The following is a 72,089-nucleotide window of genomic DNA, read 5'->3' on the forward strand; positions in this document are numbered from 1 at the left end:
TCAGAGGCCAATGCTGATGCCTCCAGTAGAATTGTCTGAGCCCTGCTATGAATTCTTCAGGAATCCAATAGATAGAGAAGTGTGTTTGCATTTAAGTGTGTATTCTGTATGTGAAGTGTGTGTATGTCTAGTGAAGAGCAGTAATAATTTGCCGATGCTGTGAGCAGTCTTTGAGCGACAGAGAAGTCTCACAGCTGAATTCATTATGGAAGACCAAACTGGAAAGATAGAGAGGGACTGACATACATAACAGAGAGAAAGGGAGAGAGGGAGGAAGGATGTAAAAGGGAGCCGCCTGAGTGACAATAAAGGAAATCAGTTTAAACAAATGTACATGTGAAATAAATCTCCTCAGTCTAATTCAAGAAAGCAAATGAATAAAACATGAATGATTTTGATTGTCTATTGCATTCTATCTTTCATCACCAACCCTTTATCCTTAAAATACACACATACACACTGCTATTAATGGTAGAAGAAGTACTCACATATTTTAGAGGAATGATTAAAAATGATACAACAGTGTAAAATACTCTACACGTAAAAGTCCTTCACCCACGCTAAAATATTTGCCTGAAAACATACTTGAAGTACCAAAAGTAAATCAACTTATAAATCATAATTGGCTATTTCATAATACAGTAACGTCAGCAGTACTAAGCTAAAGGCATACTTGTGTTTGGCGCGATGACGTTGAGTAGTCTCATTTAGCCACTTGTTAATAACTGCGGTTTTTAAGACACAGAGTGGGGTGTTCACTGACGTATTATTGTTGAGGAACAGAGCGTCAAAATCTCTCAAAGAGGTCCTTTTAAGCTTTTTTGGGTTTCCCCTTTCCTGTAGTCTGTTACATTGGTTTGCCTGTAAGTGTTCTGCAAGGGCTCAAATCCCAAAGGCCTCAAATGGACTCCTTTGTAACACGCTCCAACACGTTGTATGCAATAGGCTAAGGGGCGGGACATCTCAAAGCAGTTGACCAATTACAACAGAGCCGACCAGCTCACCAATCAAAGCAAACTTGGCTCTGGTCTTTTTGGTAAAAAGTGCTTCAACACAGTCAGAATGAGAAATATAAAGCACTTTTCCAACTAAAAGCATGCAAACCTGTCACAGTAGAAGCACAAAATACAAATATGAAAGCTGAAAATGAGCATAATAGGTCCTCTTTAATCTTGTGTTAAACAGCGACCTGTTTTCTATTATTTAATCAAAAAGTCTGGAACAAATCCAAAAAAACACATTTGAATGGTTTTGTTTCCAGTTTGAGTGAGCATTTTATAAGACCCTGAACCAACATGACAAAAGCAACATTCATTCATTCAGGAGTAATATTCACCCTGCTCTACTGTATCTTATCAACATGCAGAGCAAACATACTGTACCTACGTAGGCAAGATTGTAAAAGCACTGAGGTGAGTCATCGTGCGTTAACTCAGCCCTCACCTCTCTCTCTCTCTCACACACACAGAGACACACACTTACTTTAGCCTCACCCCATCATATTACTATGACAGATGAGAGGCAGGGCCATAAAGACAGATGGTCAAAGGTGCTCAGATACGACTCTAACAATATGTTCTGTCTCATGACATATATTACTCTCCTCCTCTCTGTTTCAGCAGGCTTCAGACCAGCACATGAACAGAACATCCAGCTGTTTAAAAGCAACCTCGTAACTAGTGGTGTTAGATACATTCATTAAAGATCTGCATGATCAAAATACTTCCGTGGTTGTGACTTGATTTCAGAAAGTCCAGAACGGCCGAGTTAGGTATGAAAGTGCCCTTAATAAAAATAAAAATAAATTCATTCATTAAGGTTTAATCTTATATAATGTCAGATTTGATGTCCTTTTTTGGTGCTAAAATGGTTAGTTAATAGCAGTGGCCTGTCGACATATTCGCTGTAGATTGCCAACTATTTTAATTGTTCAAGAAAAAAAAAGTCTGATCAAATATGAGGAACTATTTTTCTATTTTATATAAAACACATTAAAATCTAAAACTTTGACAATGACAATAATCATTCATTGCAGAGCTTGAATGGCTATGGTAATGTAATCCTGACATACATCCTTCAACGGGTAGTATTTAAAGAAACAGAGCTGTAAGAGACACTGTGTTATTTCTCTCAGTGAGTTTGTGTCAGAGCAGTGGAGCTTCAGAGAGGCAGGTGATTTAAAGGTGAGTCTCTGAGAGGGGAGGGACGGGTGTTCTGAAAGTTATCGCTAGGTTTTTTTTATGGGCTGGTTCATTGTAAAATAGGTCATCAATTTGAAACACTCAGCACACATTTACACACCTTACAGCGTGTGTGAACTGGTTGAATTTGTGTTATATATGCAGCCAGCGTGGGTCAGAAGTGATTTCAAGGTCCCCTATTATACTGTTTTTCATCAATATATTATAAGTCTCAGATATATACAAAACATGTCTCTGAAGTGTTTTGCTCGAAATACCAAACAGATCATTGTATCCCATAATCCCCTTTGTTTCAGCCCTGTTTCAAAAGTGCTGATTCTCTGTCTGTTACTTTAGATGAAAATAAGGAGCCCCTCCCCACGCCCCTCTGAGAGATATTTGGTTAATAAGAACACAATGGTGCTCTAGGAGGAGATTCAGGTGATAAGGTGGGGGGGGGTTACCTTGGTTGGTTATTGGCTAATGGTTACACAAGCCAAAAAATCGTTATGACATCATAAAGTGGCCAAAATCTGATCAGCTCATTTTCAGACAGGTTTTTATATAAATGGTTCAGGACAAGAAGTGAGCGAATATTTTTTTCCTGAAACTTCCTGAATCTCTTTACACAGAGGGGACACATGTTCATGTATAAAAAACATGAAAAAGTGGATTTTGCATAATAGGTGACCTTTAAGACTGACATTGGAGCATTGAAGTAACAGACCCATTCATCTGCAAGGACTTTATACCAATTATACATTTAGTTAAAATGCAGGAGTATACAGAATGAATTTGTTTGCAGAGCAGCAGATGTGAAGTAAGTTCTTTCTCCTAAAATGAATCCATCTGTTAATACTAAACTAAAGCTCCTTTTTCAGATTGCCATAAAATGTGTCAACAAGATTTAAAACCTTGTTCTCTGTTGTTGCATCGTCCTACAAGAAACCCACTAACTCCATCCATTCAGTCCGATTGGAATCGAATGGAAAAGATGGTTTTGGAGCAAAATCTAAAGCGTGGGTTGAAGGAGCACAGCGCCAAACCTCAGCAGCGGCCGACCAGCACAGCTCAGTCTCAGAGGGGGAAGGAGTGGGAGAGAAAGGGGTGAGGAAGGGTGAGGCAGTAAATCAGGCAATGGGGAGTTTAGCCAAATCCAGTTTTGCTCGGAAAATATATTTTAAGTTCGAAGCTCAAAGGAGTTTCTCCTCATTTAATCAGTTCTGAGATAACCCTTTACACATCTTGATGTACAGTGTGTCATTATTGTGACTTTAATTTGTTGCACTTTATTTCCTCTAACACACAATATACTATATTCCTGCCCCAGGGGTCTCACAATCCAATCAACACCAATTGACCGAGTTTAGTGGGTTTTTTAAAGTAGCAATCTTGTAAGGATTCCTCCATTGTTCTCCATTATTAAGGTTTCACAGAGAGACACATTATTTGCAGAGCTCTCCTCACCAATAAAGCATTTCCGCATTCAAATCAGAGCAGGCAGACAAAGGACGAGTGGGCTGCAAGCTAACATTGATTCAGCTTCATTCTCTGATTACTTAGGAACCATATGAACAATTACTCAAATACTTTCTTTGGTTCAAATGTACGCTTCAAACATATCATATATTTACTGTTTGGACCCATGTGGCTTAATTTAAGCTCTATTTTTTTTACAGACTAATGCAGGTCACTTTTGTAGCTCTTGGATGTTTTAATAATTGTGTCTACTCTGTGCATATGGCTCTGTCTGAATGTATGAATCTCTTTGGGCCTGTAAAAACTTATAGTGCACCTGCTGTTACTGTGACTCACTGGAAACTCTTGTACATCATAAGCAGAACACAGACTTATTCTATGTTTTTCTACTGTGGTTCCTCAAAACTGTGTCCCTGCAGACCGCCTCTCATTTCTTTCCTAGAACTACGTCCAGTTCCCGCTGAGCTCATCGAGCGCTGACCACTATACAGTTACATGGACCATTTCAGTGATGGACACCAAAATCTAATAACACGCTCTGGCAAGATGTTTTGGGATTTGTTTGACCCTGCAGTGATAGAGACACTATGTATGGCAGCGCAGCCACCACCTGCAGCAACAGGGCAGAGCAGCAGCCAGTTGTGAGAGCATTATCAAGCTCATAAATCTCATAAAGTTGGAATATGACACAATGTTTGAGGACAGAAAGAGCCAAGAGGAGCAGTAGAGCACAAAAACCTGCCACACTGAACTAGTAAAACTCTAAGACACACTCTCAGGCAAGCAGTGGCAGCAACCACAGCGCACCAGGAAAAACATATCCAGATGTTCTCCTCATAGAATCACCAACCCCCTCCTACACACACGGGCCACACATGGGCTACATATTACAGAGGCTTGAGCTTCAACTTCTTTTTTCTCCTCATTCTTTTTCATGTACGCACACACACATCTGTACCGCTATACATGTGAGGACATTAGGCCGTAACATTAACCATCAGAATGAAATTCATAATGCAAACCTTAAGTAGGTTGCTTTGATGGAGAAGGGGCGTTGCTTTAGTTACCGGGTGAGACATGAAATACGATCCAGGAATTCCACTTCTCGTAACAGATCCATTAGTTTGAATGCTTATCAGATGTTTCAACAGTGTAGAGATTTAGATTTAGTCTCACGCTTAGATGGGACTTTCAATAGTTGTACAGTAGTCGCATTTTTAGATATTTGTATTGTTTAAACTTTGAGTCCAGTTTAAATAGAGAAAAAGGCATCACATTTGAGTCATTACTCAATGTTTTCTCTTCTGATTTTTGTATTTAGTCCTGTGCAGGTTTCCATGTAAACTGAACAAAAACTGCATCTTAAAATGATTACGATTCATTGTCCAGTTATTTCCTCAATAAAGTTAACATCTATAAATAAATACATTATCATTAAAGAATATCACTTCCCACTTATATAAAACAGAGATACGTAATACAATCTTACAGTATCGGAGGTTGAACCAAAGAAGAGTTAGTGTTTTAAAATGAAAAATGACTTTTAAATATAGTTTGGGATTCACTTCTTGTGGATTGACTCATTCATTCATGGTTACAGCTATAATCCTAAACATGAAAAAACTCCCAAAATGTCCTCACTACCAAGATTTTAAAACTGAACGTGGTCCACACACACACACACACACACACACACACACACACACACACACACACACACACACACACACACACACACACACACACACACACACACACACACACACACACACACACACACACACACACACACACACACACACACACACACACACACACACACACACACACACACACACACACACACACACACACACACACACTTTTAGCCCCTCCTCTCTTCCACTAGAGCTCCTGGCACGCCGTCTGGTTGAGGCCCATAGTAAAGGGAGACGTTTTCTCTGGCTTAAGAGTGTGTGTGAGTGTCTGTGTGTCTGTGTCTGTGTCTGTGTGTGTGTGTGTGTGTGTGTGTGTGTGTGTGTGTGTGTGTGTGTGTGTGTGTGTGTGAGTGTGTATGTGTGTGCACGTGTATGTGTGTGTCCCCGGGCCCCAGACAGGAAGGAAGAGAGTGGGCCCGGCAGCACAGCTCCAGAATTCTGGTTTTGTTTTTCTTCTTTTTCCATCAGTGCGGAGCCTGAGTCGGGTCTTAAAGAAACAGTCATTAATATTTTCCTCTTAATGACGCCACACTGTTCTCTGAGAACTCCACAATAGGACTCTGAAAGAATCATTGCGATACTATGTAAACATATTACCAGTATGTAAAATACAAATCTCAAATCAATGAAGAGGTCTTTTTTGGCTCAGATGAATCTGTATTTTGAGAAAACACAGTCTGCATGGGGTCAGGCTAGTTTTCATTGAAGCGTCTAAAAAGTAGTGTTCTAACATCAGCGGTCAGGTTACCTAAATTACTCGGGAGGTGAAACATAAGGATTTTGGACTCAAGTAGGGCAGTCGTATTTAGCCGCTTCCCCCATGTTTTTGTAATAAATCGACGCTCAGAATCTGGCATAGAAAGGGTTGGGGAAAGGAGCGATGGATGACACAGTTCACGGCTCATGATCTTAACATCTCTGCTGAGGACAATAAAGACTGAGAAGTCATGATTCATCGGTTAACAGCTCGGGCTCTGTGGGCCAATCAGAGCAGGAAACACTCTCTTAAAAGTAACCGGGTGACATCATCGATTTGGCAACGATTATGAAAACAAACTCTCTTTCAGTCGTTACACAAACAGAGCTCAGGGTTGTGAAAGAGCAATCCTCTCATCAGCTAATTTCAAGTCAGAGGTACGAGTGAAACATATTTATTAAGTAAGTAAACAATCAGTTACTTTCAAAGTATAAAAGTTGAAGACACAGTGTATGTGGATGGAACAAGATGCTTATCTTTCACATTTATCTTTTCAACAATCGGTTGCTATAAACTCCGAAATCTTTTAAACTACTGAAGTTAATTTATATTTAGTTTTATGATCAACAAATCAGAAAACCAAAGCCAACAGCGTGTTAGTACATCTCTCAATACTTTGCCACCCTCCTACCCTGTCTGAATCAATTCCTTGTTGCTTTTTAGTATTTTAACAGGACTTGTTGAAAATAAATTATAACATAAGAGATCATCTTTAATAACTGTACCAAACTTACCAATTTGGTAAGGTACTTTGTTGGCTCCGTGGTAAAGGCTGAGTTAGTTGATTCAAACCAGTGCTTCTACTAATGTCCAACAAACAGGTGAACAAACATGAAGCATCCATACAGTAGACAGCACACTTTAAATAACTTTCCAATTACTCTTTGTTCAATTTTAAAATGATTGTGCTGGTCTCAATACAACTCAAATAAATATCATGCATTTTAGAGATGTTGATTGAGGGAACTGAAGTATTTGTGTTTCCTACTGATGCCATTCTGCATGAACTGCACGCCACATACACAAATAGAGTTCAAGCTGTCCACATGTGTAGTGCAAAGGCAAGTATGAAAGTCTCTTGCATGCATCTACACAGGACACAATTGTGCGCACACACATTGAAACACGCACACACACACAGACACTTGCACACTCACAAAGTGACTCGCAGCAGATCCTTTGTCAGCAGAAAGCGGACTGCTCTCTCAGCACTCTTGTAAAAGAACAACTTCTCTAATGTTCAAGTCCTTCACTTCAGATATCTCTTTGTAATAGAACCAGGCGCAGTACATCAGCAGTGAGGCTCAGTGTGCATTGTTCAAGTGTGCAAGATCGCACATTTTCAGTGAGATGTAACAACTGGAGTGTTCGCTAAGATGTCTTTCTGTGAGTAGTGTTGGTGTGACCCCCATTTCCCTCACACCACACTTCAACCTCTCTCTGGTGCCGCCATCTTTAGGCCTCCTCACGTCTCTGGAGATGTAGACCGATCTCCATCTGGTTCTCCAAACACTCCTTGAGCTTGTCCTCTGTCAGCGTCAGCCGCTGCTCCAAGATCGAAACCGTCTGGATGGAGTTTCAAGACAAAGAAGGGAAAAAAAAGGGGGGGAAGGAAGGAGACGGATGAGAGGGAAAGAGCATGTTAGAGAGGGCTGTATAGCATCAGCCTGACAGTAATAACTATATAATGGCGGCGTTTGTATGTGTGTGAAAGGCAGTTCTGTGTGTGTCTGAGACAGATGTTGTGCGTGCAAGACAATCCAGCTGATTATCAGAGAGAGATCTGCTGCTTGAGCTGAAAACACCAGAGTTTCTGTGTCTGGCACGCACCCTCTCTTGTTCTAAGTCTCACACAGTTGCATAAACACACTTACGCACACAGCGAATACAAGAAGGTCGCTATCCGAATCAGGACGGGCATGTGTGGGTAGTGAGATCACAGTGCGACATACTTTTCCTCTCAGCATCCTCCAACAGTCACAGTGTTTGTTGTGTGTTTGTGTCGTCTGAGCCTGTTCATCAGACGAGCCTCCAGGTTTGATTTCATCATCTGAATGAACCGATTACTGAGGACACAGCTGTCTTTTTCTATCCTTTATTGTATCTGAGATCCAGTAGTCACATTAAAGAAGTAATGTAATCATTCTTTCATTATCTAAAACAAATAGAAGGAATTACAGGATTCATGTCTGGACCCTGAGAGTATTCCTTAAAAGACAAGACCAGGACAACTGAGAATATACTAATATCTTATATATTCAGATAGTTAACCTAATTGCTTTAAAACACAATACGTCATTTATTGCAAGCAGTGATTGGATTTTGGGAGTGTGTCACCGCAGTCAGCTTCTCCCGGTTAAGATTCCTCTATTGTTCATCTCTCAAGGGGTTTTCCACAGAGGTTCCCCCTCCTCTCCAAAACATACAGACCGGGTGATTTAAACCAGTAAGCGTTAGAAATCACTGATCTCAGCTGGTTCCTCTCATCAATTAAGATCCTGGTGTAAAACAAGGAAATCCATTTCAAATCCATTTCTCTAGGTTTGAAAGGGTTAATATTTTTGAATATTGTAAGTACTGTAATACAACCTCAATAATATCAGTCTAGCTGTTTTTTGACTTTTGAAATGTAACATATTACATCTTTAACAGGCTCGACTGTTGATAAGTCATGCAGGAATTAGATTTATGCAAATTCAAACACAAAAAGTGAAACAGATACAAAAGGGTGACAGTCATTTGAGTGAATCTTGTGGTCATAGTGGCCTCATTTTCTCTGAATCTCTGACACATTGTTGCCTGGTGACAAACACAATACCAGCTAGTAAGCAGTTTTGGAAAGTAACGCTTGGCAACATAAATGTGGTTGTGGGGAGGAACAAAATAAATCAGTCAACATGGACAGACTCTACATTTGGGCCAGCAAGTAAAAGATATGTCAACATGTCTCAACCTGTCATTTAATGTCTCTTTGTGCCATCGAGAGCAGTTTTTAAAATTGCTAGAAAGCAGCAACGAGATGAGTCATTTAATGAAAATATAACCAGCTGCAGGTTAGACATTGGAAAAAAAGATTTGGGTGACCTCAAAAGTGGTTTGCTTCCCGGTTTGTTTTATTGAGAAATAACCTGTTGCTGGGTTGATCCATCAGCAACCATACAGCGGTTACTCAAAGCTTATAACTATATGGAACGCACCTTAAACCCAGGGCCAACATAACGGTAGGATCTCTCTCTCATCACCATGTTATGCTCACTTTATACAATCAGGGTAACAGTCATTCTCAATGACAGACAACATAGATGGTTGAAAAATAGTCACTGGATGCCTTAAAACTAGTTGATCATTTCTCGTTTTGTAATTTGATAGGTGAACCAAAGTCATCACTACCAAGAACAACTAAACACAGTCCAATCATTTTAGTTTTATCTTATTGTGTGATTAAACTAAAAGAGTACATTAAAAACTGGTCTAGCATCGCCTCGGTTGTGGAGCAGTTGTGTTTAACTCGCAAAGGTTTATGGGAAATGGTGTTTGTTAAAGACTGCTACAACACAGAAATATAAAATACACAGCAACAGTGCAATGGAAGCTGGAGCCACAGATACTGTTGAGAAAATATATTTCTGAATGATTGGCATTGTTACAAAAATCATCAGGGGTGGTAATCATTTGAATAAGAGTTCATATTTATGTAAGCGACGCAGAAGTTCTTACCATTTAAAAAAGAATAACTTATATTTTCATCTCAATATTGACCCTCCATTGTAAGTTTACTACATGTTGTTTTAGTAATCTTCCAACCCAAGACACCATGTGGAGCATGTTCCCTCTGGTTTTGGTAATTGGTTATTGAGGTCCTGCATTGACCCCACAGTCAATGTAAACAACTAAAGGCGTACGGATGAAGTCATTTACATTGTTAAATCCCTCAGATAATCTCATACTCGGCACCCTCCGATGGAAATAAATTCATCAATGTGTGGGTGCGTGGAGTTTCTTTTGGGTCATCAAAATAGATAACATCTCCTGCTATTTCATGCATCATGGGAGAGAGAAGGCTTGTATTTCCCCTTTCTCTCCCTCTCTCTGCCTGTCTCCGTTTTCTAGATCAATACCACCCTGTTTATCTTACCAACCTGATATGGCTACCCAGTCTCAGCCCAACCAGCTATGTGTGTGTGTGTGTGTGTGTGTGTGTGTGTGTGTGTGTGTGTGTGTGTGTGTGTGTGTGTGTGTGTGTGTGTGTGTGTGTGTGTGTGTGTGTGTGTGTGTGTGATTCCGCATCGTGTCCCCAGGCAGCTGCAACATTATACGGGCATATAGTTTTCATCTGGAGTAGAAACCAAATCTTTATGCTCCTAAAAATAGAGCAAGCTGTTTTCTTTTCTCTCCAGAACACATTATACTCCCCATCGCCCTGAGCATTGCTGGCCTCTGTTACAAAGTCTCATAGCTTTGGTATGACCCACGCTGAAGTCTGATAGTCTGAAAGGCAAAGAAAGGCAAACTGGTGCTGGTGAAAGGTGGCAAAGTCAGGTCTTTTCTCTATATGTAGCTCACTGACGTGCTTAACATAATATGCTACCACTAAAGTGAGTTATAGTCATAAAACAAGGAATTAAAAATAATGGTTTAAGTGATATCATAAAAACACCATAAAAAAAACCTGGTAGCCAAAATTCGCCCACTGACCAACACTAATGATCTGAAAGTGTGTAGCACAAGCACTGCTGCGGTGAATCAATAACCATATTTAAACACATTGTATTAGCAGAAAGCCAATAAAAGTCCATAGTCATTAGTTAATAGCCTCGGCCTCTTGTTAACGACGGCTCTTTATCTTAATGCTGCCATAGTATGCTAACATTGAATTATTGGAAAATGTATACTTAACCTCTCCTGAAAATGACCACTTGAAAGTGTAGTGCAGGCTTTTATGTTTTACAAGACATAGGAGCAGATTTTTTCTTCCTTTCATCATCGCACCACACATTTCATACATATGCGTTGTCGTCCCTGACTCTGGCTCAGCATGATGTGATGGAGTAGGAGGAAGTGAGTCTGAGCGGCTTTACTTTAGTGTTTTTGTTACCAAATAAGGATAGAAAATAAACTATTGATTTTTAGACTTTAAGATGTAATAATGATTTATAAATAGTATCTATGATCAGAGTTCCTCGTTGGAATATTAAGTCATTATATTTCTCAGAATGATGGGGGAATTCTTTCTTTCTTACTTACTTCTTAGTTCTCGTAAAACAGAACTATAAACATACAAATCAGAGACCGCCTCCATTCCTTAGTATTTCAAACACTGTGGTTTCTAAAAGTCCACAACCTATGGTTAAATGGTTTTAATCTTTTCTGAGGAACACAAACAAGTTGCTTTCACTTCTTCTTAATTATTCATGCAGCTCCATTTATAGCTGATGATACAGAAACACAGTCAATGGAGTGGTCCACGTCTGTGTACATCTATTCTGACTCACACGAAGGTTAAGGTTGAGCAGAAACATGCAGAATGATGGAGAGCAGAGAGAAAGTACTGGACGTTTTAAAAGAGCAAGTGTTAATGAAAGACTTTCTGTTGCACTTTTCCCCTTGAGCCATATCACAGAGAAAGTTCACCATATTCTCTCACCTACTGTCTAATGGTCTATGGAGGAAGAGAAGGCACCGCTGTGCTTTAATTGGTAAATAAAGTTGAGAGAGAGAGAGAGCAAATATTGATTCAATATTCTTCATAATTAAGAGGGAGAGTGTTAAAGAAGTGGATAGGTGTGGGTTATGCAGGCTTAGTGAGGGAGGACATGTAAGAGGAATGAATTATTATATACGGAGTGTGGACTGGTACTGGGAGAGGGGCCAGTTCACCTCCTGGGCCACTGCCGAAGTGCCCTTGAGCAAGGCACCTAACCCCCACTCACTGGCGCCGGCTAGATTGGCTGCCTCTGCTCTGACCTCTCAACTGTGCATGTGTGCATATAACTGTGTGTGTATTTGTATATGTATGTTCTAAAAAGTGTGTACTTTGTGTAGTGTATTGTATGACCTGTATAAAAAAACACACAGAGTGGAAACTGAATTTCCCCCTCGGGGGATTAATAAAGGTCCATCTTCTCTTCTCTTCTCTTATCAAACAGCGGAAGAGGAATAAAGAGAGGGGTATGGGGGGTAGAGTATTGGTGGGGGGGGGGGGACAGACAAGTGAAAAAGCAGCTAACACAGCAAACTGTGGCTTTAGAAGCTTCAGCCTAACGTTGAATAATTCAACATGTTCCTTCTCAGTCTCCTCCGTTATTAGAGTTACAAAGAGCCGTAAAAGTGAAAAATAATGCTGGAGAAAATACTTAAAGAGGATCTGGAATATAACACACAAATAAATGATGTCCCTTTGTCAGCCTAATCTTCAGAGGAAGGCGGGGCAGTCATTTCAATCTCCATGTTGTCAAAGTTGAACAGATGATGTTGGACAAATATCTCTACTTTCTTATTTCTACTCACGTATGAGGTCATTTTGGAGGTCGGCTGAAAGAAAGCTGGGTTGAGCTCGTGTGCATACTTTACATGATCTAATTATACATTACCTTACGTTTCTAGTGGTCTGTTTTATTTTTAACAACATGAAGTTAACATTACTGTGCTGTGTTTTGTAGAACTCCCATTTAAAAAATCTCTTAACAAGCTGTGTATAAAACAGCAGGTGAGGTGAAAGTCAGTGGTCTGCCAATGTTACCATCTGTACGGTTACAAAAGCGTGTCTGAACCTGCACCAGCTGTGGTTTATGCTGCATTTTAACCCAATTTATGCAGGTTTTGATGTGCTTCAGTTGAACATCCAATTCAGCTCCCAGGTAGAAAATTACATCTGCAAAATCTACCTTTTGATTCAATCTGACTCACCAAAACTGTATTTCAGTTCTGTTGAAACATTTGCAAAGACAATTGTTAAACATTTGAACCCATGTCTACGGTTAACTAGTTGAGTTTAAAAATGAAGGCTGAGTTTGAAAATAGGTGTGTCTGAGTTAGGGCACCGGAAGTCTTTGCAGCCCCACAACTTTACTCTCCTGGCCTAATGTATTGCAGCTGTATTGTTATGTTTCTTCCTGATTTTAGATTTGTATTCCATATTGTTTTTGCCTCGATAGTTAAATTAGATTCAGTTCAACAGTACAAGTAAAGGAAAACCATTAAAACAAACTGTATACGGTCTGACAACAACGTCACGTTCAGGATTGACAAAAGCAAAGCCACAGCGGACGAGAAAAGCTTTTCAATGACAACCATAAGATCGTCAGATATGAGCACTTATATAATATATTAAGAGATCTTAATGATTTCCTACCATGTCCTAATGTAAAAATAAGAATGAACCCAAACAATCAAAGAGCAGAAGGACAAAACCAGACACAGACGATCCATCTGGCATCAGGGTTTGGGTGAATTGGTGAATTAAATCCTGGGAGGAGTGAGCTAGCTGCTGGCTGCCCTGAGCCAAATCTAAATGCTCCAACATTCTGCACTGCAGATTGAAAGAAAGAAGAAAGAAAGGAAAAAAGAAGAAATAAAGAAGAAAAATCACACACACAAGAAGCGTTTTTGCTTCTAAGTGTGGCCATTAACAATTTACACTCAGTCACTATCAGTGATAGTGCTGCCAGCACTCGTATATGAATGATGCATTTTCTCTCAGGGCACGTTCACAACCTCCAGCTAAAAACACACACACACACACACACACACACACACACACACACACACACACACACACACACACACACACACACACACACACACACACACACACACACACACACACACACACACACACACACACACACACACACACACACACACACACACACACACACACACACACACACACACACACACACACACACACACACACACACACACACACACACACACACACACACACACACACACACACACACACACACACACACACACACACACACACACACACACACACACACACACACACACACACACACACACACACAGCAGCTAAGTATATGCATGTATATGTGAGGTGTTAAGACCACCTTGCAGTGAGGTGAGTTTGGTGCAGAGCAACCTCTGGCTGCAGCTTTAGGCTTAGCCAGGGAGCATGATTGGTTAAATAGAAATCCAATAAAGGATGTGTTGCTGTCCATTGCACTTCATGTTTTCAACACTGATTAATATAAGTTGCAAATTCAAAAGCTGCAGTCATTTCATTCCATATTCGACAGGTCAGCTAAAAGGAATGGGTTACAACAGGAGAGCCTAAAACATGTTGCTGTACTGTTAATCTGCTTTCTCTGATATCCATATCTGATCTTTGGAGCTAAACAAATGCACAAAGCATAAATAAATGGACACGAAGCAGACCTTCAGATCTTAACTGGTTGCTGTTCTTTTCGTTTTTTGTTCAAGGATCTATTTTTTTTGTTTTGCATGTTCTGTATTTTTCAGACAGTTTTTAGGATTAGTTATCTGGTTGACTAAAAATAGAACTTCCCTTGATGTTCATACAGTTCAAATGAGATGATAAAAACAATAGTAATGTCGCTGCTGTCACAGGTAGATTTGTGTAATCAGTATTTGTGTTTGTGGAGGACAGCTGCCAATGAAAAACTATAATGTGACAGACATGCAGCAGGGTAGAGATAAAGTGCCAGTCTTACGCAGTAACAGCATGATAGATGGTGTTCTGTGTTTGTGTTCTGTAACCATATCTGGCCTGCAGGTTGATCACTAAAGGAAGCTTTTGTTCTGAACAGTGAGTGGGCGGTACAGCCTCAGCACAGTGCTTGCGGTTTTTCATGAGAGATTAACAACTCTTCTGCTTACCTGAGTGAGAATATCCAGTTGACCGATGATGTGTTCCAGGGTGCTAGCCAGACCAGGAGGGACCCCCCCATCCGAGGCCTGGGACTGTGCTTGAGCCTGGGGTGAATGCGGCGGTAAACCCGGGGTCTGTGTCTGGTGGATGGAGGAAGAGCTGGAGCTGAGGGGTCCGAAGGTCTGTGAGCGAGTAGCTCTGCTCTGGCTGCGACTGACGCTCTTTGTGTGGGAGTCCTGACCGTTTGCATGTTCTGAGGGGTCGCAGGCCTGACAAGTAAGAACGGTAAAGGATTGTTGGAAACTCATAAGATTTCTAATGTGCTTCACATAACATACTTAGGGGTGTCTCACTATATACTGTATAGGAATTTAAAGGTCACCTATGATGCAAAATCCACTTTGTCATGTCTTTTAAAACATCAACATGTGTCCCCTCTGTGTAAAGAGATTCTGAACTTTTCAGGGAAAATGATTCGCTCACTTTTTCTCCGGATCCATTTATATAAAGAAATTAGCTGATCAGATTTTGGCCACTTTATGATGTCATAACGATTTTTTGGCTTGTGTAACCATTAGCCAATAACCAACCAAGGTAACAACCCCCCCCACCTTATCACCTGAATCTCCTCCTAGAGCACCATTGTGTTCTTTTTAACCAAATATCTCTCAGAGGGGTGTGGGGAGGGGCTCCTTATTTTTATCTAAAGTAGCAGAAAGAGAATCAGCACTTTTGAAACAGGGCTGAAACTTCAGAGACATGTTTTGTATATATCTGAGACCTATTATATATTGATGAAAAACAGTTAATACGGGACGTTTAAGATAACCTGAAATCAATCATGTCAATAAACTAGAGCCTTAACTGATTTGTTTAATTCACTTCTCACTTTGTCTCCCCTCTCACAAATTATATATATATATACACACACACAAACTGTAATTTATTTTCGACACAAAGAGACGCAAAATCAACAAAAAAATGAATGAACCATGTTACTTCCTCCTCATCTCTGTTGAGAATTGCATATGCGCAATACTCACAAGAGAATGGCTGTGTGTAGAGAAAAGATTTTGAGTGTGTTTCAATTATCCTGAAAACAGGGGATGAGTTGGGTGGCGGTGTGGCACAAACAGATGTTTGCAATTGTATATATGAAATATACATATGAACTTGATAAAGATGCCTGGTTTTCAATTGATTTTGAACTAAAAGTTGATAAATGACAATTCATTTTCATCAAGTTTCAAAATCCATTATATTTCACACTGAATGTAAAAGCAAAGTAAGAAATTAAAATGCATCCTGACAATGGAAAAAAATCACGACTTGTTTTTGTCTGTAAACGAGCCTTTTACACAGACTCCAGAAGGTATATGGAGTCAACAGAGGAACGCTGTTGACTCTCTCTCACACACAGACGCACACCGCCAGTCTGTCTGTGTGTGTTGTGATTAATTCAATGAGACATAAACAGATGAAGGTCAGTGACCACATCTCTCCATCACAATGTCTATGTTACTAAAGCTGCACACATCTATAAGATAATTCATATTTTGGTCCGTCTCTGCAGTCCTCTGTCTGGTGGTGTGTGTGTGCGTGTGCGTGTGCGTGTGCGTGTGTGTGTGTGCGTGTGCGTGTGCGTGTGCTTCTGTTTGAAAGAAGGTGTCATCTCCATGCAAATGTTTGACTCATCATCCCCATGCAACATCGAGTCTATCCACACTCAGTTAAGCATGTTCAAAGCCGCAGAATCAAACTGTGCTGTTTCCTGAATGAAGCCATATCTACATATCTACACCTGGATCTACACATTACAGCCAGACTACGACCACGGATACATTCAAACGGACAGGGATTCTGTACAGTAATATTTATGGTCTGCCAGATATCACTTGATGGGATCTTTTTTATTTTTTGTATTTAAATGTGACTGCGTGAGCTCTAAAAACCAACACATTTCAATTATATACTTTAACAAATGTGATGTTCCTCGACTGATTACTAATTCAACAACCCTACATATCGCATAAAGATAACAAAGAACAAAACTAGAGGGTAGTATGGGAAAGACAGCTCTGCAAGAAATGTGAAAAGAGATCACATGGCAAGAATCAATAATAACAGCTGAGGGAGAAAATATCAGGAGAGGAACTCAATGACCTTCAGCATTTTGTTGGTTCAATACCCAAAGTGATCTCAATACTTCACACTGAAGGCCACATACGGGTTGTTCCTGCTACGGAGAAAATCTCCTGTGACTTCATTATCCCTACAGTTATATAAATAGATCCCCTTTCTTTAAATTACTTTCCATGCTTAAATGCTAAATAGTTGTTAATGTGGATTGGATTAAGTGAATAAAGTTACCAACTAGGATTAAAAAAAAATCAATAAATTCAAGGTCAAAAGATATTCCTTCAGTACTTTTCTGTAACAATTGTAAATGTCCTCTCTGTGGGACAAATACAGGTATTCTGATCACTGTACACAGTATTGACATCAGGTCAGAACTATGAGGACGTTAAGGTCACATGCTCCCATTTAACGACTTGTTATATTGGTTAAATAGGCTCATAAAACCATACTCCGAACTCCAATTAAATCACCACTTCTTTAATCAGCAGTGCAGTTTTATTTTAGTTTGGTTATCCATCAACCAGTCCCATTTTAGAAAAAACCGCGTTCCTTTAACACTGCCTAAAAAAATTCTTCAAATTTGGCAAAAATGTCCACTTGGACCCAGTGGAGCTTGAATACCACAGTTTTCCTACTCACAGATGCCCTGAAGTTAGAGCAGATAAACACTAGTGTATCGATGAACATCTTTTCCTCCAGTAAAGATATGGAGGAGGATGTGACAGAGAACTGGGGACAGTGCAGTTACATGGTATCACCCTGCCACTAGTAGAAAACTCAAGTATTTCGTTTTCAAAGGAAAGGAATACTTTTTTAAGACTAAAGATCAATATAAATAAGAGGAGGAGAAGCCGAGTAGGGGAACCGAGGAGAGAGGAGGGGAAGCAGCAGGCGGTTAGAGAAATTAGAAATCCTCTCCTCTTCGCAGTCATTTTAAAGAGACATTCTTTAATGATGACATCCATTGTCTGACGGGCAGAACTGTGTTCATGATGACTTATATATTTACTATGAATTCATTCACAATGCGGTATAATGAGTAAACCCCTCCAGAAAAACGAGATTCTGCGATCGCAGAATTGACCGCATAATCAGCAAAATGGCGCAGATTTTTAAAAGGCCGCATATTTATCAAAAGGCCGCATAATCCCCGCATTTTTCCACACAAAGTTGAAAAAAAAAAAAGTTAACTCGTCTTGACGTGACGTCATCAGCTCGCGCATCACAGAATGTAAACAACACTGTATAGAGTGAACGTGTGGAGCTCACACGATAAAGAAAACACCAAGATTAAAAAATATAATCCATCTCATTTACCGACGAACATTTCTATTAAAGAACCGGGCAAAAAGTGGGGGGAAACTATTCTGCACCCCGTGCAACTGTGTGTGGGAGCATAAGAAAAAATAGACTGTGACGACCCACATTGATTCATTCAAACATTCGAAAATGCTTTCTGCTGCTGCGGACAAGAAAGCCAAACAACTCACATTCACCGAGGCATCAACCTCCAAAACCCTTTCGAGGGCTACAAGAAACTAAGTGAGTAGCCTACAAGATTGAAGCTGGTCAGATAACGAACGAGTAAATGAAAACAGAATGAGGCGGAGAAGTGTGTGTGTGTGTGTGTGTGTGTGTGTGTGTGTGTGTGTGAGATTAAAATAGCCCAATTGCTTTTACAATAAATAAAAATTGAATGTGTTTAATTGAATAGTAAAGGGGTTTAACGTTAGTTAGTTGGTTGTGTGTGAGAGAGAATAAATAAGACAGCCCAATATTTAAAAACATTTTAATTCTTTTTTCCTGCATATTTAGCATATTTCCGCATATTTCGCAACTTCCCGCAATTTCACCGCATAAAATCACATAAAAACCCTGCATGTTTGATCGCATAATCAAGGATTTTAGCGCGCATAATCAAGGAATTTAGCCCGCATAATCAAGGAATTTAGCCCGCATAATCAAGGATTTTTGCCCGCGTTTTTCTGGAGGGTCTAAATGAGGCAATAACAGGCTACAAATGCGGACACACACACATATTTATATATATACACATAGGTACTGTATATATATACACTTTTATATAAATATATTTAATTTCAGACTCAAACAAGTATGAGAGCACTCACAGCATAATAACGTACACTATCAGAAACTGGATATGGAGGACCGTGGAGGATCCATCAGTGTATCCTCGATTATAGCTCCTACAGAGAGCCTCCTCGACGCTCGATCCTCGATGCGCGTTTAGAGAAATAAGATGTCTTTCAACATGGCGCGCCGAAAACCATTTCCGGGTCACTACCGGAGGACCGAGGAGTCGAGGAGGGGAAATTGGTGAAATGAGAAAGGCCCAGGGTGAGAAAGAGAGAGAAAGAGGCAGAGAAAGAGAGGGACAGGCAGACAATGGAGCAGTTCTGCTGAGCCTACAAGCTCCACCAAGAATGGATTAACTCTTGTTGAGAGTACGATTTATAGCTTTGTATTAAATCAGCTGCTTAAACACACACTGAGCGCTGGTCCCCAAATAAACACACACATGCTAGTACAGAAAATCAGAGGCAAAAATTGGTGTAGAGTCTGTAGACCTGTATACCATACAGATATAAACCTTTGGCCTCACACACCAACACAAACACACACAGGCTTTTTGTGAAAAAAACAACATTGGGTAAAAACATTGTTGGAAAATGGTGTTGATGAAAAAAGGGATAAACATTTAATCCAAAACATTTTAAAAAAAACTAATCTAGCACAACCCCACAACTATTACTGGTTTTTACTATTTATTTCTGCACTCGTACAAAGTGAATCACACAAATAACTTGTTAGCGAGTTATTTTCCCTGCATACTAAAAAGGTCAGGATGATTATGCTTTTAGAATTAAATGTTTTTTCTTTCAGGTTGGTTATACACTTTTTCTAGTTAATAAACTTGTCTATAAAGTCAACCCTTAATTAATCTTTGTACACACTGTCTACTGCAGTGTGACATGTGTACATAGTGAAGTTGATGCTTAAATAATATATTGTTCTGCAAACTCAACACGTCCTGTAGTGCCGTAGCCTTACGGGGGAAAACCCCGATACGCACAAGTGTACACACACGTGTGCTTGCATAGACAGCACACAGTAACACCCTCCTAATGAATCACCTGGAGTGGAAAAACCAACAGTGGAAAATTTCCTGAGGCCCAAATTAAATTGGAAGACTGACACAGCAAGCCATCAATACACCCTGCAAGCATTCTACTAAACCATTCATCACTCTAGTCTACACGCTTGCATACACACATAAAATGTTACACGCCTTACATTTTTATGAGGATAGATCAGAACATTAAAGAGAGTTAATTAAATAAGGGATGAATTTATACAACTGAAGAATCGCACGTCAACAAATGAGTTCTTCAATATCTGGGCCGTGGCCACATAGGCTATCTTAATTTAGTCATGTTAGCTTATAATAAAAGGCAACCCTTGCAATTAAACGGGCTGTGTTGGTGTAAAGCATTTTACATTACATTATTACATTGCATTTAGCTGACGCTTTTATCCAAAGCGACTTACAACAAGTGCGTTCGACCAACAAAATATAAACTTGAAGAAAACAGAATCATATATGTAAGTACATCAGGTTTCATAGAGCTAAAACATTTCAAGTGCTACTCAACTGGCTTTAGATAAGCCAGTCCTTTATTAGTATATAAGTGCTTTGTTAATAATTCTATCGCTCGAAGTGGAGTCGAAAGAGATGAGTTTTCAGTCTGCGCCGGAAGATGTGTAAGCTTTCTGCTGTCCTGATTTCAATGGGGAGCTCATTCCACCATTTTGGAACGGTATGGCATTTCTCAAACAATTAGTCAACAAATCTATTATTGGATCAAAAGAAAAGCAATCGCAAAATATATTTTCTTAATCGCTTCATTGTCCCTTTCATTCAAGAATGGTACAAGTTGTTTTCTAGCTCTTAACTAAATAAAGTTGAGTTTTGGACCGGCAAACATTTTTTTAAGACAACACCTTGGACTTTGAGGAATTGGGATTGACCATTTTTTTATATTTTTGCATTTTTCTAACGATTTATATAGAAAATTATAAATTGTAAAAAGGTAGTTATTTACGGTCCAAATAGACCTTAATATATTTTTGTAGTTGGTTTGATATCCTAATCTGATATCTGCTCACTAGCCCGAGCTTTGTTTTGATTGAATGACTGATCATGTACAAACTGCCCGCCTCACAGTCCATAACCATTGTGTGTTTGGTAATTATCCTGGTGTGTATGCGAGTGAGTTATATCATGCCATGTCAGTTTTTCTGTATATTGTATATTTACATTTTGGAAAAACTATTTAGGAAAAATAAAGTAGGACTTTAGGTCCAAACAGAGTCAACACTTAATGCTGATGCGTCAACATGTGTCAAAAACGGGCAGGGATTAAAAAATGGCATTTAAACTCTATAATGGCATAATTGGAGACATTTTAACGTGAGTAGCAGCAGACTATACTAAGTAACAACAATTTGGACCCAGGAGTACAATGTGTGATAACACCAGCTGTCCCCTTTGAACATGCATAGGAGTTTAAATGGACTGTTTAAGGATAATGTCTGTGTCTACCTTAAATGTATGCCAATCATTCAGGAACGCCCTTTCCTTTTAATTAATTCAAGTACTGCTGGCTATGATAGATCCTGTTGTTCCACTACGTGAGAAGCTGATTTATTATACACCTATACTAATATATTAGTGCACCAACAGTGCATGCAGCCTGTTGCAGTTTCTCCTGCTAGATTATTGTTTTCAACTTTTACCTTTCTTATTTTTTCATTAGAAACTTGTGTTAGTAACTTAATCAGCTTTGCCCTCTCTGATTTTTCTTGTAGAGAGAGATTTTGTTTGTTTTTCACAGTTGAGTTGCTGCTGTTGTGCATCCCGTGTTTACACCAGGGAGAGCTGATGGGGTCGGAAACAATGGCACCTCCACAACCTACAGCCAAATACAATTCGTCAATCACAAGTATACATTACAATTAAATAAAAAACGTCCCCCTCTTTAAGACGTTAAATTGAAGTGTACCATAATATAACCATAGGATGTAAACAATACAAGACGTTTCTCTCACTACTGAAATGTAGATTCATTACAGTGGAACAAACATTTCATTTTAAACTGTTAGGGACAGTTTTGATGAATGATGCCTGTGATGTGACTCAGCTTTGACCTAGGACAGAACAGACACGTTTTTCACCAATCCTTTTTTTATTAATGCTACTTTGTCAGCTTCTCACCCTCCATACCTGTCTGTATGCTTCAAGTGTGCTTCTTATATAACCTCTGCTCTGCTTTCTCTCTGCTACGGCCTTGTCTGCCTCTTTCACCTTTCCCTCTCTGCTTGTCTTTAATGTAACAGGGATGAACAGGTGTCTGTTAATGGCCCTCGCATTTTCATTATTCCTGTGCGTACGCTTCACATATTAGCCTTTTTTTCCCTCCATTGTGCTCATGCTATAGGCATGGTCAAATGCTCGCCCTGTTCTCCCGCTTCCTACCTTTCCCTCTCAATCTGGCTGATGTTCTCTCGCTCCACCAGACCATTAAGCTCTCTTTAACTCCACCAGCTATCTTGTCTTCAACACTCCCTTGTCACACCCCCTTCCTTTCCCTCTATCCCCTGCAGTCGAAATCTCCCAACTCCCACTGTCAAACAATACCACCTGTCTTTCTATACCAGCCCCTAAATATGAACACACAACCACACACTCTCTCAGAAAACTGCAGTTTTCATTGCAACTGTGTAAGGTTTTAAATAAATATCTGCATCCTCTATATTAGTCTTTAAGAAGAGTGCCAGTAAAGTTTGGTATGCTATGGCATATTTACAGCAGCCTATTGGCTACAGTAAATAAAATAATGGTGAATGAGACAGAAGATCATACAGCTACTGCAGTCTGCACCCCCCCTGCTGAGCCGAGCTGTGTGTGTGTGTGTGTGTGTGTGTGTGTGTGTGTGTGTGTGTGTGTGTGTGTGTGTGTGTGTGTGTGTGTGTGTGTGTGTGTGTGTGTGTGTGTGTGTGTGTGTGTGTCTGTTAAGGGGAGCCTACTGCGAGTGTGCAGCTCGTCTGTCTGCACACGTGAGTGGGAGAAAGAACTAGATGTGAAGCTAGAGACAGAAAAGGGGGTGGGATGGGGGATTAGGGCAGATGTGATCAGAGAGAGCTGATCTGCCTGTCAGCAATGGTTGGCACACACACACACACACACACACACACACACACACACACACACACACACACACACACACACACACACACACACACACACACACACACACACACACACACACACACACACACACACACACACACACACACACACACACACACACACACACACACACACACACACACACACACACACACACACACAGCGATTCATCTATTCTCTCACACGAAAAAGGGCAAATAACGATTTGCTCAGCTGTGTTGAGCACAGAGGCAGGTTGACTGTCAATGTTTAGGTAGAGAGATCTCGTTTTAAACAAATAGGCCAACATGTGTACTGGCATAGCACCCATCACTAGAAAATCTTCATGGCACGGTGCTTGGGAAAAAAGCCATATCATACTCTGCCCCCTCGACCTGGAACACACTTCAGCAGGAACTCAAGCCGACCAGTTTGATACCCATCACGGATTTTAAACTCATTTTAAAAAAGCTGGAGAAATCACCTGTGGGTGTTTGCACCTGCTATATCTGACTACTGTACATGGATTTCAATGACTACTTTTTTTACGATGTTGTATTTGAGTGTTGCCTCTGTGTTTAGTGTCCTGTCTGTCTGTAACTTTGTGTGGTAGTGTTACCACTGAACAGGTCTCTCTTGAAAATGAGACCTTGTGTCTCAATTAGATTTTACACCTGTATAAATAAAGGCTAAAGAAAAATTAAAAAAAAGGCATTTTTCATCCAAGTAAATGAAATGATCCACATATCAAATTAGCTGTTTATGAAATCCTTGTGGATTTGATTCTGAGAGAATAGTAGCCATGGGTGGCCTTTGCTCCAGTATGAAGAAACACTGCATTACTTTCTCATTAGTCAATTTCTTCTGGGTGAAAAGAATAACAGCCTAAGGCAGTTGTGGGTCATACTGGATGATAGGCCTAGCAAGGAGGGATGCTTTTATTACCTACGACTGAGATGATTTAAGCACAGACCGGACTATTTTTCAGACTATTTTGAAAAGCTTAACTTGTGGTTTTATTGTAATATTAAAAGCTTAATGGGTATCTCCATATTGAGTATAAGACTGATAATATTACCAGTTGTATTGTCACTGATACCAATAGGACTATGCAGGGACATCCAAACTAAATAAGTCAGGTGCTGAAAGAAAACATAAAATATAATAAGTAGCTTGCTTTGCAAACTTGCCGTAATGCTCACCTGTTTAGTTAACTACATCACTTTCTAGCACAAGTCATCTTCATCTGGTTGTTTTTTTACATCTTACTTATAAGTCTGATGAAGTGTGGTTGTGCTCGCATCACAACATGAAAACAAATAGTTTCCTGAAGAATTAAGTTTGTAGCATGAATTATCTGAGAGGGAAGGGAGGAAGAGGTCCTATTAATCAAATATACTGTATATTCACACTAATAACTAATGAGTTACTTTTCCTTTATGAAAAGATAAGATAAGATGGTCCTTTATTGATCCCAATTTGGGAAATTGTTTTTGTTGCAGCAGCATAAAAGACAAGGCATTTTACAATAAAACAAAACTACAAATAAACAAGAATAGAAAGAAAATAGAAAATATACATGTAGATATTATATATACAAATATATTCAAAAATATATGAAATATGGAATACTCCTTAAGATGATACCATGTTAAGGAATATTCTCTCAGTGCGGATGCTGTCAGCTGCTTAATCAAGTTCTTACAAACACAGCGGACATATGTCTCTGTGATTATAGTCTCTGTGGTGTTGCTCGTGGCACAAAGCTGTGTCCTCCATTCTTTCCTAAACACTTTTATTGCACCCATAATAGCTATAAAAAACCCTCAGGTACTGACAAATACTTTATTGGGTAGGGTACAATATGAGTTGTATTGGTTTCTACTTCCATTAAAGCCTGCAATGTATGAGTGTTTAGTCTTAGGTAACCTATACTTAATCAATGTTTGACATAACTCATGAATAATGTTTTATACATTATGTAATATCATTCATTTTGGCAGGGTATACTTTCCATGGTCACTTTCTAATTATAGGATCTGCATTTAAAATTGTAATTTGTTGCGTTTACAGGCTGATACTATTCACATGTTGTGCTTCTCTTTAATTAGTTAGCAGTCTGGAGTTTGGATGTATGAACCGCAGTGGTGTTCCACAACCCCTTTCATGGCTGCTTTAAAAAAAGGATATCCTGTTTACTATATTCTGCCTCTCTTAAAATAACTCAATGCTCAACAGCGCATTAGATGCACTTCTCTCATATAGAGTACCTCTCTCTGTTTTATACTCTTATTTGAAACTCCCTAAGCCTTTGAATACTCGTATTAACAGAGAAGGAAACAAACACATTAAGGCGAGCCGGGGACATGTTGCCCTCTCTGCTTCCTCTCAGGCAACACGTGTCTGAGACTTGTGGCATTTTATGAGAAATGAAAGGGCCTGTATAAATAATAAATTACAAATGGATAAATTATACATGAAAAGGAGAATCTAGGAAGCTGGTTCTTCCAGGTGCAGCTACTACTTTTACTTTAACAACTGGCAGATCACAACTCATAAAGAGGATGAAAGAAATGCCTTGGCCAGGAAATAACTCCGGTTAAGATATCTTTTTTTTTTACTCTGTGCATTCATATCTATGCGTCACTAATCTACTCAACCATTGAAATTGTGTGAATGCACTTTGCGTCTCAAAGAAAGATCAACATGTGCATTTTATTCTCTATGAAAAACCAAGGTGAAAGATTTCTCTATGCTTCGATTCAATTTTACATTCACATATGCTTTTAGTTTTATGTTCTTCTTATTGTTAAGGAAGTTGTTCAGCTGACTAAAAAGGGCTTTCGAAGCTGTTTACTTTTCAAAAGAATATCTTTCAATTCAGAGGTCACATTAAAGGTTATTTCATAAATGTGTATGATATATATGATGATTTACTGTATCGTGTAATGAAATGCTGAATGAGTTTAAACACTTCCCAAATGTTTATATTGAAGATGTCTGGCACACATGGGGAATAATTACAACAAAAACACAATAAACAACAACACAATTACTGCATCTCTATTAGGCATAAATGATAAACTATATAGTTATTGCAAATGCAATTTGGCAAAATTATGCCTTAATGAAATGATGTTAAGAATGTCTCATCAATTCATGTGTTTTAAGATGAATAGAGCCAAGATAAACAGGTGAAGCATTTAGCACCATCCTAAAAAGTGCTAAGGCTTTAAAAGCTGTGCTTGAACTGTATTTGGTAAAAAAACACATTTCCCAAATAAAGGGTTCAGTAGGATTTTACAAAAACAGTAAAAATGTATTTCAAGAATTGAATGTATCATCTCTCTCCCGATGATCCAACTACCCATTTTCTAGTCCTCCTGTGAGGCACGTCTGTAATAACAGCTGTCGAGTGGAAGAGCTATTAAAATCAATTTACAGTCCTGTATCACAGCAACGAGAGAGAACGGCACAATCAGACAGAGAGAGAAGATGAAAAAAGCCCCAAAGGGTCCATGGGTGGCATCGAGAAGAGAGGTGTTTAAAGGACATTAAAAGCTATGCACTTACACTGCTCAAGTCAATGTTAAGGAGATGTTAGAAATAACCACGCTAATGGTACGTGTTCTCGGGGGCATTGTTGTAAGCGAGGGGCCGCACTGCTTCACAGAGTTGTACATTTGATGGGCGAACGCTCTTAGTCATAGGCTGGTACTCTTAAGGCGTCACTGGCATGCAAAAATGTTTTATCTATAATAATATATAACACTTAATAATAATAATAATAATCTCAACACTCTTTGGCACAAGGTGCAGAGTTGCATCCCTTGTCTTTGACACACTTGCCCCAGAAAGCCAATCAAATCAATCAGCAATGAAGAGTTACTAATGGGTCATACGTTTTAGTAGAACTGGTTGAATATCACAACAGGACTTTTTTTCTTCACCGGTTACATACATGCCTAATTATGAGTCTTACGCTATCCTAGATTTGTAAATAATATTAAAAGAATAAAAGCAAGGCAGCATTCACAGTGGCTGAACCTACATTTCGAGACAGCGAGAGAGACAGAGAGACCTTGGCTGTGTCCTTGTTGATGTAAGTAACACAGTAGCAGTCAAAGGGGTTGAAATCCAAACCTTACCCTGAGGTTGACTAGCCAGCCGGTGACACCCTGTCCCCTTTTGTGTGTGTGTGTGTGTGTGTGTGTGTGTGTGTGTGTGTGTGTGTGTGTGTGTGTGTGTGTGTGTGTGTGTGTGTGTGTGTGTGTGTGTGTGTGTGTGTGTGTGTGTGTGTGTGTGTGTGTGTGTGTGTGTGTGTGTGTGTGTGTGTGTGACATCTGACAAGGTATTTTAAAATGTAAAAACAATGCTAATAGCCAAACTCCTCTTACCTTTTGTTATTTTTAGGTCAAATGTTTTTGCTTCAAACTTTATTTTGGGGTGTATGGACTATTGGGCTCATAATAAACTTTTTCTGACTTTGTGCTGACCTTTTCTAGCAATAATGAAAATAGTGGTTGGTTGCAGCCATGCTTTTAACCCATGTAGCGCACAGATTCAGGATCATTTCCTAATGGACCTGTGCATATTTCTTGTGTTGCTGCATCAACAACTATGCTCGGATGACGCGTTCATAAAACCAAACGCCTCTGTTTTTTTAAATGCAGATTGTATTAGTACCTCCTTAAAGATCAGAATGAAAACATAAATTAAATAAATAACAATAATCCGTTTTTAGGTGATAAGACAGGTGAGTATACCTTTATCAACACTGTCTCTTTAGTGATTCACTGCAAGGTACTTCAACTTAATACTTAAATGGTTAGTTTTAGCAACAGCAGGACAGAAAGTGCAGGTTTATTTATCTGCTTGCACTGTTTGTGTTTATTGATAATACACCAGCTTTGTGTTCCGATCACTATCAACCACAATTTCTTTTTGGACAGATTCACACAGCAGTCAGAAAGGGTGTGGTGGGATTAGAGACTCCTGCTGATGTTACTGTCGTGAAAATGGAGGCGATGCTGCCACAACACAAGCTTCAGTGTCTGGGAGGCTTCCGTCTGAACACTTTTATAGTATAACCGACTTTGGCATTTATTGACTCATAATACTGTCCAAGTTTTTTCGGTTGTTAAATTAAATAAAAACAGTATGAATCAGGTTAGTGCCGTGTACTGCTATAGCATATAATATATTAGTAAGATGTGAATATATAAAATTAAAACGCTCAAATGAGATTGTATAGACTTAGAAAAACACATATAACCACAAGCTAAGTGAGGAGTAACATAGCATACACCTTATGGAATTAGTCTCTTTGCAAACTTTCCTTTTAGTTTGTCGATGCCTCATGTCAGCACTGACTTATTAACTTTTAAAAACTGCAGTATTCACAGTGTCTGAACTGCCGTTTTAAACCTTGATCATTTCTAATCGTCATTTCAAAACTCATCTTTAGTAATCAGATTAATCATCAGACTAATATTTCATTAATTCCAGCGGTCAGAAAGACAGAAAAAACGTCCTCAATATCAAAATGTGGAAATAAGTGGGTATTTCTTGCCCTGCATGCGAGAGATGAATGTAGCTTCGGGCCACACTGCAGACTTCAAAGCAAAGATATGCAGCGAGGAAATAAGCCCGCCACACTGGCAGCATCAAATATTGAGGGGGTATTTCTGCGCGTGTTATGTTTATCTTTCAACCAGGCACCACACATGCATGTTAATGTATGTGCAATAATTAGGTTACCTTCACTTATGAGTGTATAAGATAAACTGAATGATTAAAGTTATTGTTTTCAGTCTACACCTTCATTATATGTATTAGGATTGTTTTTTTTATAATTGTGTCCAGCGAAATGTCTTATAAGGCCAAAAATGAGTCCATGCATACTGATCTCACCTGGCTGCGGTGCTCAGAGGGGGTGAGGGGGGGCTGAGCCGTGGAGCTGCCTACTGCCTGCAGGCTGGGAGCAGCTTTATGTTGCAGCCTGAAGTCATCGATGCCTTCAGCGCAGTCAAAGTTACTCTTCCACACCATTACCTGTAAGATGTATTCAAATCATTCAAAGTCAACAAACCAATAGTCTAATTTAAAAATAATGAAATGCAGGACATAAATACAGATCTGCTTTCTCTTTGTCAAAGTAAAAGGTAGAGTTCAGACATTTTGAAGTGAGGTTGAATGAGGTGCATAGTCAAAGTTAGTGTATTATCTACATTTAGTTGGCTAGGCTAACAGAATGTATGGCCAAGCAATGTACGGCTGTGGATCAGGGCAGCTGCAAAGCAAACAGTTTGAGTGTACACTAAATGTAGAATATTTTCACTGCAGTCAGACAGTCGTGTACAGACTTTGGTTGGTTCAGAATCATCAAAGTCATACAAAAGCACCAAGTAACCGATCGAGTAGACCAGGGGTGTCCAAACTTTTCCCCACGAGGGCCACATACAGAAAAACATACAAAGGGCTGGGCCACTCACTAGAGGTGAGGTATACTGCCTCCTAAGTTAAGTTATAAGTCAGCAAAATCAATCAAATGTAGGTAAATGATGCTTAATACTTGAATATGCTTTAAGAAAAACAACAGCCATACATCACAGCTCTCCAGAGGGTTTACTTTATTTTGTAGGCAGCTCATTCCTTAAAACAGGAGCCTCAGATTGCTTATCATAAGAGGAAATAGGAAGGGTTTACTTCAAGCTTGTTATGAAAATAAGTTATTGGGCTTTTTTCTTATCAACTTAATTAAAGTTGAAAACATTTTCTATCAAATTTGACTGAATTAGTTTGAAGAGTGGGCTTCTTAACACATTCACACAGTGTGAAACATCTGTTTTCATATACATTTAAGAAGTACAATACAAGACAAGCAAAAGTTTCATTTTTGGGCCATACTCCATTATACTTTTTGAATTAGCTGAGGGCTGATTCAAAATGGCCCCCGGGCCGTAGTTTGGACCCCATCAGACCATCAATTCCTGTGCTCTGTATGATTACTTTTGGTCAATGGAACCAGGAGGCTTTGAAGAGATCGTTAATAAAGGGCTTCATTACCTCATCTGAAAGGACTGTCTTACAGCAACGTAAAGTAGAGAAAATATTCTAAAAAAGCCTTCACTTAAAGCCATATTGATCTTTTCTGTAGGTGGCTACATTTAGCTGCTGCCTCAGCACAGCAGTACGTTGCTTAGTGGCTTGCCGACCGCTTTCTGCTGTAGGTAATACACCGACTATGGATAGCACCTCATACAGCATTTTAAAACATCTGCCACCCCTAAACTCATTTTCATTCATTCTGTTTTCTAAATTGGCAATAAACCTTTTGGTAAGCTTCTATTAGTTGTATAAGGACAGCAAATAATAAGGCCATTTATTAAACAAAAACTGGTTGATTTTGAAGGATCATCAAGAAAAGGTCATCACCTGCTCATCAGAACCTCCAGAGGAGAAATACTCTCCTGTCCTGGAGAAGGCCACACAGGTCACTGGACCCTGATGGAGGGGAAAGAGAAACAGACAAATATTATGATTTAAATAATACTGTCTCTGGGTTTTGTACTGTTGGTCCGGAAATACATTTAATAATGTTACCTTGAGCTTTGGAAAAACAATTTGTAATCACTTATAAATAAGAATACTTATAAACACTAGGCAGGCACATTTAAATAAATCAATAATTAAAATACTAGTTAGTTGCAGCCTTTTAAAAATGAAACAATCCCTGTGAAAGTAGTGTAGTCTGTCTGTGTGAACCCTACATACATTACCTTTGAACCTTATGATTGTATTTTTGCAGTTTACATACATGCCTGTCTAACATTTCATTAATATATAATTTTATCCTTTTAGATATTTGTGTAAAATTGTCTTAATTAGCGTATACATTTTTGAGAAATGGCCAAAAACATTCTTCGTGAGGTCAATGTGTCTTCTGACCTCCAAAATCTATTCAGTTCATCCTTGAGTGCAAGTACAGATTGTGCCAGATTGGGAGTCATTCCTTTCAGTCATCCTGAGTTAGGGCTTTCACAGAAAGGGTACGGACAGACCAGACAACATGAACAACGTAATGCCACAAGCCAGATGGAGACTTCGAAATACAGTTAGGTTAGAAATGATTATAAAATGTACGATAAAGAGAAGAGAACTGGAGAGAAACAGGTGTTTTTGTGTATGCAGCTCATAGCATTTAGGAAACTTATGCCGACAACAAAAGCTATTGCATGTGTGTGTGTGTTTATGTGTGTAGGAGGGAGTGGGCGTGTGGGGCAGAGCAATCAATAACAGAAAGCTAAGACTCAGGTGAGGTGAGGTCACACCTGGTCAGAGCCAAAAAGGAACACCTGCAAGTGTCAGAAGAACTGTTGCATGCTGTGTGTGTGAGCGTGTGTGTGTGTGCCTGGAGCGCCGACAGAATACAGCTTGAAAAACTCAAAGATCCAACTCCTTTTTTATTTTTTCCATCTCACAATGCAGAACGGGGTCAACGATAAAAGTCTGAGCCCTCTGACTGTGATCAAAGAGAGAAAAAGGAGAGAACAAAGTAGAGAAAGGAAAATGCTGCTGGCCAGCAAAGAGGAGCTGTGTGTCCTGCGGCTGGCATCCAGACAGGCTGGTTTGGGTGAGGAATGGTTTCCCAGAAGCACCTGAGAGAAGCAGACAGTGTCACTATGGCAACACGACGGCCTGACAGACAACATGTTCTGTCTCGACTCTGACTAACGCCTGCTGCCAGGCTGGCGCTTGCCATGGCCAGACAGACACGCACACACACACACACACAGGCCGTGAACCTGACTGGCCTCCACATGCTGCTCTCCATAATTTCATGACTGACAACAACAATGATAATCTTGCACTGGTCGACTTTTGTCGCTGTCATTTCTTTAAAATCTAAATAAGTGTGAATCTGTTTTCTCAGTCTGCGTCGTAATAAAACATGATGCGGAGGTCTTTTAAAAACGTACCATTTCATGGCCCTTTCCACTGATCATAATTCCATTGTTGAGGTCTACTAGAATACATTTATATTGTGCAATTTTCCAAAATCACTTTGGTTTCTCATACAGCATCTCTGTAAACTACGTGTATTCACTAAATTTCACTCTCTGCCTTTAACGACTCGTTGTAGCTCCAGTAGCTCCAGCCCCCGCCCTCCCTGTTAGCACAGTGTGCTCTGATTGGTCAGAACGTTGTGAATCGCGCTGAGCTCCGTGGAGGTGTTGTTTCCTTGTTTAGCGACAGCGAAACACAGCTAAACTCACCCTGAACACACACAAACTCACAGCCGAAGTAAAAACAATAAGTGTGGCTTGATATTGAGTAAGAAAAAGGTTGATAAACGCTGTGAGAATGGGTCTGCAGAGAGAATTTCGCCGCGATCCCAACTGTCTGTTATCAGCCTGCAGCCAGGGAGGAGAGATCAGCAGAGCTGCTTGCACTGAGTGTGTGTGTGTGTGAGGAAGTCCGTGGATTGGTCAATTTGGTCCAATCAGCGGGGGCTTAACGTAACGGCTCCGCGGGCGAAACGTAACGGCTCCACGGATTGGTCCATTTGGTTCCGGGTAACGCATGGCATCATGAGTTACCCGGAAGAATCAATGGACAGTGACGTATCTCCAGCGAGGCGTTTTGGGGAGGTATTTTCTGTGTTAGAGTTTTACTCGCTACAGGGTGTACTTTGAGGGTTTTGACTCTGCAGACCGTTTACATGCATAAAAACATTCATAACACACAAGGGGACGGGTAATAACCGGAAAAGCATGAAATGGGACCTTTAAATGCTTTTAAATCATTAAAAAGTCGACTTGAGTATGAATGTCTAAAGGTATGATTAAGTAAAGAGAAGGACAGGCATTCCATTGAAAAAGGACCAGAAGCACACATTAGGACATTGGAGAGAAAATAGGCTAAGTATATCACTCTACATCTACAGGGGTGTATTGCAAGCTAGTTCTCAGGTTTTTGACCAAATAAGCCAGTCCTAAGAATTGGGGGAAAAAAAAATTCTTAAGATGTTTTTCAATTCAACCCGCATTATATAAGTAGAGAACTTACTTAAAGAATAACTCTCACTAAAGAGTGGGCAGTTTGTGTGCTTAACATTAGCTGTGAGTATAAAGTTAGCAGTAGCGTTATAGCTGTAAACGTGGCAGTGCAATGTGCGTGTACAGTTTATTTGACTGACAGAATAAACTGTAGACACACATTGCCTCAAGATAAATGTCTATGTCTTGCTTTCTACCTGCTGATATAAGTGTAAGGGGTTAGCCCTGACGGTAGCAACTACTTCAGGCCAGGCTCACTCAGGGTTGGCTGGCCTTTAAAGTAGACCATCTCTTCTTGTTTCAGTGTCCAGCTGCTCCTCCAAATATGCTCAGAACAGAAAGACAAATGAAGCTAAATCAGGCTGTTTCTGTCCTGCCAGGTACACAGGTAGCCCCTGAGGCGAAGAAAACAACACATTTGTCAGGTCCAACAGGAAACATACTCCCTCAGTGCCTTCATGTGTTTCCATATACAGCACATGCACATAGCTGTACACACATACATCAACAAGCCGACACATAAACACACGTAAACCTACACACCCACACTGAACAGATGGGGAGTCTCCCATTTTCGAGCTAAGCGACTGGAGAGACAATTAACACCCTGAGCGCTCCCAGCACCAACAGATTGGCGACGTCACCACTGAGCCAAAAAGAACAACAACAGAAACGAAGAAAGTGATTAGGAGAAGACAAATTTGGAGGTGTGAGGCGAGGAGGGGAAAGGGTGGTTTTTTTTATCTTGACGAAAGAGTCTTGGCAAGCAGTGGGTGACACAGACAAGACAAAGAAAGGAGAGGCATGCAAAGTGTATAGAGGGATGGGTAAACAGATGGACCACATGTGGCACTGGCAAGCCACCGATTCCCACAACTAGCCAGAAAGTCAGTCCATCAGCTGTTCAAACAAATAGATACAGTCAGTGAGCGACTGGTCCAGACTGTCAACATGGGAGTACAGAAGAGATGGGCGTTAATAGAGAAGTACAAGGAGTACTTGTACTTCGTCGTTAGGATGGTAACGATGGTGCTTTCCAAATTAAAAAGGTCTTGAAATCGACTAAATGTTATATATTCTGTTGAGTTGTCTAATTACATTGTCCTAAATGCTTCCAACTATTTTCACATGTAAAGTTACTTTTGATTAACGGTTGGTTTCATTTATTCAGCTTAAATGGCATGGCATGCTTCAGTGTTGTGGAGCTGTCATAAATTGAACGTTTATTCATTTCAAGCCACATGTTTTGGTATACTTTTTAGATCTTGGACGTTTCTAACTGCATATTTGAACCAGATGAAGGAATATAGTCGTAGGACTCATATTCTTCAGAGAAACAAGATGAGCAAACATTCTGGGCAACCAAGACACGTCAGAGAAAGAAGAATTTTTAACCAGTGTTTTTGTATCAGTTTTATTGTTTGGGTGCTTTTCTTTTGAAGAGGATGAGACCTCTGCTGATAATTAGGCTCTTAGTAAAACCCTCATGAACGATGAACAATGAATCATCATAACCAGAAGAATTTGACTGCAATGGCGGCGATGACAACATCTCCCATGATCCCACGCAACTTCAAGACACCATCAAACTGTATTTTGTTATTGTTTTGATAGAATGCTAGTGGCAGGAATTTACACATTGTACGTTTGAGTCAGTTAAAAAGGAAGGAGGATGAGGAGGAAAGGATCCAGCAGAACGGAGGCAGAAACACACTTCTGTTTCCTTCCAACAACTCTGAGATGAGTCATCATGAGTGGGCCGTCCGCTCGCCTGGCAAGTACTAAAATATACCATGTACCAAAAAGCCATAATACACTCACACTCACACGCATGTCATAATCAAAAATTGACAAAAGAGATGTCAAACATACACACAAACATGCACACGCCAACAGCAGACGGAAATAACCCATCATGATCCTGACTGGAAGGCCTGAAGGAAATCTAAACGGTGTGTGTGTTCGTGTGTGTGTGTGTGTGTCTACCTGGTGTCCGTGCAGTGTGTACAGTAGCTTGCCCTCTACAAGGTCCAGTATCTTCATTGTGGAGTCATTGGATGCAGTGATGAGGAAAGGACCAGCCGGATGGAAAGACAAACTGTTCACCACACCACTATGAACTGGAAAACACATACAAACTCAATGAGGACACACATGTTGTTACTGTAATTCAAACTGAAGTGGAACCTTCTTCAATTAAAGACAAGAAATTCCATCCCATTCTTGTTCATTTGGCTTTACTGTATTGTGTGGCTTTTAATGTTATGCCTGTAAAATAATGGAGTATTGAATGTATGATTAAATCATGATAACAGTAACAATGACTTGTCCATCCATTGTTAACAAGGTATGTTTCTTTCCCTTTTCTCTCTAAAACTGCACCTCAGAGGAACATTTCTGTGATTTGACAACACCAAAGGGGAATTTCTAGAGTTCAGTTTCTTGCTCAACGACACTTCAGCTGGCCAGATGTTTGCTAACATTGTTGCCTGGATCCAATTGAAGTGCACTGTTGCTGTATATCATAACGCCTCAGTTGCTGTGTTACTTGAGAATAGCTTAACATCAGGTCTGCATTAGCATATTTGTCAAGTATAGAAGCCTGAAGCAACTGATCGAAAACTTCCCTAGACCTGAAATCAATCCACCTTCTGGTAACCAGGTTCTTGAATGAGAAAAGACATTTGACTGGCAACGTGGTCCCTCTGCTGGCTACAAGATGCTATGACATAAGCTAAACTGACGCCTCTCGTCTCGCTGCAACAGGATGAAAATCTGCACCAAACTATACTGAGAGCAGGAGGGTGATTTCTTTGGGTATGGCTAAGATTCATGAAGGGATAAAGAGCAAAGTATACACCAACATAAAATGAAAGCCATTCAAAAGCAAGGACAAACAATAGATGGAGAAAGGAAAACTAAACATATTACCAATTACGAATCATTCCCATGGGTATAACAGTAACAACACCACATTTTAGCCACAATGTTAACACTCTAGGCTGGTGGAATTGGTGATTTACTATAGCATGTAAAGTGAAGCACTGTGGAAAGGAGGAGGAATGAGAAGAGAGGGAAAGCTTTTATCTTCATGCCCCAGCTCTTCAGACACAGATGTGATTATCCATTATTAGATCTCACAACTCAAATCCATTTAAGAGAGCCGATGAGAACAATCACACTGAAAGGCAGACTGACAAAGAGGCATCAACATTCGGCTTATTGAATATGCAAGGATTCTTGATTACCACTTTAGTCGTGAGCTTTAAATCTTCATTTTGACTTGGTGTTATTTCAGTAGTTTGCTGTGTTTTTCACTGTGTTTAAAAGTGAGGCCTTATTTTTGCTGTATTGAGTCTGGGAGGGACTGGATGGCAAGACGTTTACTGTTTGCCATATAAGACATATTTCTCTCAACACTGGGCTGTGGATTTACTGTGCTACTGATTCAAAATGTCGTCAAATCCTAAACAAATGCCTGTGTTTAAATACGAAACAATTAGTTCAATACCTATCAAGCATCAACATATGCTTTATTGAGTGTCTTGACCCAAAAATATATGAAATGCTTACATCAATTACTGTCTTTGTTAGCTTGGCATTAAAGCTACAAATATGTGATTGAAAACAAATTGTGGTTTACCCTAGCAATTTTAACGTGATCTGGTAATTACGTTATTATAAAATGTAACACTTCCTTCATATATATGTTGAGATGCCTTTACCTTGGTAGTGCTGGAGCATCTTATGGGATCTGATGTCCCAGACTTTGACAGAGTTGTCAGTACAGGCTGCAGCTATACACGTTCCACTGGGATGGAAGTCCACGTGATTTGCATAACTAGGGAGAAAGAAAAAACAGGACATTTAAGAAAATGATGTCTTTGGCCAAGAATTGACAGTACTTCAAAATGTATTAATCCAACAGGTTAATTCAATTAATAAGGTTTTTGAAACACCCACCAGAGAAGATGTTCTGCTCTTTGTAAATGGTTTAAACAATTCTAAACACACTATGCAATAGAGGCTTTCAGCTGATGCTTTAAACATTTTAAATGAATGAGTAGGTGTTCAGTGCCTTGGTGCAAAGAATTGAGAGAACAAATGGTAATGGGATGTGCCACCTTTTTTGCTTAAAAATGTTAATCAACCTAAACATTTCAAAATGTGACAATTATTTCTTTCGAACACATCAGAACATTTATTTCTCATATCTTTTATGGTCTCAATTGCTTACCCAGCATGTTCATAGAAAGAATGAATGCACTCTCTACTGTTCTTGTCCCACAGCTTTATAGTCTTATCATCACTGGACGAAACAATCAAACGATCGTCTGGAGAAAACCTGCAGAAATGTATTGAAAATGATTTTTTAGAACGAAAGAAGTCAAAATGTGTGTGTATGTGTGTGTTCGTCGTACTTGGCACAGCGGACCCAGTTGATGTGCTGGTTGAGAGAGAAGAGAAACTTTTGTCTATGGACAGTCCACACTTTGATGGTCTTGTCGTCGGAGGCTGTGACCAGATTCTGCCCGTCAGCAGAAAAGTTTATACTGCGCACGGTGGCAGTGTGCGCCTTGAAAGCTGTTGACTCAGCCTTCCTGTGCACAAACACAAACACCAAGACAACTCTAAGTTAAAAAAAAAAACTGTTAAACAAGTCAGTGTTCTGAAATGTGTGACTTCTTCTGTGTGTTGGCAGGATTAGGGGATTTAGTAAAACTGTGTCGTTTTGTTTTTCTTATGAATCAGCATCATTGTTCTTTGTGGTAGATCGCTAACGCTATGCAAAATAATGAGATGATGGAAATGTACTTTAATAGAAAAGGTGGAATACTTCAAACTCACAGGCTGGGCACCCAAAGACGTACAGTCTTATCTCTGGAGGCAGATGCCACCAGGTGGCCAGAGGGAGAAAACTGAACTGAAGTGACAGCATCTTTGTGTCCATCAAAACGATACGCCCTCATCTGAGGTTTCATGTTCCAGATCATCACACTTGAGTCCATAGAGCCTGTGGCTGGAAGAGGGAGAACAGGTGTGTAAACTGAACAACACATCTGGATGACGAGGCAGGAAACATATCAAGCAATGAAAACAAGAGAGAAAGGAACCAGCAAACGGGCAGCATATTCTCTAACCACAGACTGATAAACACACATAAACACATACAGTACTAGTAAGGAGCAGTTACCGATTTGTTTCATGTTGCAGCTGAAGTCCACACTTGTAACATTGTCCCTGTGACCCTTGTAATGTCTCTCCAGAGTTGGGTCAGACTAAATGGGGAACAGAGAGACAGATTCAAGCAGCCACATATTAAAGATGCTGTGGACTTGTTTCAAAGTATTCTTAATAACATTAAACAGTAGTGGGGGAAAAAATCACATAATCATAGAGCAAGAGATAGGCGTACAGCTAAGTCTACGCTTTTTTATGGTTGGATAGAATCGGTGGAATGAAACCCTCTTTAATGGTCACACATGCAGAGCACACAGCACACAGCACGAGCAGTGGGCAGCTATTGTACAGCGCCCGGGGAGCAATGGGAGTGAGGGGGGAAGGGGGGTGTCCGGTGCCTTGCTCAAGGGCACCAGCAGGGCCCAGGAGGTGAACTGGGACCTCTCCAAGTAGCAGTCCACACTCCATATTTAGGTCTGGTCGGGGACTTGAACCGGGGACCCTACGGCTCACAGTCCAAGCCCTAATGACTGAGCCACTGACGGTTGTAATGATACTTCAAACTTTAGATAAAACCAACAAAATTAAGTTACAGCTACATACATTATGTAGCAAAGGGCACAGAGCAAAGTGTCTGTTCACACACACACAGGCATTTTCAACTTAAGACATTTTTAAAGGAGTAGCTGTATTACATTGAGGGATGGCTGAATACTAATAACTTCAGATGCAGGCTTCTGGTGTTGTGCATCCGGGTTTAGTGTCACACTTACTGGGATACAGGATGGTATTAGTAACACCAGTTGTTTATACAGTAATATTAAATGTCAATGCACAATCAAATAATGATAATAAAAGCATGAATACATACTACATTAAGACACTTTTTTTTAATTCTGGGAAATTGTGGTACAGCAGTTTAACTACAAAGAAGGAAAGAAATCAAATGTAGAGAGGTTTAATGTTTTACAGTAATTAAAATGTCAAAACACTTTTTTGAACTTTTTTTTTAAACCAGTGCATTTTCTGCAATATTTACTACAACCGCTGGACGGTGCTGTTTATCTTTGTTGTAGTCTCTAAACCCAGTTTAATGCCTGGGTCCTGGACATAGACTGTATATATGTCCCTGGAGTGTGTTGAATTTAGCCGTCAATGGTTGTTTTTCGCTGATTGTTTATGACGGATTAATATGAAAGATTTAGATGTATTGTTTCAATTCACAAATATTATCTTAATTTAAACAACAACAAAAAAGGAAAAGCTTCAACGCAGCGTAAAAGCCACATCTTGCTGCTCGCCGCGCAAACTGTCAGGCAGCAGTTTTCAAATGTGTACAATCGCAAATAATCTCAACCAATGATTTAAGCTATTTTCTGGTATGGTGTTTGAAAAACGCGCCTTACTTGAGCTATTCGTGGACTTTAGGTCTCTAAATGCGATTTAAAAATACTGGACCTGTCTGCAGTCTGACAAGAAGTGCTGCCTGAGAAACCTCACTCTGGGTAAAATAAACTTCCCTTCTAGCAGGCTGAGTAACCAAGGAGACGGGGGCTGTGGTGCTAGTCGTTGCTATCCGGTAAGCTATCCGTTAAACTCAAGAGGAGGCTGTGGAGGACTCAGGGGGCCTCATGTTTTTGTGTACGGGGTCCTTTATAACATGGCAGAGCTGCACATCATAGGCCAAATCGTAGGAGCCAGTGGTTTCCCACAGAACAGCTTATTTTGTAAATGGGGAGTTCACACGGGAGGAGCATGGCGTCTTCTCTCGGGGCTAAAGGAGGGTCAGACCCAGGTGGATATTCCCCAAACAGGAGACATGGCGTACTGGAGTCACCCTATCGATGTGCACTACGCGACTAAAGGACTCCAAGGCTGGCCGAAGCTTCACCTCCAGGTTTGGCACCAGGACTCTTTCGGACGCTGCCAGTTGTACGGTTACGGATACTGCCACGTCCCGTCCAGCCCCGGACATCACCGGATAAGCTGTGCGACCTGGAGGCCGCTTGGCTCCTGGCAAGAGCAGTTGTCCCAAATGTTCGTCGGCGGAGGACCGCAGCTCCGCAGCCCGGACCTGGTGTACAGCGGGGCGGACAGATACAGGCTGCACACCGAAGCTATGGGCACCGTGGAGCTGGAGCTCGGCATCATTATGAGACACTTTGACAAATATGGCGTCGAGAGTTAACACGGTGGAATAAAAATGACTTTAAGAACTTGTGATATTATATATTGCAAGCTGAGATCTTACACGTTTTTACTAACGTTTTTTTACTTTTGTATCAATTTCCTTTCTTGTTTAGCTGTTTAAGTAACCTTTTGTAAATAAAGATATACTATCGTATTAACGAAGGTCTTCTCTTGTTGTGATGTCCTTGTCAGACCCGTCTAGTCCAATGTCAACTGAGATTAGCAGGTGTAGTTATTGGATGGAGAATGAGAGTAAAGCAGCATTCAGTTATATCATGCATCCTACATCCTACTTCATCCTACAAATATTCACTAGACATTCCCTAAAAAGGTATTCAAAATGTTATGTTGACATTTTCTGGATTAAAAGAGGAGAATACCCAGATCCCTCCACCCTACTACACAATTTAATTCACTTGTGTGATTATAATATGTGAACAGAATTGTCTAAATAAGGGTTACCTTGATGGACATTCTCAAGAAGACCTGCTCCACAAGTGGGTATTTTCTTTATCCCAATGCTACTCAACACATAAAGATTGATGCGTTAGGTTGTGGGCAAGCTATAAAGATACAAGCCAGGCATTAAACAGGGTGCTATTATAGGAACAACACTGCACTTTAGTTTTTCAAATGATCAATTTACTGACTTCCATATGTAATCTGATTTACTTTCAGACATATCAAATAGAGATCCCTACTATAACTTAAAAACTCACAACTTTACTTGACATTTCCAGTAATAGGAAGTGACTAATTATGTTCTGTCAAGTCATATTTAAATACAAATGTAAAGTACTTGAGCTTCACTTGAATATTTCCATTTTCTGCTACTTTTGTATTCTTCTCTTGCTCAATTCAGAGGGAAATACTTAACAATTATTGTACTCTACTACAATCATGTGATACATTGCACTAACAGTCAATGTGCAAGCATCAGATGGATGACAATCAATGTTCGACACATTACATATGATTTGTTTGTTGGTATGGATAAGGATAAGCCTTCATTAGTCCACTTTTACCACTTGCAACAAGATGTACACAGTAATGTAGTGCATCACTAATTATTCATTAATATCATTTTTAATTCTTAGCTATTCTTTATCATGAGTACTTTTGTTACTCTTAGGTTGATCCTACTTAGGCCTGATAAGTGGTGTAAAGTAACTAAGTGGATATACTCAAGTACTGTTCTTAAGTAACAGTACGTACAGTGTTATTTAACAGTAACAATCTGCATAATGAGTACTTTTACTTTTGGTACTTAAGTATGTTTTGATGTCAATACTTTGTTTTAGTTTTGTTGAGTAAGACTTTGAATGCAGGACTTTTACTTGTAACAGACTCTCTGATATTGCTACTTGTTCTGACATGATCTTAGTACGTCTTCCACCCCTGCACACAGGGCTATAGTACATGATATTGAGAGTTCCCATATCATGTAGCAGTAAAGAAAGACAGTGAAGCTACAAACAAGAAACCAACTTCAGCTAACACGAACTTACCGGGGCAGAAGACATCTTTCCTGATATCGGAGACAAACAGCAGGTGAAAGCGACTGATATGACCGTAAACCGAGTTTGGCTGAACGGTAATTATTTAATACGGTAAAATTCAACAAACGATGGTGTGTTTTTAGCCCACCAGTCGGCTAACTTTAGCTTAGCAACTTTATATTAGCCGGTAGTTCCTGACAACAACACAGTTCAGTTTACGCGCCGCGATTGGGCGCTGATTTCTTAAAGGGAAAGTTGTACCATTAATATCGTTAATGTGTACAACTTTAAAGTCGCAGCGATAACAAAATTCAAGTTTAATGGAAGGAAGCGCTTCATAGTTGGTTGATCGAGTTTCAATTATTGATTTGAAATAAATCTATTTAGATATTAGAGTGAAAACTTTCATTTTCAAGTGTAGTGACGCGTGGTTGTCGCCAGAGGTCAGCAGTGTAGCTTCGATGAGGAAACACAGACAGTTTTCAAACAAATTGATACATTATATCTTTGAAAAACCTACAGTAATTATGTTGAATTTAAATAGAGGGAAGCTGTTCGTGCAATAAGAAAACAACATCAATGTGTACAACACAAATACACACAAATAAATAAACAATATTAAGTCATTAACTTTTAAAGTAGTGACTAACCAAAGCAAGTTTATGCTGATGTAGGCTGAAGTATTTTCAGACCTACTTTTGACATGCATAGGAAACGATAACGTTATACAGTTCCCCTATATTTTATATTAAACTGAAAACTCCCCCTAAAATAATCATATACACGAACCAGTGTTCACACTCAGTTAAAGAGTTGTTCTTCATCTTTTTTATTAAAATATTTTAAAATCAATTTACTTCCTTATCTATTTTCTTTTTTTAAAAATCCACAAATGTATATATTTATGTATGTGAATACAGAAGTCTAAACATGTCATAACCCCACTGTACGCAAACAAATACTAATTTGTAAATGTGGTATTAAAGGATAATTCACTCAATAAATAACCAACTCTGTTTAAATATTAAATGACAACACAAACCCTTTGTTTAATCAAATCCCCTGTGGGCTGTGTCAGCTCGACAATCTTTAATACCACAAACCATTTCATAAGTTCCCTTCCTGACCTCATATCACCAGCTGTAATTATGTTGTTTTCATAGTATTTGAACACCGTTGTGTCATGTTTCTGTTTTAAGATGAATTCACAATAACTTGCAAACAAAAAAACAGCTGTTTATCTACAAAGTTAGTAGAACTCTCAAAGCCATGCAACATTTGCTTATATACATCAAAGATATTAAGCAAATGCTGATATTCAAACAAATATACAAAACCTGCTGAACTTGTTCGGATAAGGATGTTAATAGCATAATCCTATCCTTTCACAAAGATAATAACTTCCTTTTTACTAATTTTACAAACCATATCACATTAGTAAAGCGTCACATTTCCTGTTTGTTGCAACCTCAAGATGGTAATTTGGTTCAAGCCAAAAGAAGAGTCAGGAATTTGACCAACATACTTGTGTAATAAAAGCAGGGAGTAGTTTTGACAAATGTAAAAGCCTTTCTGGAAGAATTGCATTAATAATTTCCCCTCCCTCTGCAATCCTCACATTGGTTCTAAATACTTTAAAAACACCATCAACTCCTTCTAGTTTGTATGAGGCACACCCATGTTTATATTCTCTTAAATGGCATTAATAAATAAACTAAACACTGCACCCTTTGCACTGCCGTGTAAATCAAGACACTGCAATGCAACCAATCAGGAATTCTATTATTTGATGGCAACACTTCATACTTAAAAATATATGCAGAGGTTACACCTACTCAGGAAACTCCAAGGTGAGCAAGAGCATTCTTAAAGTGGTGTACAATAATCTGGAGCAACCTTTTATTTTATTTTTTAATTTAAAAGTTGAAAGTTTTTTACTTGAAACTTGAACATTTTGGCTTTAAACTTAAAAGTGTGTAGAAATGGAACTGCAATTAAACTGTATTCGATTATGTGGGGGAAACTTCTGAAGCAATTGGAAACAGGACTCAGAGAGACACAAGGAGAGCTGGAGCTTTGATGGCAAGCACTGATGGTTTTTTTGGAGTTAAGGCCGGAGAATTGACAAGACAGGTGGTCACGAGTTTCTGTAGCTCAAGGTTTTAACTAGTTTGGAGTGTAATAATCAACATTCTTTATCAGTGAGACTAAACAATTACGGACCCTGAATCTAACTAGAGCTCTCGTCCATAGAAAAGAATGCGCGCCAGGGAACCTACGTCCCTGAACAGTAAACTACCTCATGGCGGCTTGTGTTCTGTCATAGACTGGCAACAACAATGCGCCCAAGCTGCTCCTCCTTAAGAGAGATAGCAGCAATACCCAAGGCCGTAGACCTATGCCATGAGAAAGGAGACAGTGAGAAGAGAAAATGATGAACTGTGTCGAAGGTTGAATACCTAAGCAAATTATTCTCTAACAGATTGTATTTGAGAAACATAAGCTTCTTGAAACTTGATTCCAGTAATGAGAGGAGGAGGAAGGAGGAAGAAAAGCAGAAACATTAACTGGAATACATTTTTCAAAATCAAATACAGCTGATTGTGATTAGACTAACACACCTAGATGTTTGCCAAACACACACACACACACACACACACACACACACACACACACACACACACACACACACACACACACACACACACACACACACACACACACACACACACACACACACACATAGGGAATCTCTCCTATGCGAAGAAGATGTTTCAGGAACTCTTCAAGGCTTTAAAACAAACTTTCAGGCCTTCTCGTCAATCGGAAACCTGTGTAAACCTGTTCTAAGTTCCTGTGCCCAGAGCTAATTATTGCTGGGAACTAGTGCATACTTGCCTGAAAATAACAATGGGCTTGGTCAACAGACTCACCATTTCCTTTACAGAAAATGTTTTTGGTGTTTTGTTCTTCTTGTATTTGTTGATGTCTTCAGCTCATTTATGATGATTATTTTAAACCTCCAAAGGGCTCTAATCGTATCTCTCTTACCCTCAACTTTCACCAGGAGCCATCTGTAGATAAGGACTGCCATAGCAAAGTCGTTTTGTTTGTCAAAGTGCATAAAGAATACTTCAACATTTTTGAAGATACGCATGTGTAAATGATCAGATAATCAAAATAATATTTACACATAAGTTTGTTTTGGAGATCATAGTGTGTGTCAATAATGTGACATGTGGAACCAAGTTTACAAATTACTGAAATGCACCGTGCTGTTGTCATTTTAAAAATAAAGGCTGGTCTTTTTGTTAGAAGTGACCCTCTCACTACAAATACATATGTCCAAGTTACAAGATCTTGATATATTGGGATGTAAAAAAGTATGAATTCTCTCCTTTATTTGTGTTCCTCTCTGTTGCTGACTTTTGAAAGGTGACATCAACCCCAAAGGTAACCATTATTATAGACCTGTAAGGCTGAGGTTCCTGGTAATAGAAAGCGACTTCACAAAAACTTGTGAAACCATGTGTGTCATGTGATGACAGCATGTGTTAAGTATGTGACCATAAGTCTGAAAAGATCTACGTCCCATTCAAAGAGTTTTGACTGTTCCAGAATATGTATAATGTATGAATACATAACCAGATATTCTTCATGATTAAAGGGTTCTTGTGTAATTGTTCACAAAATAGTTTCATAAGCATTTTGTGAACAGCATTCTGTAACGTTCAAGTCATTTCCAGCCTCAAAGAGGGATTTTTTTGTTTCATTGTTCGACAGCTCCAAGGCGTGAGTGTCAGGCATGGCTGCAATTAAATAAACCAAACTAGCGTTGGTTTATTTTTAAAGACAAAACTGAAAGAACTATTTAGCTCATGAATGAGGAAATGGGAAGTATCAAAAAAGGTGAAGATTGCGTAAAAGGGTTGTTTCATTGTCTCCAGTTACAACATTGTTTGCCTCAGTGGTTGTCAAACACAAAAGAAAAGGAACCTTTTAGTATAGAATATAAAGGTCCATGTTTCCTATTGACACACAGTAGACGACAGAAAGTGTTATGTAATATTTGCTCAGTTCTTGACCTTTGTAGATCTCTTTTTCTTGTTAATCCCTCTTTAAAACATACTTTTATCAGAAGCCTTTCCAGATTTTACTTGAGTTTTAATTTCCTTTTAACTGTTTTTTTTCTTTAAAAAGGGTATTCATCTCGTATTCATTAACCTTTTTGTACTACATTGATTTGTTTTAAACTCCACCTCGTATGTAAGTAAAGATAACCATGACACATTTGAATTTCTTCATAGATATTTTTGAACTGGACAACCAAGGTTAAAACACTTGTTTGAATTAATGTAAGTGCTTCACACAGTCTCTGACATGTTCTAATATTAATAAGGTTAATTTACAGTACGCAATAAAATAAAATGAGTGGTAAACACAAATACGTGTGCGTTATCAAGAAGAAATTATTGGAAATATGACAGCCCCTAGTGCTGACTCACCGTGTGTCAGGACGTTAATCAGTAACTGTCTGTGCTATTCAAGATGCTACAGACAACAAAACCATTGATCTTTTCTCAGCTAAAGTATGAAAATGAAAAATTCTTGATTCTGAGTTCTACTTTTCATTTGAAATCATTGATTGGGTGTTCATTTAGATGTAATTGTTGGCTTTGATGGTACACTAATGTATTTCTGGTCTGTGTTATTAAAGCTATTTGAGCCCAAGTAGTATCCTTTATTTTCTGATTAATCTTGTTGTTTTTTAAAATCCATTTGAAAAATAAGAGTTTTGCCTCCAGCGGGGTCTCATTCCTGGAACTGAAGCTCATCAATGGAAGAAATATAAATGGCATAATTGCTGTGTCAATTATTTAGTTAGTTAGTTAAAAGGCTTAACCGTGGTCTTCCTGCTGCAGCGAGGAAGAATGTAGTCTTTGTGATGACTTCCATTGAAACATTCAAACATTTGACAGTGCACTGTGTATTGCACAACACTAATGACCCCTAAATCAAACAAATAAGGAAATTCAGTCCGTAATTACCACTTAGATAAATAGAATCACGTTAATAGGCAAAAAAAACAAGCCTCTAACTGTTGAAACCTATAACCTTGTTTTTCAAGGTGAAGGTTCAGTGTCTTTGGATACCTGTTACTCTTTCACCTGCATGGCACGGTTGGCAGCATTGAGGAGAACTTGTGCTGCCTTCTCACCCATAACGTTATCAAAGAGAGTTCTGTTTATCATAAATGACCACACTTTGCACTTCACAAGATTTCTTTAAAGAAACAGGTTTTATTTAGTTATGAAATCCAAAGAATGATCGCATGACAATGCTCTCATGGGCCACTATAAGGTGTTTGTGTTGCGTGACAGATTTTTTACTGAAGCTACTTTTTTTATTATCCGGCTTTCTTTCTATATAAAAAAAAAAGAATGGTGTGTTGCTTGGCCTGCATTGAGGAAAAGGAGCAGCTGACATCATCCAAATCTCTGTGGATGTTAGTCCTTTATCAGATTCTGGTCTCACGCACAGGCTGCAACAACAGCCTCTCTCTCACTGAAAGCTATCAAACACACAGCACAGTGTTTTAGTATTTTATGACTGAAATAGCCACTTGCTCTTGGTTTACACATTTTTTTGATCAGTAGAATCTAACTGTCCCAACGATTACAATAGAACTCCTTTTTGAAAAAGGTTAGTTTAGATTTAAGAGTGTCATAAAAGGGATAATGCAAATTCCATTTACTTTGGGGGAGATTTTCGAATATTACGTTGTTTTTTCCACTTAACTCTTTTGTTCACCAAAAGAAATGAGGCAGGAAAGAGACAGTGAACTTTGCCTAGGTGTAAATACTGGGAAGTTACCGGTGATCTGACGCCACCACCTCTTGTGAAGATAGGAGTCACATTGACTGTTACCTTTACACATCCTTGTTCCTTGTGTGGCTGCAGGCAGTGGGCGTGGGCAAAGTCTGACTCCACTTTTACTAGAGTGAAGGTTGGTACAGGCAGCATATGTTTAAACTAATATGAAAGATAATAAAGACATCACTGCTACCATAGATACAATAACTGTAGAGGAAATTCCACTTTAAAAACAGAAACAACCTGGTTGGCAAGAAATGAACAAATAATAGAAGTTTAAAGCAAAGTTGTGTTATTTAATAAAGTCAATAAAAGTCAAAAAGCATTTTACAGATGTAATCTATTTCAGCTGAAAGGACAGAGTCTTGCACCAAGAAGTTCGTAAAAGATCTGCCAACATACAACAGAAAATACAAACACTTTATACACTACAGAAGGAGGGAAGGGGAAGGTCCTCAGCAAGCACATTTACATTACAAGAAGTGTTGACTGGACGGTTGAAACGTACATACAGCTATGCAATATACATTACAGGAAAACATTTGACGTTTTAACTCACATACATGTTAATTACAAACCAAATCTTAGGAAGTGAAATTAGAGGCTCGATGTGAATTCAAACCGTAAGAAATAAACAGAGAATGAAGTTACAGTAATACTTATGATTAAATTATACATTAATGATACATTTCAATAACAAGGACTCAACTTTGACCAACTTATCCAAGGTCACATTTCAAAGAAAGTCAGGAGAAACATGACATAATGATCCCTATGATACTTTCAATAGGTAAAAGAATAAAGATATGATCATTTTGAGCATAAGAGATGAGATTCAGTTCAAATACAGAGACAAACTAACTAGCTTTCCCTTTCAGTGTTGACCCTGATCTGTAATATGACCTTGTTGGTGTTTCTAACCAGGGACGGGGGGGGGGGGGAAGGCCATGAAGGGAGAGGAATGTCCAGCATGGTGATCCTGGACATCGGCCAGTCGGCCCTGTTTGTCCGTCAGCGTTCAGAAGGCCAATTTGATACAATACTTCAAACACCTCATGCACTGCCTTCAATATTCAGTTACACTGGGTCACAGCCGGACCTGCAGAATAGTTGCTTTTTTATGGTGTCATTATTCCTTAATAAATATCAACAAGTATCCAGTAATGAACTATTCCTTTTGGAACTAATAATAGGACTCTTAAGTTAGTGCACAGCAGCTCGGCTGAAAATATTTGTAATTGTTTATTTGTACATAAAAGCATAAAATTGTAAATACACAAAGGTTTAATTAACAAATGCAAAAGGATTGATATTTATTTTGGTTTGAATTAAGCTTTTTTAAATCAATGCATAAGTAATGTCACTATAACTAGCACAAACAGAGTTCTTTCCAGGATGTTGAACAGTGTAATTGTTGACCTGTTGAATAAAGTGTTACGAAATATTCATTACATTACATTGCATTTAGCTGACGCTTTTATCCAAAGCGACTTACAATAAGTGCATTCGACCAGGAAGATACAACCTTGAAGAAAACCGAATCATATAAGTACATCAGGTTTCATAGAGCCAAACATTTCAAGTGCTACTCAACTGGCTTTAGATAAGCCAGCCCTTTATTAGTATATAAATGCTTTGTTAGTAATTCTATCGCTCGAAGTGGAGTCTAAAGAGATGAGTTTTCAGTCTGTGCCGGAAGATGTGTAAGCTTTCTGCTGTCCTGATTTCAATGGGGAGCTCATTCCACCATTTTGGAGCCAGGATAGTAAAGCCCACGAGTTTTTGCTGATGGGAACTTGGGTCCCCCTCGCAGTGCGGGGGCAGCGAGCTGTTTGGCTGATGCAGAGTGGAGTGCACGTGCTGGGTTGTACGGTTTAACCATGTCCTGGATCAGGGCCGGCCCTAGACTTTTGGGGGCCCTAAGCAAGCTTTGGCTTGGGGGCCCCCTCACTCTAGCGCGTTCTCACTACACACAACACGGAACCAACTTTTGTCTTATGATGTTAGCATAAGCATACATATTGTATAAATAAGCATATAAAAACCGTGGACCTAACATCCTCTAAGGGGGTCCTCACCTCCTCTAGTGGGCATGCTCCCCCGGGAAGATTTTTTTTTTAATATTGAAGTTAAAAGCATCAATCTGGTGCACTTTGAGAGAAAAATTAAGAGATATCTGGATACATATCTCAACACCCATATGAAACAGAACTGTGAACAGATTTTTCTTTATGGATATCTTACAAATCACTTAAACTGTATTCTTGTTTTTTCATATAGTATTTCATAACTCTTTTTCATTTATTCTCTCTGGCTGTCCATCATATAATGTTCACATAGAAACTAGCTGTCAATAGGAATATACATTTAGATTATATGACAAAGTGTTTATTTAATATATCTGGCTAGCTATAGCTACTTGCTAACGGTTTAGCTTACCCCCGTGATTCAAAGTAACGTCAACGTAGCTGTAATTTATGCTTTGCTTACATGTTCGCATAACTTGGAAGTTTACTGACATTTACATACCTTGTTTACCTGGCTCAAGTGGTGGCTCTGGGGTTGTTGTGTGAGCCACCACTTGAGAATTGTCGTATTTTTTAAGAAAATGTTTCCTTATGTCCATCTTCAAAAACTCTGAGTCCGACTGACAGTTTATTTTAAACATTGTCACAGCTCACATGATAGGTACCTGTCAGCCAATAAGACAGATGTTTATTTCCATTCAACTCTCTGGTTGGTCTGGTGTCTTGCCTCTGTTGCATTCACTGAACACGGGAAATTACAATCCTGCCGTCCTCTCTTGTGTCATGATGAGGTTCAGGTAAAGCACGGTTAATGTATTATATTATTGACTCAATAATATAATGTGTGTGTGAGACAGATAATTGCTCCTCATTCATCCAACAAGGCAATCAGGGTGGAGAAAGTGTGGCGGCCTATCAGCTGCCAGAGTTTTTTGCATGTCTGATTTCATGCTCTAGAAAGCCAAATAGGAAATGTCTACAGTCACACAAAGAGTGACTGTAAATAAACAAAGCTTGCTAATGACGATGCCTGTGTGTTGTACTCACGAGAGATGGCAGGTAGTTAGTAATTACTCCTTAAAAAGGGTAAATCATACAAAGTATTTTTTGAATAAGGTAAGAATGGATAGATTTGTTTGCGATTTTTTTCTTGACTTGACTATACTAAACTACTTAATCAATAAATGAACCATATAAAGGCATGATTTCTTAAAAACATAATAGCTGTAGCTGTCTAGATATTTTAAGTACATTGAGTAACACTGAAATAAAGCTATACATCTGGACAAGATAGGCACATGGAAATAACATTTCTATAAATAATCACGAAGAAACATGAAGGCTTCACTACGGTTCACTGGGGGATTGTATTTTCTGCGATGGTGCAATAACGGACAATAACTCTTGTGATCTTTCTCACTGAACAGAAGTAATTGTGCATGACCAGAGCAATAACTGCTTGTCCTTGATGATTAATGTCAATAAAATCACTCAGGGAGGAGTAATCAGTTCAAGAGATACTCAGAGTTTCCTTTAAATATCACTTAAAATGATATCATTTGACTTTCATACATGTATTGTACGGATTATTTGGTTATAATAACTAAATAAACTGCACAACACAATAATAACAAATGTGCTTAGAATCAGTGTTTTTTTCTACTGTAAATAAATACGATTTGACTTTAATTCAATATACATATATAATAACTGCTGCACAGCATCACAGGAATTCCCCTATTTTCATCCCAGCAATGACCTCACATAAACTGAAGTCACCTATTTTTTTTTTTATTGCACGCAATTCCTGCAGACACACGCATGAGATGAAACAGTGAATCAATCACATGGTCACATTCTTGGAGGCTCCAAGGACTTGCTTTCTTCTAAACACTGATGGCAGCTGCAAGATAATGGCGGTCTGGGCCAAAAGATAATTGTTTAAAAAAAAACATAAATAAGTCATAACCCTTTGGCTAGATTCATACTAAGTCAAGTGTCAAGGCAAACATTAATCATGATGTCTTTTTTATTTGTGTTGACATTGTTTGTGACATGTACATTCTGATTGTTGAATACACTTATCCAAGTAAAGAAACACGTCTATCTTCTCTCTTTGAAAGCCAGTAGAACACAGAGGGATGATCATGTCTTGTTTCAAATAAAAATATTGTTGAAGGATGGAAATGCAATCCTAATAAAGGATGTATTGTTTTCAAAACCCAGCTGCAGGGGCGCTCCCTGAAAGCATAGAGGAATGTTTAATACCTTGAAATGTAATTATGTTTCAGCCACTCAGACACACCATGACGAAGTTACAGACAGACATTAATGAGAACAACACATTGCGTTGTGTCTTCATGTATGAGTGTGTGTGTGTGTGTGTGTGTGTGTGTGTGTGTGTGTGTGTGTGTGTGTGTGTGTGTGAGTGTGTGTGTGTGTGTGTGTGTGGGTGTGTGTGTGTGTGTGTGTGTGTGTGAGTGTGTGTGTGTGTGTGTGTGTGGGTGTGTGTGTGTGTGTGTGTGTGTGTGTGTGTGTGTGTGTGTGTGTGTGTGTGTGTGTGTGTGTGTGTGTGTGTGTGTGTGTGTGTGTGTGTGTGTGTGTGTGTGTGTGTTTGCTTCCTGTTGCTTCTGGTTGTTTAACCATTGTTACATTTTTATCTTTACACAACTCTGTGCTCTGTGTGTAATGAGGAAGTGACCTTTGGGAAAAAAGCAATGCTGTCTGGTCGGTTTTTCAGTAGCCACACACAGGCCTGATCTCCTTTAAAAAATAGTAGTGATAAACACAGACTGCTTCTTAAAATGCCATTTTAATCTATTGCACTACCACTACATTATAAGCTTTACTTGATTTATTTTAGCTGAATTTTATTTCTGCTGTCATGTTCTGTAGATATAAACACACATTATTATGCATGCATTCATCTTTGTATCGTTTGATAATACAAACAGTCATACATTTAGAAGAACAATACGTGGCAACCAGAAACAACTGCACTGACTATTCTTGAATCCACTGTAGTCTATCTGTGTGCAGCTATAACACTTCTGATAAACTAAAGCTTAGAAAATATTAAAAAATATGTTATTGTTAAAGGGCTTAATCCTTTTTCAATGTTAAAATTGATGAGTGTGTGTGTGTGTGTGTGTATGTGTGTGTGTGTGTGTGTGTGTGTGTGTCTGTGTGTCTGTGTGTGTGTGTGTGTGTGTGTGTGTGTGTGTGTGTGTGTGTGTGTGTGTGTGTGTGTGTGTGTGTGTGTGTGTGTGTGTGTGTGTGTAGAGGTGTGTTGAGGTGTGTAGAGGTGTGTAGAGGTGTGTTAAGGTGTGTAGAGGTGTGTTGAGGTGTGTAGAGGTGTGTTGAGGTGTGTTGAGGTGTGTAGAGGTGTGTAGAGGTGTGTAGAGGTGTGTTGAGGTGTGTTGAGGTGTGTAGAGGTGTGTTGAGATGTGTAGAGGTGTGTAGAGGTGTGTAGAGGTGTGTTGAGGTGTGTAGAGGTGTGTAGAGGTGTGTTGAGGTGTGTTGAGGTGTGTTGAGGTGTGTAGAGGTGTGTTGAGATGTGTAGAGATGTGTAGAGGTGTGTAGAGGTGTGTAGAGGTGTGTTGAGGTGTGTAGAGGTGTGTTGAGGTGTGTAGAGGTGTGTAGAGGTGTGTTAAGGTGTGTTGAGGTGTGTAGAGGTGTGTAGAGGTGTGTTGAGGTGTGTAGAGGTGTGTAGAGGTGTGTTGAGGTGTGTAGAGGTGTGTTGAGGTGTGTAGAGGTGTGTAGAGGTGTGTTGAGGTGTGTTGAGGTGTGTTGAGGTGTGTAGAGGTGTGTAGAGGTGTGCTGAGATGTGTAGAGGTGTGTAGAGGTGTGTAGAGGTGTGTTGAGGTGTATTGAGGTGTGTAGAGGTGTGTAGAGGTGTGTAGAGGTGTGCTGAGATGTGTAGAGGTGTGTAGAGGTGTATTGAGGTGTATTGAGGTGTGTAGAGGTGTGTAGAGGTGTGTAGAGGTGTGCTGAGATGTGTAGAGGTGTGTAGAGGTGTGTAGAGGTGTGTTGAGGTGTGTAGAGGTGTGTAGAGGTGTGTTAAGGTGTGTTGAGGTGTGTAGAGGTGTGTAGAGGTGTGTAGAGGTGTGCTGAGATGTGTAGAGGTGTGTAGAGGTGTGTAGAGGTGTGTTGAGGTGTGTAGAGGTGTGTAGAGGTGTGTTAAGGTGTGTTGAGGTGTGTAGGGGGAGTGAGTCACGTAGTTGAAGGCATATAAATACTGTAGCTAAGATTTAAATTATCCAGACGATACTGTTATATGTGGTTGAGCTATCTACTACAAATCCTAATAGTTATAGCCTCTCAAATGTAAAAGACATGACTGAATGTGGTTTAAAATTGAAAAACAAAGCACTGCATCACTATTCAAACAAGACATGGACTGTGAGCTCTCTATTTAGGCCCTCATTGCACACAATGTGGCTTCTTTCCAGTGTTGGTGTGATTCTGCAAGATATCATGTAAATGTACGGGAATGGTATTTCTTTGATTTTATTGCAAACAAAGGCAGAACGTCACTTTTCCTCAATCTTTGTCAGGCTTAGAATAGAGGTAATGTGATTGGTTCTTGATGGCAGAGCTATAAATTGATTGAAAACTGGAGTCACTTTCAACTTTCGTCTTTTCATTTTGGAAGATTTGTTTAGTTTGGATGGAATTGTTGTTGGTTTTCCTTATCATTAATTATTTTTGTTGAGTCAAAGTTTTCCATACAGTATGGACTGTCACTTGAAGCAGCCACAATTTGAACCTGTGATAAAATCAAGTCTACCAATACGAGAAATGTTCACCTGTTGTTAAAACCCCAAAAAAATATTTGTTTGGTAAAAACAATACAATATAATGATATAATATGGAATAAAAGCTTTAAATGCCAAGCCTTTAGTTATTCCAGTTAGGTATGGAGATAAAACGCTTCACTGGAGAAAAGAGCTGATCATTGATCTCTTCCTGACCCCAGATAAACTCTAGATTTCGTGTATCAAATTATTTATGGCACCTCAGTACATTTCTAGATGTTCTTGAGTAGACTGTGAAGAAATACACACACATGTAGCATCTCTTTAGATCAGGGGTGTCAAACTCAAGGCCCGGGGGCCAAATTCGGCCCGTCACTTCATTTTATGTGGTCCACAAGAGCTTGCAAAGAATATAATATGTTTATTATACGGTTACATGCTGATTTACAGAAGCACGTTGCCCATAAACTGCATGTCCAACAATGCATCTGAAATGTGACATTTTTCTCAGAATTTGAGTGTTTTTCTTCAAAATATGTATTTTTTCTTAGAATTCGCCTTTTTCTCAGAATCTGACTTTTTTTTCAAAATGTTAATTTTTCTCCAAAATGTCACTTATTGTTTTTGATTTGGGCTTTTTTCCTAGAATTTGGCTTTTCTTTTTAAATCATTTTGTGACTTTCTCACCGAAGAGACTTGCAATTATTGGCCCTAGACTTCTGCTTTCAGACGTATGAAGTTATTACCCTATCCGAAAATAATCCAATGCAGAGGCAATAATGTAATATAATACATTATTTTATATTAAATACTATGAAATTGAGTTTGACACCCCTGCTTTTGATAGTGTATGCCGGTAAAATAAAAATCTTGGAAGGCACGTTCCTGCTGAAATTAAGGATAATGTACTTGAATCACAATAATCAAAAACACTAATATTCCACATTTCAACACAAATTTGGTTGCAGACAACACGTGTTTTGCATTTAACCGCTTTATTTGTTAAGCCCTTTTGATTTTAAAATGAACTACAAAACACTGTTTTCAAATCAAATACTAATTATTAATCTAACCCAATGTTGTATTAAAACAAAAATGCTCTTTCATACAAATGTCAGAGATAAATAATAGATAATAGATAATAATCATGTTTGTGCTTCTGAAGTGATGTGATGTGTGAGGACAAAGAGGACTAACATTGAGTTTATTGAGGAGTCAACTCAAATGAGGAAGTGTCTTTAATTACACAAAGCGGTGGTTACATCAATTCTTTGTAACAGCTCACTTCCATTTTAAAAAGTAGTCCAGCCTTTTATAAAGCAACAGCAGCTTTCAACACCTGCACACTTAGAAAAACAGTGAAATCCAAAATGAACTGTCTGCAGACTGTCATTAGAGCCATGTTTGCTCTATTTGATCAATCAGTTTTGAATTCAAGTTCAAATCAGAGCTGATGACCATGACAATGACCGAGCAGAATCATTTCATAAGGCCTGTCCGTGAGTGCCAGTGAATCTCTGCGAAGATGATCCATCCATTGGGCTCTGGGGCTTATGTGGATCTGGGTCACCTGAAGTTTCACAGCATTACTGTATGTCATGTCCAACTGTATTCACAGGGAGAATGGTCTAACAGTTTCACTTTGAGAGAAAGTACACATATTCACCTGATAAAATGTGCAATCTGTTGCACTTTAACAAAGATGCCTTTTTTACGATTGCTTAAAGGTGGGGTAGGTAATTTACTTCAGAAACACTTTTTGTTATAATCCATGGAATGCTCTTAACATCCTGATAGCAATGAATATATTAAATGCTTTGACAATAAATACATACAAAAAATGTCATCTGTGGAAGCCGTGGCGCTGTAAAAAGCACAACCAATTATTTTAGCCGCCCGGCTAAAGTAACTGGATGGCCTACCTGCCTGTCATTCCATCTGTGCGCAAACTTATCCCCCTCATTGTTCATGTGCGCGTTTGTGTGTGTTGGAGGAAATTGATGTTATGTTCCTAAATAAAACATACAAAATGTATTCTAAGTCTGAAGCAGCCATACAAACACACAAGTAACTCTTGAACAAACTAAGATTGTAAACCAGTTGAGTAAACCATTTTTATGATTTGTTCCAGGTTTAATTGGCACCTTCTAGGAAAACCATCTATGTCATACTTTTCTCACATGCACAAGGGGGCTATCAGATAAAAATGGTCTAACACCAGCATCGCTTCAACACAAAAGATTTCATGTTCTGAGCCGAACAAATCATCGTGACCCAGATTTTCATAGCTTCATGGGAGCATTTAGTTCTACCTCTGAGCTTCAGAAGCACCGGATTAAAATGTTACTTGAAGTGTCGGTTCACATAATGAATATAATTTAAGGACAAACTAATAATATTATATGTTTTAATAAGGTTTCTTAGTATAGACAACTGTTGCACACACAAAGAGTGCAGATGTTTTTTTATGCAAGTGCATTTTTTTCTCAAAATTCTCTATCAAATCAGATGTATCAATGTAACGAAGAAATACCACACAAAACACAAGTTCTTTTTTTCATCTCATATTTTATTCTGAGCATATAGAACATCTGACGTAGAATATTTTAAATAATATGTGTAGGAGGACTTATCAAAGATAATTAATACAATCTATGACAGTGATAGAGGAATGGGTGTTGAGTGTGTATATGCCATCTATAGCCAGCCGTTGTGAGTAGTGTTATGCGCAGGCTGAGATGGGATGGCTGAGGCCGCTGAAGTAAGACTTTTCACGATCGCTCATCATCTCGAAGTGCAGCGGCTGCTGGCAGAACGTGCACTCTGCTGAGGAGTGGGGCTTCAGACTCAGGCCCACATCCTTCCATGTGTGCACCAGCTTCTCTGTGGGGGGGAAACAGGAAATAGTGGAGGGCAAGTTAACTTTTGCTACTCAAAGAGAACTGCAGTGAGTCACAAGGTGTATACTGAAAACAAAAAAATATTAACAACTTGAGCTTCTTTAAACACATTTAAGATGATCTGGGAATAAGCACATCTCCGATTCAAAAGTTGTATGTCTAACAGGGTGAATTCACATTTGAGATGTTCTTACCAACAAAGTATTTCATCATCTCAGGGGTGTGGTGAGGAGTCGGGGCGATACGCAGGAGCTCTTCTCCCCTGGCAACAGTGGGATAGTTGATGGCCTGCACGTAGATGTTGTGGCGACTCATCATGAGGTCACACACCTCTGAGTTCTTCTCTGCATCTGACACCTAAAAGTAAGAAAACACATGAATGATTAATGGAGTTTTTGGGAAGTTGCAACGAGGACATCCTTTATTTAATGAAGGGTGTCAGCTTTCACATCATTGGGCAACAAATTTAATAATAAATTACCCGGACAGGGAGGATGTGGCTGGGGCAGTGCACCACCGGCAGCCCCGAGTCCATCAGCATCTGTCGGAGCAGCTTGACGTTGCGCTGGTGTTTGCGTCTCAGCGCGCGACCCTCTTCCCCTTTCAGGACCTGGATGGAGGTCCTGGCTCCGTGCAACAGCATCGGCGGCAGAGAGGTGGTGAAGATGAAACCAGCAGCGTAGGAACGCACCGTGTCCACCAGAGCAGCTGTGCTCGCGATGTAGCCGCCCACGCACCCGAATGCCTTTCCTGCAAGAGGACATGACACATAGAGGGTTATTCTTCCGTCACCCTTTGAACACATTCACATTATGCTCAGTGGTTTATGCCAAATCCTCCCAACTGCAATCCAAAAACTAGATCCCTTTGAAATGGTCCCTGCTGGAGAACAGGGACTGGAGAGCTCTCAGTTAGAAATAATTGTCCCCTTAGGTTGACAGGAACACACAGACAGAGAGATAATTCAATAAGAGTGCAGCAAGAGCCACCAGTCTCCTAGCAACAGCAGGGCTGCTCCGGCTTCTTTAAGCCCTCTGGCATATTGGTTGACATGGATGGGGCTTGATCCTGACAACAAAACACAGATTTCCACAAGCTAGGAGCAGCTGTTTTGATTCATAAACATATATAAATGTAGCCTGATATATAAAAGGAAAATATAATGATACAACTATATATTCTTGTGAAGTGCGATTACAGGTTCATTTAGAAAAGGCTTAGGAACATCTCAGCCTGGCTTCAATGTCAGAAAGCTTGGCAGAACATCATTATCATTTTGTTTGAGTAGAGATAACATGCTGACCTAGTGTCCCTGAGATGATATCCATCTTGTGCATGACGCCATCCCGGTCTCCGATGCCGCCCCCCCTGGAGCCGTACAGGCCCACAGCGTGCACCTCGTCCACGAAGGTGATGGCTCCAAACTCATGGGACGCATCGCACATCTCCTCCAGCGAACACACAGCACCTGTGTAACAGAAAGATGAGGGTAAGGTAACGTTTAGCCAAAGAACAGGCAGAAAGTTGATCTGTTAATGATTGCCTAACATTTTCATGACAATTAATGAGCAACCAGGTATAAAGCAAGGTTATAGAATGCTATACAAATAGGTTAAATGGGAGCATCCCAAACTAACCATCCATGGAATGGACGGTCTCAAAGGCAACGATCTTCGGTTTAGTGGGGTCTCCCTTCTGTAGAAGCTCTCGAAGATGGGCGACGTCATTGTGGCGGAAAATGAACTTCTTAGCACCGCTGTTCTTGATACCCTGGATCATTGAGGCGTGGTTGCCCGCATCGGAGTAGATCTCACAACCTAAAATAGTTTTGAAGAAGGGGAAGTGAGAAGGAGACTTACAGCATGCATATCACACAACTATTAATAATCAATTCAAAACAAAAATGAAAGGTAGATTTATTTTTAAACGTTTGCATACCAGGTAGCATCTTGGCGAGGGTAAAGAGGGTGGAGTCATTGGCGACAAAGCAGGAGGTGAAGAGCAGCGCAGCGTCCTTATTGTGAAGGTCAGCCAGTTCACTTTCCAGTTCCACGTGGAATTTACTGGTCCCAGAGATGTTCCTGGTGCCGCCTGCCCCGGAACCATGCTTTCGTAAAGTATCCCTAAAAAAAGAGACGGATGTTTAGGTCGGTTTTTAGAAGCTGGACAGCAAAAATTGCACACATTTGTGTTCCAGGTAGAGGCTAAAGGGCGGTAAGACATCATTACATGGAACATTCGGAATAATTAAGCAAGGGAGCTTGAGGTAAGATGTAACCGATTCACAGGTAAGAGAGCTGGGCGAGCTCAGACAGGCTGAAAGGAGAAGAAGAAAAACATCCTACCTCTGGGGCTCGCGTGTGAACTATGAACAACTAACACTCTATACCCACACAAACAATGGACTGGACCACTTGTAGGTGTTAGGTTGTATGTAATTATTATGTGAGGTGTCTCATCTGTTTTTTTCCCTTTACAAACTCTCTAAAAGCGCCAACAGGAGACGTGGACAGCCAAGAAAAATATTATTCTCATTACATGTAAACACAGGCAGACCTAAGGGACTGAGTTTTTCCGACACGCACAAACAAACAAACATGTCCTCCAATACTCACGTAATTGATTGCACGACCCGTGGGTGTCGACTCATGCCCAGGTAGTCGTTGCTGCACCAAACGGAAACCTCCTTCTTGTCGTCTAAAGAGCCAGTGAAGTCCTCAGCCATGGGGAACTCGTTGGCCAGACGATTCACGGTCTTGAACACACGGTATGTGTGGTCACTCTTCTTCTCTTCTATCTTCTTCTCGAAAAATTCATCATACTGGTAGCGGGACACTGCGACAGAACAGGAAGACAAAGCTTGCTTAATGTGCCATGTTGCATTGTGACAGATGAAGCAATGCCTAACGGATAAAAGTCTGAGCACTCAAAACATACTGAATTCAAAATCATTTATAAAACTACATTACGAGAGAGAAATTGTTGCAAGTACGATCTGTCTTTAGACTTACTACTGCCTGCCAAGTTCTCCTGCAGCAAGTGAGAGACACCTTTAGGTCTCTGTTTCAGGAGGGTCTTCATTAGATCCCCACTTCCCTTAATGGTACTGGTCAGGGACGGCTTCTTCAACTGGGCGGCGGACACTTCTGCAAAAAGGTCAAATAAAGGAAATGGTATCAAATAAGGAATAAAAGGATGGGCCCAATCAGTAACATGTAATCAATTTCTACACAACTCTTACCTTTCTGGACCGTGCGGACTTCCTGAACGTCCTCCTGGTACTCCATGCCGACCTGGCGGACCACATTGCTGTTCTTCTGGCCCATCTCAGCCGCAAGGAAGGGGCACTTGGAGGCCGCCTGACCCGATGCTGGCATGGGGTGGCCACTTGGCAGCTTGGGCTCCTGTACCTGTTTGGGGCCTGCGAGCAGACAAAATAAGCTTTAGATTTATACTAACAACCTTTAAACAATATCACACACAGTTTGTCAAAGTAAGTCATTATTTTAGCTGGTATTTCTCACAAAATATATATTTTTTAATGAATCTACTTTTTTGGCACCCTCACCTTCAGTGGCAGACATGGCGTCCTCAGTCCTCTGGTGGGAGGAGGAGGAGCAGAGGGCCCGTGCCATTGATGGAGCCATAGGTTTAGCGGCCAGCTCCATCATGATGGGGCATTTCTGGGCGTACGACACCATAGACTTTTTGGGCTGCTGGAAGAAGGCCTGGGGCACACGAGCCAGGAAGGGGCAGCGACGCACGATCACATCCATGGTCAGCAGTGGTGATGATGATTGTCCAGAGATCTGTGGGAGACAGTTGAAACTTATCAGTGGCTAACAACAAAGGGCGTGGCTTTGACAAAGGCAAATTGAAACGGCTGTGGACAGTTCAGATCCTTTTTTCTGTGTGCTGCAACAACCTGTTTTACAGAGTTGTTGCTTAAGGCAGTGGTTCCCAACCCTTGGGTTTGCTTCTTCATTCTAAGGGTCAAATACCGCATCTTCTTCACCTATTTGTTGATTTCTGGGAAGTAAATTAAATAAAGACATTTTGGAAGTTTGAACAGAGTATTTGCTGCATTCGAAAATATGTTAAAAGGGCTTATATGACAATTGCCACGTGTCCGCTATAACTATTAAATTATTGAGGGCAATTGAAAATTGTTGAAAGATGTTTGCTTACTTTGATAAACCGATAAATATATTAATAAGCTGTCAAAGTCTTAAGAAACATCCAAGTCAGTGGACCTATTGGTTAAAGTGGTTATGTAATGTTTCAAGGTGAGTTATAAACCTTCAAGCTAAAGTTATAGGCTCTCATTACATGAATACCCAACATCTATTTCCACTGAAACCTAAAAATCCTATTCGTTTTTCTATTACTTTACAATAATATGTTATTGACTGGATGAACTGATGAAGTCACTGCAACAGGTGAATGATCAAATTGGGAAAAAAACTTTGAAAAAAATGAAGTCTCATTGCGTAAAAGGGAAAATTCCAGCTGTATTACGTTTATCCCTGTGTCATAAGCCTTCCCCCGGATAAAGTGAGGTCTAAACATTCCTCAACTGAGTTATCGCTCCAACTTCTTTCCCACTTGAAGTTCCAGGAAAAGGGAACGAGCCCTTATAAAACGTACACGTGAAGTCGAACTCATTTCACCAAAAACAAGACTTTAAGCTATTAAGATATCTCGTCTCCGTGATACATTTTTTGGGGAAAAGACGACTTTCTCCAAAAGCTAAAACCATAGTCCTCACAAGTGTTATTCCGTCAGGTTGCGTAACATGAAACCCGGATCCCTAGCGGTACTGTACAACTGTATTCACAATAAAAAATCAAACACTGGCATTGACACAAGCATCTAGTTTACTTTCTGTTATTAAAGACAAATCACAATGTACGACTTAAGGACAAATTTGTACTCAATTAATAATTCGCCCTTTAAAGTGGTGTTCCGTATTGACTCGCATAACATGTCATGGTTGTAACACATTAGGAGAGAAAGAGTCACGACCTGTCTGCCTCCAACGTTGAATAACGCTTTACTTACATAAATGGTTATGGTTAAAGCTTATTTTCGGAAACAAAGCTATTGTAAAATAGACTAAGACTAAGTGCTTACCGGATTGCTTGTGATTTTTGCCGGTTGACCGGGCTTAGCAATGTAGCTAACATTAGCCAAGAAGCTACAACCAGGAGAAGAAGATGACCAAAATAAGAGACTTACCTCCTCAAAACTTCACGTTTAATTGCGTAGTCCTCTTCAAATGTCGTTAAGTAAACAGGGTAACAGCAGCGGAGCCAATGTTGTGTTACACTCTAACAAAAATGATTTGTTTTGCAGAGAAGGTGAAGGAGGTGACTGCTTCGTTATCCTGCACTGAGGACGAACGATAGGACGAGGACGTGCAAGTTCTTATAACCAGCTTACGCCATGCCTCATATCGCATGGAAGTCTCGCGAGATCTCATTCATTTACGTCAAAGGGCCATTCCAGTTTTCTGTTACTCAAGCATAAAGCAGGGCATTTTCTCTGTGGATGTTTGAAGGTTGTCTAAAAATATACTTCATTTGTTTTGGGTTTTGTTCCAAACATTGCATATAAATCAATGTTTACCCTGTATGGACATTAGTGACATATTCTAAGGACATTCATGCATATGCTTACTTTATTATAATCAGTATGACAATGTATTGTCCAAGTATTTATACACATACACATACATAGAATTCATCTCCATTTGTTTTCTCTCTCTCATTGTACACAGACATAAACATATAAGGACAAAGGAATAGACAAGACTATTATGAGAATGTCTTTACACAGACAAGTGTATGTAAATACTGTATGTGAATGTATGTAGGAGTAGCAAACTGGGCTACAAACAATTAAACTAGTAGTTTCAGTATGTTTCCCTGTAGCCTGCTGGTATTTTAAAACCATTCATATTTGTTTGTAATTCAACTAAAATGATTTGCCTAAATCTTTTATTGTAGCATAAATTATCTGCAACCATAGCAAAAGATGTTTCAGTTATTGACCTTGAATTATTCCACACAATGATTCTGGCTTCATTAAGTATTGTTTGCCGAACTTTAACACACAGTATTTCTGAATTGATGTGACATGATTTCTGACGTGGTTGGGTGGAGGGATTTTGTGTGCACAAGTGACCTCTGGTGTTGAAACCGAGTTATTGAACCTAAGCTTATTCTAAAATGTTGTTTTGTATGATATTGTATATTGGACTTTAAGTTGGGTTGATGAGACACTTGTAAACATATGTTTGCTTGTGTGATTTTTGCCGACAATTAAGGAAGTCATATTAATTTTAAGCCTATTTTGTCCCATATATAACAACAATAGAAAACAAACTGATTTTTAAACTCTATACACCCGGTTACAAGTGTATTGGGAAAGCTATAAGTGAACAGCCTTGCAATAATTCCTTGCTTTATGAATGCTCAGTTTTTTATATCATGATGACCAGAGGCATTTACATTACATTGCATTACATGTCATTTGTTAGAGCCGGAGTTTGTGAGAGAGCCGGCTTGAGAGTCAATTTATCTTCAAAATATAATTGATTGCCCTCCCTTGTCCCTGGCTGGCTTGCTAGCTCGTTGGTAACGTAACTGATGTCTTCTAATGTGCCTGCATCTGGCGCTGAGTTGCCATATTCCTGTCATGAACCACTTCCTGATATCCATTGTTGCAGATAAATATAAATGACAATAGCCAAACTCTAGCAAGAGTAAACTGACAGGCTTCTTTTTTTTTTTCACAGTAATCCATTGATTATATTATTGTCATGTTTACATTACAAAGGAATACATGTGGGAGCAATTCAAATGTTTGTAATGGAACCAATTCAGGATAATTTCTAATAATATAGCCTACTGTGTTATCTAACACTACTGAATTATTTTATAAAAGCAAACCATGTGTTTTTGTATGCAAAGGAGTAATAGTAGCTTAACTTGATTGTTGCATTCATGTAGTGAAGTTAAAATAGAAATATACCTCTCAAATATATGGAGAAATAGTATAAATTAGCAAAATTGAAAATAGTAATGTAAAGTGGCTTCAGTATGGTAATTGAATAAATGTAACCACAACACAGCCCTTGGAAAACCGCTCCCGGCACACCTAAGTTATAACGTAGTTTGTTATCTCGCCACCGTACTGTACTTACAGTACTATAAAGAGAAAATGCTCAATAATTTTTTTTCAAGTGTGTTAAAAGTGCAATCCTGACATTTTTCATCCAGTCCAAAGTGGACTATGGGGGAAAAAAGCACAAAAGCTTCAAAACTGTACTGATAAAACAAAAGAGGACATATCGTAAATCAAGCCAAATATTATTTGAACCAGCTCATGGTTTGAAATGGCAAACATTGAAAGGCAAAAGTATTATTAAAACCATATAGCCTACATCATCTCCTTGGTCCCATCATATACTCTGGGAGGAGATTACTGTACACAATTTGTTTGATATTTTATAATATTTCTCGCTCCCTTCTCTTTTTTTCTTTTTTGAATAGAAGGTGCATAACATTCAACTGAGGGTGCAATGCAAGGAGGAGATTCAGGTGATAAGGTTGGGGGGGGGGGGGGGGGGGGGGGTTACCTTGGTTGGTTATTGGCTAATGGTTACACAACCCCAAAAATTGTTATGACATCATAAAGTGGCCAAAATCTGATCAGCTCATATTCAGACAGGTTTTTATGTAAATGAGTCAGGGCAAAAAGTGAGCAAATATTTGTTCCTGAAGCTTTCAGAATCTCTTTACACAGAGGGGACACATGTTTCTGTATAAAAGACATGACAAAGCGGATTTTGCATAATAGGTGTCTGTTTATTACAGAGTGGAATTAGTACTTTTAATCAAGTTATAGAATCTGAATACGACGCAGGGGTGGATATGGGCGGGGTCTCTGCGGTGTGACGCGGCCGAGGAGCAGACGATAGCTGCGACTGCAGATCACTCGGTTCATCGGAGGTCTAGCAGCTGGATCCGGGAAGCAGAGTTAGACATGGCGACAGGCCTGCCCAGTGTTGTTGTGTTGGCGTTATGTGTGATTCTGGCCCCTTCTTGCTCCGGTTAGTATCAATTTGTTAACCCGAATCTATCGTTGTTTTTCTTCTTTGTCTCTGCAACTGTTTTTATACACTGACCGTTTTTTTCACCTAAGCTTGGTTGGCTAGAAATCGAGGCTTTACAAAAAACATATCGAGGGCGATGTCAGCAACGTTAGCCTCGCCACCGAGTCTGTTTAAGTTAAGTTACAACATTGTTCTCACATTGTAACTTTAGCTTGTTAACATTCAACATGTTAATGGAAATCAACATGTCCATCGGGTTTTCATGATTTAAAGGAAACGCCGACTAATTTGGGCAAAAAAAGGACTAAACTGATTTTGCTGTTTCCCCAAACATAGTTATTTTCCAATATAATATGATATTTTTAAGATAGGATTAATGTTCTGTCTTTCCATAGAAAAACACAAGCTATTGCAATATTTATAAAATATGAACAGCTCTAGCTAAACAACCACAATTTGTATAAACAAAGGTTGATAACGTATTCATGTAGAATCAACTCCTCTTTATACTGATTTGTAAATAACTAAACATTATAACCTTAATTGAATATAGGATTTAATGCAATAGGTGGATAGATAAACAGAAACTAAATTTAAAAACACAGACAGCAGTGAAGTGAAAGTGTGGCCACCAGTACGATGAGAGCTGTGAGCATGAAAGCATGTGAACAATGAGGTATTGCATGTTATTTAATGTAATTTAAAAGTTAAAAAAAAAGTCTGGATAATGACTACTATGGATATTATTAAATATCCATACACATATTAATTTGATTGTAGCGCTGCAACTTAGTACTGTTCTAATTTCTAATAGATGTTTCTGTGTAAAGACATCAGACAATAGTGCAAATCCTTTTTCTTTTCTTGAGCAACCAAATCAAATACTCACAATGCTTAATATAGAAGAAGACAACATTTGACACTTTTGCTTAAAAAATTGCTGAAACATTTAGTCTATCCTAAAGACTTCCTGTAAAGTTTTCTGTCCATTATCAAATCGATAAATGGACTAATAGTTTTAGTTTCATTAGGTTGTTCTAAACCACATCAAACCAATAAGTTCTTGTTTTCCTTGAGTGGGTAAGGCATGCGTGTGTTTCATCAGACTACTTTCATGCTTTACTACTCATATTTGACCCATCTCTGGCAGGTCAGCACCATATAGCTTTGTCCTAAGCGGTAGCTAGCTAACCTTTCTGTTTGCTCTCTTGCAGCCTGGGAAGAGGACTGTCAGACATACAACCACCTACCCTTCCAACAATGCAGAACAGGATTTTGCTGTGGAAGCTGCACAAACAGATACTGCTGTTCTAATGCTTTCCAAAGGCTGACTGAGCGTGAACAAGATAACTGGTATTCTATGTTATTTTGTAATGGATTGTTAATTGCCTTGAACCAGTCTCTCTTTGTCCTTTTATAAAACGTGTCGTCACAATTAGGATGGAAACTATGCAAAAACACAGTACAGCAACAGGATGTCGTGTCTTCCTGTGCACGACCACCGGCGAGAAACTAATGTGTGAATCCATTGCAACCTGCAGCAGCAGAAGTCTCCTTTCACAGAACAGATTCAGATTCAACATTCAGCTCATGAGATTAAGTTATGATGTTAACTTAATCAGCATATAGGGGATATTTATGTTTTTTCCAGCTGTGATCGTTGCACAGGGGATCGTTGTTGTGACTGTTATTGTGTATTTATAATGTTAACTATCTTTTATTATTCTCTACCAGGAACAACATTAATATTCTTGTGCCTGATTGTTTTCCTTGTTTTTTGTCTTTTACAGTGAACTCATTAACGATTCCTCACCAGTGGCCATGGTGATTGGGATTGGGGGCTTCGTCACCATTTTGCTCATCTTCATCTGCTGCTGTGTGTGTCCCTGCTGCTGCCTGTACAAGATGTGCCGCAAGCCAAGACGTAAGAGAGCTTCCCCTAATGATTTAATCTCTCTATTGTTGTTGGTGATGCTTTGTGGATAAAGATGTGGCATGTGGTTTATTGGCCACGAGTTGACCGCCTACATCTTTTTTTCATTTCTATATTAAGGAGTGCAGATTTAACAGACAATACAGCAATTTTTCACATTTCCTGGTTTTGTTTTTTTTTATTAAAGGAAATTGCACTACTACCCCTCTTTTGTTACATGTAAGGAAACAAACAGAATCCCCCCACCGTCATAAGAATTGGAAAGACCGCCTAAATCTTTACAAAAAACGATGTTTCACGTGCACCAAACATACTGTAGATGCAAACATTCTATGTAAGGCTCTGATGCCTCATTTATTTGGTTGTTTTCTCAATCGTCTCCATTTCCACGTAGCAAGGTGTCATTCTTCTTAACTGTAGAAAGACATTACAGCTAAAGTAACTACTATCTTACAAAAGGTCTTAGAAGCTTTTTGATGAATGATGAGGTGGCATGAGGTAATTACTGGTAGAAGGATTGGGCAATATTATATGATATACTAGAAGACAATGTCGTTTTCGTTTTGCTTACTAGTTCACCAGCCAAATCTTAATAATTTTGCATGCTGTAACTACCTGACCAAAACAAAAACCGGTTGAACGCAACAGGACTTGAACAAGCAAACAGTCTTTAATCTAAAATGTATTTGTTCGCATCAATATGTCATCTTGGGCAGGTAAATTGCAAAGGGGCCCAATTGACTTCCTCAAACAGATCAAGGAAGTAGTTGTCTATTTAATTGAGGAAGAAAATCATTTTGATTTGCATTTTAAGGTGTTAAAGCAACATGTCCCTTCACTTTAACACATGAGCCCTGATCAACCAGTTTGAGTATTGTTAATTAGTTAGGTATTGTTTTATTCAAGTACCATGTTAAAGAGGTTGTTCATCTTGTGAGTAATGTGTTGACAGCATGTGGTTCTGTTGCTTCTGCAACATGTAGATGCATATGTAGGTCTCATGCACAGCTTCTTGACAGCTTTTTACTTTGCGGTAAATTAAATGTGTTATTTGTTTTGGGGGGATCTGCGTTAATGAAGAAGTCAGACTCTTGGTTTCCAGTGTGTTGGAGTATGTGTTTGCATTTTAGGTCTGCTGGCCAACCCACCACATGACTTTCATTACTGCAGTGACAGAGTCTCACTAATAACATCGACATTGAGACGCAGAGAATTCCCCGAATCACTAGGAAATGTTACACTAACAACAGTTGCAAAAGGGAACTTTATTTATTGAACTTCTCTCTATAACGAGCTGTGGGGTTCCTGGTTTTTATGTCTCTCATGCTGCATGCTGTTCAGGTTTTCACTTGGCTTTTTAGCGAGCTTCGTTGGTGAGCAATGTAGCTTGCAGGATGATAACCCGCCCGTATAGTCATCAGTGGTAATTGCTAGTTGGAGTTTGTGCTTTACCTAGATCTAACTTTAGTTTAATCACCAGAAAGATCATGCCCTTACTTCGTTTATGCTGCTGTTGTATATGGCAGGGCCTGTTCATTTTGCCATGCTTCGAATAAGGGCATTAATGTGATGAATACCGGCTTAAGATGCTTAAAAAACGCGTTATTGGAAAATATTGTTTTAATCAAACTGTTGTTCAACGATTAGCCTTTGGATATTCAATATTTTTGTGATTGTCAACCAATTCATAAAAAGCAAAGTATGACCAAAACAAACAACAAGTTGATTATACTAACAAGTAATGTCTGTGTAGCCAGAGCCTGATATCTTATTCCTGTGTGATAAACAAACATGGGTGTGTCCACCCATTGCACAGGAACCTCTTCCTTAATGACCAGGAACATGTCTATACACTGTAGTTCATTTTGAGTCAGTCCAACTTACACCTACATCCTACTGCCGTAAATACTCCTAACTGCCCCAAACCTGTGACTTTAATAGTTCCCGACAATGCTGGGCCATGTCGTCGGCCGTCTCTTTGAATCTCTGTCTTTTCAGAAAACGTATGGAAATACTTAAAAAACATAAGGTATTCAACTTTATTTGAAGCAGTTCAGAATCTTGAAGGGAAAACTCAAATGATTTAGTTTTGTTAACATTGTGACATAGGGCGTTTGTGCTGCATTCATGTGCTGTAGGAATAACTGGAAGAATGCTGCCCTCTTTTTTTTATTAATATTTTTAAATATCAGTGGGAACCAATGGGCTACCAGCTGAGCACCACATACAGACAGTTATTTGACGATAACAAAAACGCAATATTAACACCCTCATTTTTTAGAATGTATTTTCATTTTAATTTTTTCTTTGGCGCTACCAATAACATTGGGTTACTCTGTAAGTACTTTGTATAGCTTTATTTACATCGCCTGCATTAATGTAACCCTTTTAAAAAAAAATGTTTTCCATTCAAATCAAGGGAAACAATGCTTGGTACGGGGAGTAATGTAAATATAAGCTGTGCTGTGAGTCTCTACGTTCACGTTCCAGACACAGAATTAGGGTCTGCATCTCTGTTGCTTTTAAGCAGGAACTGTGTGCCCTGAGCAGCGAAGACAGAGTGAAGCTCAACGAGTCTTTACATGCGAGTTTGTCTTCAGCCTCTAAAGTCCTTTTCTCTCTTTATAGTGCTCCCACTTAGGGGCGGCAACAACAATTACTTTCATTTTCCATTATGGATGCTGTTGATTATCTTCTTGATTTATGTATTAGTTCTTTGTTCTATAATGCTAAAGGAAATGGTGAAAAATGTCAATACATTTTGCTAGAAACTTGTTTTGTCCTAAAAACTCAAAGCTTTGCAGTTTACGTCATAGAAAATTAAAGCAATTAGAAAATATCCACATTTAAGAAGCTGGAAATATACTTTTTTTTACCTAAAAATAATAAAATAATAAAAAAAAAAAAATCTATTAGCTGAGAACTTGTATATTAATTTTGGTATCTCTACTAAAACTGGACATCACGCATGATGTCCAGCCATTGACTTGCTCACCCAGAGGAATTCCTAAAAAATTCCCCAAAGTGGAGTAAGGCACCTTGGTACTGTTTGAGTTTGTGAAGCACATGCGCACACCGTCACATTCTTGCTCTTCCTGTCAGATTGGTCTTCACAGCCAACTTGTTCAGCTTCTGCCATTCAGCATTTAAGCTCACGCAGAGAGAGCGCTAGGCTGAAACACGCAGACAGATATGTAGACTCCCTACTTGGACTGTTGCATGTTGGGATCAGATCCAGGAATGTCCGAGCTCCACCTCTTATGACTCATTGTTTCCACGACAACCACAGTGGGGAAAACTCAAGACCATCCCACATCATTTACAGGAAGTGGTCGTGATGACTGTGCCGGGGGAAAAAAACATGGTGGGGGAGTGACGGGCTCACACATGCATCTTTCTTCCAACAGAAATACAATCAAGAGTACGAGCTAGGGTGGTTCATTGGTTTGGTCTCTGTTTGATATAGATTTAAGGAAATCTTGTGATAAAACAATGTTAAGCTCCCTTGATTGAAAACTTAACTAGCACTGCACTTTATTGCCTTATGTTCCATTTTAGCTTCAGTTTATGAAAATACAAGATTACATTTCTAACCTAAGAAACACACACTCAAACTGCATACGGCCTCCACATCCTCCACCACAAGGATAGGACGTACAGTATGCTATCGAAAAGGCAACACCCAGGGAAAAGAAAGTCCAACAAACACATACAGCTGCTCATAAAGCTGAATTTGTGTAACGAGATAATCACTGTTGTGAACTCAGATGAACCTGTAAAGAACTTCATTTAACTTCTCTACTCTTCTGGTAGCTTTGAAAGTCAAAGGAAACTGTTTAGAGGGATGTTTGTGTGTAAATAAACATGTACCAAAACACATGTATTTGCTCGATTGGAAATTACAGCCTTGGGTCCCTGTAGGAGACGGCCTGATCTAAGTCTTGCTGCATTTTTGTTGAACTTCTCTTTTTTTTTATAGATGTTGTAATACTTGGTTCTTTGTATTATTCTTTGTGCTAGTGGTCATGCTTTGACAATGACTGCTGGTTAACCTTGTGACTGAGGCTGCTTGTTTTAGGACTTTTGTATGCCAATGTTAGGTTTATGTGAGCCAACCAAAAACTAGCAGATAAGAGAAGACTAACTTAAATTGGTATACATTAGTTTTAATTTAGCCTTCTTGCTCAGCAAC

The 72,089-nt window shown here is 39.4% G+C and overlaps 4 protein-coding genes across 5 annotated transcripts in view; 2 read left to right on the plus strand and 2 right to left on the minus strand.

Moving 5' to 3' along the window:
- Nucleotides 1-6,491: 6,491 nt before the first annotated feature.
- Nucleotides 6,492-42,510, minus strand: poc1a (POC1 centriolar protein A). 2 transcript variants are annotated; one of them, XM_079683810.1, is made up of 12 exons: nt 42,297-42,510; nt 41,251-41,351; nt 38,612-38,696; nt 38,266-38,437; nt 37,839-38,018; nt 37,655-37,762; nt 37,143-37,258; nt 35,404-35,537; nt 30,794-30,862; nt 29,270-29,410; nt 14,976-15,236; nt 6,492-7,679 (listed from the first exon to the last, which is right to left on the minus strand). In XM_079683810.1, exons 2-12 carry the CDS (start codon nt 41,260-41,262, stop codon nt 7,569-7,571), a joined length of 1,389 nt encoding a protein of 462 aa, XP_079539936.1. In that variant the 5' UTR covers nt 41,263-41,351; nt 42,297-42,510; the 3' UTR covers nt 6,492-7,568. The 2 variants fall into 2 exon arrangements, with proteins under 2 accessions (XP_079539936.1, XP_079539935.1); XM_079683809.1 differs by lacking the exon at nt 41,251-41,351.
- On the plus strand, nt 39,830-40,951 carry b9d2 (B9 domain containing 2). The gene has a single exon (XM_079685840.1). The coding sequence runs from the start codon at nt 40,259-40,261 to the stop codon at nt 40,784-40,786; it is 528 nt and encodes a 175-aa protein (XP_079541966.1). The 5' UTR covers nt 39,830-40,258; the 3' UTR covers nt 40,787-40,951.
- Nucleotides 42,511-57,493: 14,983 nt separating the features above from the next.
- On the minus strand, nt 57,494-63,257 carry alas1 (aminolevulinate, delta-, synthase 1). The gene is made up of 11 exons (XM_079684903.1): nt 63,084-63,257; nt 61,414-61,654; nt 61,087-61,266; nt 60,857-60,991; nt 60,461-60,680; nt 59,784-59,968; nt 59,483-59,662; nt 59,149-59,313; nt 58,327-58,595; nt 58,040-58,202; nt 57,494-57,828 (listed from the first exon to the last, which is right to left on the minus strand). Exons 2-11 carry the CDS (start codon nt 61,619-61,621, stop codon nt 57,668-57,670), a joined length of 1,866 nt encoding a protein of 621 aa, XP_079541029.1. The 5' UTR covers nt 61,622-61,654; nt 63,084-63,257; the 3' UTR covers nt 57,494-57,667.
- A 2,544-nt stretch (nt 63,258-65,801) lies between these two features.
- The window catches only part of LOC307042061 (uncharacterized protein), a 9,681-nt gene continuing 3,393 nt past the window's right edge, over nt 65,802-72,089 (plus strand). Inside the window, exons 1-3 of the mRNA XM_079685766.1 lie at nt 65,802-65,961; nt 67,179-67,317; nt 67,755-67,888. Coding sequence (XP_079541892.1) covers nt 65,895-65,961; nt 67,179-67,317; nt 67,755-67,888 — 340 coding nt within the window. The 5' untranslated portion in view covers nt 65,802-65,894. The remainder of the gene's footprint in view (nt 65,962-67,178; nt 67,318-67,754; nt 67,889-72,089) is intronic.

This window comes from Notothenia rossii (assembly GCF_949606895.1).
Source record: "Notothenia rossii genome assembly, chromosome: 5".
NCBI lineage: Eukaryota > Metazoa > Chordata > Actinopteri > Perciformes > Nototheniidae > Notothenia > Notothenia rossii.

What these genes read in the sequence shown, in the direction of transcription:
- b9d2 (XM_079685840.1), top strand. Translation starts at nt 40,259, where the DNA reads ATGGCAGAGCTGCACATCATAGGCCAAATCGTAGGAGCCAGTGGTTTC.
- poc1a (XM_079683809.1), bottom strand. An exon ending in GATGCTCCAGCACTACCAAG is followed by an intron (nt 35,538 to 37,142) that starts GTAAAGGCATCT and finishes TGTGTTTTCCAG; the next exon opens with TTCATAGTGGTGTGGTGAAC. An exon ending in CCTCTGAGCACCGCAGCCAG is followed by an intron (nt 15,237 to 29,269) that starts GTGAGATCAGTA and finishes CTTACTTGTCAG; the next exon opens with GCCTGCGACCCCTCAGAACA.
- alas1 (XM_079684903.1), bottom strand. Translation starts at nt 61,621, where the DNA reads ATGGATGTGATCGTGCGTCGCTGCCCCTTCCTGGCTCGTGTGCCCCAG. An exon ending in AGTCCGCACGGTCCAGAAAG is followed by an intron (nt 60,992 to 61,086) that starts GTAAGAGTTGTG and finishes ACCTTTTTGCAG; the next exon opens with AAGTGTCCGCCGCCCAGTTG. An exon ending in CGGGTCGTGCAATCAATTAC is followed by an intron (nt 59,969 to 60,460) that starts GTGAGTATTGGA and finishes CTCTTTTTTTAG; the next exon opens with GGATACTTTACGAAAGCATG.